A 72,089-nucleotide genomic window follows, 5' to 3' on the forward strand; every position below is an offset into this window, starting at 1 on the left:
TATTATTGTGTTATCCAAATACAAATACAAATACAAATAATATTCTATGGTTCATGAGATCCGTGCTGTATTTTTAATTTTATAAAGCAAATTGGAAACTATATTAACTAATTTGAGTCAAATTTGTTTTTTTCATGTAACCAACTTTGGTACCTAATAAATAACCAACTTAAAGTAATAACATAACTGATTTTCAGAAATCATGTCTGAAAAGATCAAAATAGTAAAAGTTAACAAAACAACAGCGACTCGTCATCGTTGAATCCAGGGGGGGGGGGGGGGTAGGGTAGGGTGTTAATATTGGCTAACCGGCTTAAAAAATATCGGTTACTAACCGTAACTAGTTATTGGTCAAATGGTCAAAACCGGTTTTTGTCAATAACCGGTTATGATTCTTAACCGTTTTTTTAGTGAAAAAAAAACACACTAACCGGTTTAATAGTAGCCTTATTAATCTATTAAAATTGATCGGTTTGGGTTAAACGTTTCCTATGTGAAAATCGTCAACTGGTCGTTAACCTACGGTTAATATCGGGTGCCAACCAGTTTTTAGTTTCGATTTTGGGCTGGTTTCGGTTTGATCAACCTGTTAGGCTGATTTTCATTTGCACCTCTATGTATGGATGATTAGATAATGGGCTTAAAATGAGGTGGGCTTAAAGATGGTTATGTGGGTTAGCTGGTAAATGACTAATATAGATTTATATTTTTCTTTTAAAGATTAGTCATAAGTCAACTAGTGCTTTATTTATAAGTTATGGGTTTGTGTTTGTTAATCTATCTTTTAATAAGTTGAAATTTCTATTATTGAACTATTTAATAGTAATTTGTTTTTATGTCATTGATATAATCATTTTATGGGTATCGCTGTAAAAAATCTTTGGACGTCGCTCAAGCTGCGAGTACACACGTAAACTAAATAAAAAATTCATAGGTCGTTGGGTGGAATCAAATTAGTATGTGAAGTGGGTCCCGTTTAAAACAAAGTTAAAATCCGGACTCATTTTCCTTGTTATTTGCTTCGGTTTGATTCGAGTTCTAGTAACAAAATCGTTTATGTTAAACCTATCAGGGTTAATTAGTAGACGTGGTTAAGTTTATTAGTTAATTAAGTTTGAGGGGGGTAGATTTGATAATAATTATTACTTGGAGAACAAGATATCTTACTTGTATAAAACCCTATAGTTAACTTTGATGGGTTAATATAAATGTGGGCAAATAAACTGGTTAACCGAACCGATTCCAAAATCTAATCAAAACCGAACCGTTTTGAAACCGATTATGTAGAAACCGGTTTGGAACCGAATAAAACCGTAGGTTCGAATCCAGTTTGTAATTTTCTCCACCAAAATCGGTTTTCAAACCGGTTTACCGAACCAAATCCGGCCAAAACTGGTCAAAACCCGAACCGAAACCGATCGTAACATTATAAGAACCCAGTTCCAGCCCGAACCGAAACCGATCATAAACCGGTTTTGACTTTCTTTGACAAAACCGAACCGGTTTTAACTCAAATCGGTTCTAAGTTTAAAACCGGTTTGTGCAGCTTTAGTTAAGTATTGATAATAATGATTTGACTGTGAGAACAAATAACAGAGGAAGGACACAAAATCACCAACAAATGACCAGCGAATGGCACGTGTAGTAGCGGGTGGCATATCAAAGACGCTTAACACACTTGTAACCCACGCTTTAAGACTCGTAGCAGTAGAACAATAAGATATATATATATATATATAGATATATATATTAAGTATGAAGTTTCGGTTAGCCACAATATCTTATTGTTCTACTGCTACGAGTCTTAAAGCGTGTATATAAAGGATAAAATACAATAATCCTTTATCGTACATTACATACGCGACACTTCCAACCGATAGATTTTCAAAACCCAAAATCACAATTACACTCATCTGTTCGTCCCTCTCCCTCAGTCCGTCTCCACCACCCCTCACCGTCACCAGCACACCCCATTCACCTTCGCTTGCTGGCGCCATCAACACTCTTCGTCACAATCACCGCCGTCGACAACCCAATAAATCGGGAAGTTCATTCACAATCCCGACCTTTCGTACTTGGCAGTCGTCAATGGTTATGATAAACAGGTTTATTCCCTAATTAATTTGATTTGCAAATCCGTTAATTGTTTTGATTGAAGTTGAAAACCTTGAACACTGATTAGCAAAAAGGAAGGAGCAGGTGGTGTGATGCATGTATGTTCACAATTGATTCCTCCAAATGAATATATTAAAACGTATTATATATATATATATATATATATATATATATATATATATATAAAAACGTATTCCTCCAATTAAATATATTAAACGTATTTTATAAAAAAATTTTATCAAAATTCGTTATATCACAATTGATTCCTCCAATTGAATATATCAAAACGTATTATCTAAACGTCAGAACGTATTATAACATCAAAACGTTTTTATCAAAATTGATTTATATCAAAACGTTTTAATACGTTTTTGGTTTAATACGTTCTGTTTTAATACACAGTTATATCAAAACGTTCTATTAATACATTCTAGTCTGAAATAAAAGTGATGTCTTCTTATACGTTTTGATAAAACGTTCTTTTAATACGTTCTGCTTTGAAATAAAATTGATTTTTTTAATACGTTTTGATAAAACGTTCTGTTTTATTTGCAGGTAACGAACATTTTTAGGGTTAGATAATTAACTCAATTAGTTTGATATCGATCTGCAAATTAGTAGGTTTTGATTGCCGTTCGGAACGGGGTTTACGTTTTGATTGCCGGATTTGGGGGAATTTTGAAGAACAACGATTTGGGGAATTGAAGGACTAGATTTGGGGGAGTATACTTGTACGTTCTGGACGGAATTACCCTTTTGATAACTGCCGTATAGTATCGTATTAATGTATCTAATAATTTAATCGTGTTGAATTATACCTTCTGGATTATCGCATACCTAATATATATATATATATATATATATATGGGAGGGATATTTTGAGAACCATGTTGAGTTGTAAGAACTTAAGAACTCCATTCTAAACAACACATTTAATTAAATTGATTGGAATATGTGGTTGAGATTAAATCTAGCAAAAAAGTCAAAGTAGGAGAGAGAATAAAGATATAAGTGGTTACACTAATTTTTACGTCCGTTACACATGTGTAAAAAGTCGACTCGGTGCGTAAAAAATTATGTAATTTTTTTACGTGTATGTAACCTACATATATTACGCATGTGTAAAAAAAATTCAAAAAAAAAAATCGTTACACTAAGTTCTTTCGAGTTCTTAAAACTCAAAGGGTTCCCATTTGAAATCTCCCCTGTATATACATATATATAATTAAATTTGAGGGGCAGATTACCGATATAATTATTACTTGGGAAACAAGTTAACTAACTTGTATAACTTATATATAAAAACCAACTCTATTTTATTCATTCCTCTAATCCTCTTTCATTGTTCTCTCTCACTTCTCTTGTTTCCATAGCCAACTTCATCTTTCGACTTTTTATTGAAGAATCAATGGATAACATTAACGATGAAGTGTTCGGAAGCAACGATGAAGCCAACATTAACTCACACCGGTGGCATGACAAATTCCGACTAAGAAAACCAAAGTACATCAACCACGTGCAAACCGGATACGTGTGGAACCAGTACAACCGGACACATTATGATCGTGACAACCTGCCTCCAAAGACTGTCCAAGGCTACAAGTTTAATATCTTCTATCCCGATCTTATTGACAACACGAAGGTTCCGGTTTACACATTCGAGCGTGACGGGAAGAGTACCGAGACATGCATCATTCGGTTTCATGGCCGCCCGCCTTATGAGGATATTGTAAGTTTTTTTAATCTCGGTTTGAGTATTTTTTTGTTGTCACTTAATTTAAGATGTATTTTGTTATCGTGTATTGTTACGATACAAACCGTAATCAAGCTAAAGAATTGTAGAAGAAGAATCACAGAAGAAGGAGGAGTTAAACTCTCAAATCATTAGCTACCGTTCTCATTCACGTTTCATTGTTTAAGTACCATTGACTACTTACATAAATGTCCCCGTATTATGCTATTATTACAATTGACCCCCTATACTATTTATTACGTAACATGTATTGATGGTTTTTTTGTAACAGGCGTTTCGTATTGTTAACGATGAATTGGAGTATTCGTGCAAGAAGGGATTTAAATGCATGTTTGATGGCGGAGTCTTGCGTGTTTATTTCAACTTCAAGCGAGTCGTTTACCGAAGATGAGTATGGTTATAAATGGTGCTACTTTTGCTTGACTTGAATCTTGATGAATTGTACCTTTATATGTCTATGTATGTTAACTTGAATCTTGAATCTTTGATGAATTGTACCTTTATATGTCTATGTATGTTAACTTGAATCTTTGATGAATTGTACTTTACTAACATGCAGTTTTCTTTCTATGTTAGTGATAAGAGACATTATGTTACATTTTGGTGAGAATCAGTTAATTTACAGTCTCGTCATTTGATTATTTTAAGCTTGAATTAAACGTCGCGGAAACCAGTTATATTATCGTAACTTCAATTATATTATGTGTTGTTTGAAGGTTTGGTGATGTTCATTATTATTTAATAGAAGATATACACCTATATAAGTATTATTGAAGGTTTGGTGATGTTCATTATTATTTAATAGAAGATACACCAATATAAGTATTACTGTTAACTATGTTATAAGATTTAACAAGTAGGTATAAACGTTTTTACATAGAATAAAACACAAATTAGGAATATTCACCCCTATATTATCGGCTTATAGCTAGTCTTTTTGTTGTGTCCTTTTGATTTCTCTTGGTAATAATTTATGTTGTATGATTTACTATACAGTTCAATAGAAAATGGTTTTTAAAATCGGTTCGACAAATGTGGCCTCTTTCTGTTTCAAGACGGAGGTAAAGTTTGCTCCCATCGCTCAGTTCCTATTTTCTACCTTGTTTTTTGTTTGAAGGTTCCTATTCTCTACATTATTATTAGTCTTATTTGACCGCAACGCTTGTTTTTTGTTTTCAATTAAGGCTACGCGTATATGCTTGTCCCAGTCTGAACTAATTGTTGGCTTAAATATATAAATGCAAATGTCGTCAATCATTTATAACTTTAGCACTACTATTTTACCTATACAGCGTAAGATTCATACGATCAACTAAATGTCTGTATTATCAACTTATAAAACAAGTCCTTCAAAATACATTTTGGACTTCCTACAACTGCTATCGTTTCTTGTGGGCGCAACACCAATTTCATGTAAGAAACACGGAAAGAGGTTTACTTATTTCGAGTCTGTGACACAAAATGACTACAAGAAATACAAAATCCGTATAGGTTGTTCATATAGACCCGATCCTGCAAGTTACCAATCTAACCTGCTGATGATTGATAGATAGCAAACTAGTACTTGCAAAGAATACTTGTTTAATAAAGCCAGAAAGACGAATGCGGAATGCCAAGTTTCAACAATTATGACGTGTATTATATGATAATATAATTGGCTGCAAATTATAAAAAACTAGCAGCTGGTTTCAGCCTGCATCCTTCCATTTACTGCTTTATAGCATAGCAGGCTACAAAGAGGTAGCTTTGATTTCGAATCTCGATACCTGTACGTGTTAGTACAAGAAGGCCCGACACATTTTTCCCTTGATGGAGGATAACTGTATAAACCCCATAAAAATTAATTTAATAAAACTTCATAAAAATTAAAATTAAAATTAAAATTTTTTACTTCACACTTACCAGCTAGGTTTTGGGTCAAAAATCTGAGGCAGACCAATATCTTCAGCAAATGACACAGTAGTTCCAGATGGTCCAATAACTGTTCTAATGGTGTTGGGTGCTAGCACTTTTGCATTGGCAGCCTTTTCCTAAAGATATTAAAAATACAATAAAATTGGTCAAACTTCACATGTTTGAGTATAAACAAACAGAATCCGCAACCCGTACCTGTGCCAACTCTTCCTGGCGCTTCTTTAATTTGTCTTCTCGTTTCTTCCTGCTTGAATCTTGACCAAGTATTTTCCTGATTGCTTCAGCCTAACAGTTTTTGCCACACGGTGTAAGAAAAGGCTAAAAAATAGTAAAGTAAAAACGTTGGTCAAAGATAAGTCAAACCTCTGATTCTCGGGCTGCTTTCTCATTCTGAATCTTGCGTCTTTCAGCAGCTTCGGCTTTCTTAAGTTGCTGCTCCAAATCAGTAAGTTTCTCCTTTTGCTCTGTATATATTTAAAGCATAAATCCACAAGCAAATTACAAATCGATACTGTTTGTTACGCCTGTAAGTGTAAACGAACCGAACGGACACGAACGCTGTATGTTCATGTTCATTCGTTTAACTTAACTGAACAAACGACCAAACATGGACAATTAAACGACTGGAGTTTTCCTGTTCATGTTCGTCAAGAAAACGAACGTGTTCCTTTATTTTCGTCCGTTAACAGTATAAAAGAACAGTTCACGAACAAACACAGACAAACGGACAAAAACAAATTTAATTGCGCAAACACCAATTATAAGTAAATGGGAACATCGATACGTTGGGCCTAAAAAACTAGACTAAGTTGTAATGGGTGATTTTTTTAATTTCATACAACCAGACTAAATTATAATGGACCTAAAAGATTATAATCAATATGCAAATGAACAAGCTTAAACACGTGTAAACGAACATAACAGTTCACTGCACGTCCGGTTCATTTAGAGGCCTACTGTTTGTGCAATTACGTTTTGGTTCACACGATTTGTAGAACTTACTTCGAGGGGCGGCAGGTGGCAATCCATTTGGAAACTCAATTTGAGTAGCAGCAGAAGCAGAATCCCTGCCAGAAAGTAAAGCCCGTTGGCGTGACGTGAGAGTTTCACGTTTAGCAACATTTGGAGAATCTGGAGAATCTTTTCTATGTTTCTTCCCCTTGTTTCCTTCATTTTCATTATCAGACACCAAATCTTCCTCCTCGTAATCTGTATCCACAGAACCACTATCCCTACTTGACCTTAACGGGCTCGGTTCTTCTTTGAAACCCCTAGAAAGACTCTTGTGTTTCAGTTTTTCAAGGTACCGTATCTCATCATCATCCTCACCGTATTCACCGTCTAAAACACGTTTTTTGGGTACCCGTTTGCTCTTTCGAGTGGGGTCAATTTTCTCCCCTTGTTTTGAATTGTTACCCACTGAAGTGTTTTCTCTCCCGAGACTAAAACCTACCCTAGAAAAATCCTTCCGTGGAATCCCATGTAACCCAGTCTTTTTATCCAAAGAAGAATCGTCTTCATCCGAATTGTCCTGATATTATTAAGCAAATTTAAGTAATTCAAAATAAACTTAGATCGATAAAGGGAGCGAATGTAACAATACTGTACCTGAAGAATCAATTTTGCACGAGTACGAGAAGCATCTAAAGACCCTGAATTCTTTGAGGTTGCAGAATTAAACTTGGGTTGAATAGTCCTTGTCACACCACCTAACTTAAGTTTGACTCTTCTCAATTTATTTTCATTTCCACCTTCATTTGCATCTATCGAGTCACCATTATTATCTCTCTTATTTGAGTTTTCACTTTCGGATCTTGTAACACACTGATTAAGATTGAATACTTTTCTCTTAGGGTTAGCATCAACAGCATTCTCGTCACTTGATATCCTTCCCGCATCATCTGAAGGTGGTGTTGACGATAAAGACGCTTGATCATGATTTTCAGGTAATGCTGGAGCCTCGGGTTTAGGCCTTCTAGATGTTTGGGTCCTCTTTCTTTTAAATATATTATTCCCAGTACCTTCAAATCGAGAACCTCCAAACTCATCCATTTTGCTTCCTTTTTAGCCAATAATTAAATATCGACAAAAATTCCCCACACAGAAGCCCAACAATGCAACAAGTTGTGAAATAGTGCTGCAGAAAATACTAAACGGTAAGTATCACAGTCTAAAACATCCTTGATAAGTCATTTTGAATGCTAATTTCTTTAACTAAAATGATAAACCAAACTGATTTTAACTAATTAGTATCACATGTCCAAATCAAATAGACATATCCCTAGAAAACCATACACTGATACACAAAAGCAATCAAAAAGCAGCAGATGAATAAAATTCGCAGATCTCAGAGGCCGAAACATCTAGGCCTGTAAAGGCATATCCCTAGAAAACCATAAACAAAAGTAATCTAAAAACAGTAGACGAATAAAAATTCGTAAATCTCAGAAACCTAAACATCTAGGCCAGTAAAGACAAATCCCTAGAAAACCATAAACAAAAGCAATCTAGAACCAGCAGATGAATAAAATTCTTACATTTATGTTCATTTAGGCCTGTAAACGAACAATGAACGTTCATTTATGTTCGTTTATTTATGCCCGTTGATGTTTGTTTAAACTTATATAGACACAATATAAACATAAAGGGCCTTGTTTAAATTATGTGTGTGTGTGTGTATACTTGGTTATGTTTGGTCAATATGTCTGTTTATGTTTGCTTGCATTTGTTTAGTTCGTGAACTGTGCGTTTACATTTAGCCGAACAAACATGAACGAACACAAACACGCCTGTTTTCTTAATGAACAAACATACAAACTTTTATTCAATTATATGTTCGTGTTCGCGTTAACCAACACCAACATGCCCTGTTCGTGTTCGCTCAGTTCATTTACAGGCCTGTAAGCATCATACACATCACAGACACAACAAAATTCCCAAATTAAAGCTAACTAAACCAGTACTACACGCAATAATCAAATACAATCAAATCAACAAACAGAAGAATTAGCGAATCACCTGACGAAATTGAGATACCGCCAATAGCCGACAGAGATGATGATAATAATAATAATAATAAGGTTGAAGCGTACGATAGATAGAAGATAATAAACAGATAGAAGGTGTATTGATTTGTTATTGTTACATAAACGGTGTGTGAGTGGGTGAAATTAGGGTTTGGGGAATTGGGGGTGAGTGTGTGATGGTGTGGTGGTATGGTGACTACTAGACTCGTAGTAATCTTCTCCATTTTTGTATTTTGTTATGTTTATTATGAGAGACCCTGTCTGATTGATATTGTCTCTTCGGTTTGACCCGGATCCGGATCCGGGGTTATCTACCCAAACCCGCCCGTGCTTCTCTCTCTCTCTCATGCTTTTAAGAGTGTTGACATTTTTAGGGGTGTTTATGGTTCGGTTTGAAGCCGTGAGACCGTCCAAACCGGCTATTGGTTCGGTTTCATTGACGGTTTTCTTTTTTAACTTTCGGTTTCAAACCGTAGTGAATAGTTTAGTTTACGGTTTATGCCAAACCGGCCGTATAAAACCGGACCGGATCGTAATAATTGAGGATATATTTTAATCTTTTTTTAGATATTTCATTTATATTTATATGTTATTTATTTTTATTTTTATATTTGGCTTAGTTAATCATTAATGTTTAGATTTAACTAGGTATGTGATTGGACTTGATATATTTGCAGCTCCTATTTGACAAGCATGAAACATAGACCCGTATAGTTAGATTTATTTCTATGGGCCGAGTTATTCTATAAAAGGAAGGGGAGACAAAAATGAGAAGGATAAGAAGGATTTATAGCCACATAAAAAAAATTCTTCAAAAAAAAATTAAAAATAAATAAATAAATAATCATAACTCCAAATTTAATAAAAAAACAAAAAAAGTAAAAACACAAAAATGTTTCCACCGTTTTCCTCGTTCTTAAAAAAAACTCAAAAAAGACACAATGTTAAGTAAAAAAGACCATTGTGTTTTTTTGTTTATCATTGTATTTTGTGTCTTTTTTTCGTCATTGATTGTGTCTTTTTTCTTTAACATTGTGTATTTTTTTTCTGTATATTGTGTTATATTACTCAATATTGTGTTATATTTTGTTCGGTATTGTGTTATATTTTGCGATTTATTGTGTCTTTTTTTAGTTATAATTGTGTCTTTTGTTCATTTTCGTCATTGTGTCTTTTGCCTCTGCATTGTGTCTTTCAGATTTTTTTTTTATTTTGGAACGAGAATGACGAGAGAAACATTTTTTGTTTTTAAACTTTTTCGTTTTTTATTTATATTTTGAGTTATGATTTTTTTTATTAATTTTATGGAATTTTTTTAGGGGTTTTTTGTATGGCCACAAATCCTTTTCACACTTCTCATTTTTGTCTCCCATTTGTATTTTAATTTTTCCCTTATTTCACTTATTGTACAAATGTTAAGTATATAAACAAGTAATCAGTTTTAGGGGAAATTGCATCAGACGAGTTGGGGCATATCCTTTATATCAGTCCCAAGCTTAAAGCTTAAGAAGTAGAACCAAATGCATGTGTCATATTTGCTTAATTGCTTCTATTAAAAACTTTTGGAGTTTCATCAAAATGTTTTTAATATATTTCATGTCTTATATTTGGATAACTTGAATTAAACCAAAGGAGCCTAAGCCGTGAAACCAAACCAGAGCCAAACCGTTACTAACGGTTTGGTTTGGTTTTAAATTTCAATGGTTCGGTTTCGGTTTTCAATAATAGAAACCGTTACTAATGATTTGGCTCACGGTTTCACCTAAAAACCGTCAAAACCGGACCGCGAACACCCCTAGATAACGTTGGGCGTTCACAAACCGTCACATTATATGTCAATTTTTCTCAACGAACTCTCAGTTTCTTCCATAACATCAAATATCCACAAAATCTATTAAAAAATATTATATATATATGCATATATGTATGTGAGAGGGGGTGGTGTGGCCCCACAACGCCCGTCCGTCTCATGGTCTGCAGCAACAAACTTCCTCCACAGCACTAAAGTCCAACTCCTGCCACATCAACGGACGGGCATCCACAAACCTTGCGTTGTGGGTGCTCTTATCTTTTCTTTCATCGCTCATGCGTAAGGTAAGGGCGGATTTAGGAGGCTTGTGGGTAAAACAAGTTACCCCTCAACTTTATCGGCGAAGCGCAGATATTTAAGGTTTTTAGCATTTTTAGGAACCAATATGTATACTATGTTTAGTAATTTTATAACATCATCTGGACATGTTAAAAGTAGCTATCAAACATCACTATAAATCCATTGAACTTTACATGTGCAGATTCGAAACCTGCTTTCCACATTTTTTTACTAGTTGTTCCAAAAAAAAATTTTTGGTTACCAATGATCTCCTCTTCTAGATCCGCCATTGACGTGAGGTGCCGTGCCTTTGTTTGCCTTTGCTAAGAATGGACGGAGTGGACTCGGGGTGGGTTCGGGACCACACGGTACCGACAGGAACACCAGCCGTCTCTAGCGGTACCGCTATAAGGATTAGAAATGAACAATGATTTCCTGGATGTAACTCAAGCCCATATGCAAATAGTCACTCATGTTTGAACCTTAGCTAATTGCCTGCTTTTCAACGATTCTTAAGATCAATGGGATTTTGATTATTCGATTCAAACGATTACTATAACGTGACAGGTAAACGGGCAACAAAAGTACATTATCCAAACAAGCAGGGCGGAATTTTGCAAAGTTATAATACCATTCCACGGATAGTGTTTAGTTACAGACTTACAGGTACACTCTTTAACTAAACAAAACCAACCGCACTTTAACGAAAAATAATCAAATCATAATTTCATAAATATGCAGATGTTGCAGGATTATTACACGACAGAATTACAAATTTTGTCCTTTAAAAAAAGCCAAAAACCGGTTCGTGTCCTTTTCTAAGTTTCCTTGCAGGCGGTGTCCTTTAAACTTTTTTTTTCTACACGTTATGTCCTTTACGCTAACTGGGTTAGAAAAACTCAGTTAAATGCCCTCACGTGAGACGCATGTGAGGGCATTTTTGTCTTTTCACCACCTGCAACTCCTTCTTCCTCTTTCTTCTTCATTTCAGTTAAAAACCATCTGTCTCTCTCACCCTTTCCAATCCATCCCGATCCAACCCCCGTCTCCAAAACCTTATCACCTGCAACTCGCTGTATGTATTCACTTAATTCCTTATTTTCCTTCCTTCTTCCCACAATCGCCTAATGTTTTGTTCCAACAAGATCTTTCTAATTCGTGTGTTTCGTTACTAAATGACGTTGTGTTTCAACCCAATTCAGATGGGTTTGTTTGGAATTGGGGAAACAAGTCTAGATCTTTCGATTGTGATTTTCAGAAACTGGGTCGGGTCGATGTGTCGGATCTGTTAAACGGGTCGTGGGTTGTGGTGGCGGGTGATTCGCAGGCGCGGTTGTTTGTCGTGGCTTTGTTGGAGTTGGTTTTGGGGGAGGATGAGATGGAAGCCATTCACGGCGATTTGTTTAAGCGCCATAGCGATTACGGTATAACTGTGGTGGCAGGTCATCACCCTTAAACACTGGAGGTTAACCCACCGGAAAACCGTTAACCGGAGCTCGTTTTTCCGGCGATGAGGTCGGATTTGATGAGACGGGATAAGGTTTTGGAGACGGGGGTTGGATCGGAACGGTGTGAGCGTTTGAGTGATTTGACGGCGGTTGGATCGGGATGGATTGGAAAGGGTGAGAGAGACAGATGGTTTTTAACTAAAATGAAGAAGAAAGAGGAAGAAGTTGCAGGTGGTGAAAAGACAAAAATGCCCTCACATGCGTCTCACGTGAGGGCATTTAACTGAGTTTTTCTAACCCAGTTAGCGTAAAGGACATAACGTGTAGAAAAAAAAAGTTTAAAGGACACCGCCTGCAAGGAAAGGACACGAACCGTAATTTGGCTTTTTTTAAAGGACAAAATTTGTAATTGGGTCTTATTACACAGATATTTGTATCTAATCCAGTTACAAATTTGTTTTCACTTCAAGACTATAGGGATGGTACAACAGCCATCCCTTCCTATTTACATTGTAAAGTATCGGCCGATCACGTATTCTCAGAAGCTGAGGTGGCACATCTGCCAAAAATTTCTTCAAATTACCAATGGACCAAATTTGTGCTCCAAAAAGAGATCTGAAATATGATAATATTTTGAATATATATATATATATGGGAGAGATATTTTAAGAACCATGTTGAGTTGTAAGAACTTAAGAACTCCATTCTAGGCCACACATTTAATTAAATGGATTGGAATATGTGGTTGAGATTAAATCTGACAAAAAGGTCAAAGTAGGAGAGAGAATAAAGTTGTAAGTGGTTACACTAACTTTTACGTCCGTTACACATATGTAAAAAGTCGACTAGATGCGTAAAAAATTCTGTAATTTTTTTACGTGTATGTAACCTACATATATTACGCATGTGTAAAAAAAAATTCGAAAAAAAACATCGTTACACTGATTTCTTTCTAGTTCTTAAAACTCATAGGGGTTCTCATTTGAAATCTCCCCTATATATATATATATATATGATATATATATATATGGCTGATTTCTTTTGAGAACCACTGAGTTTTAAGAACTCAAAGAACTCAACGCAAAATTTTTTTTTTTGAATTTTTTTACATGTATGTAATATACATATACGTAGGTTACATGTACGTAGAAAAATTACAACATTTTTTACACACCGAATCGACTTTTTACATAGGTGTAGCGGACGTTTAAATTAGTGTAATCACTGTACATATTTATTCTCTCTTCTACTTAATTTTTTAATCAGATTTAATCTCAACCACATAATCTAACCTATTTAATTAAATGTGTAGTTAAGAATGAGGTTCTTAAAGTTCTTAAAACTCAATAAGGTTCTCAAATTATCCCTCCCCCATATATATATATATATATATATATAAGCATAATTATGATCTTAAGCATAAATGGTAAAATCAGAAATTTACCACAATGATGATCTTGTATTAAAATGAAGACCATCAACTCCATTGTCTTCCAGCTCAGCAACAGCACCACCACCAGAGGCAACCGCTTTGTTCTCGGAGCCTTTGCTTTCTTCGTTTTTCAATGCGATGTCTTCTGAAGAATTTGAAACACAGAATTTGTGTAGCCACCTGTCAGTCTCCCAAAGGACATGCATTATGCTCTCACGCGACGAATAACCGTGACTCCCGAATGGTAGGATGACGAGGCGAGACAGGGCCCCATGGCCTTTTAAAGCAGTGAAGAAACGTTCCGACTGCATCGTTAACGTTCCTGAATTATTGTCTTCTTCTCCATGAATAAGCAAAATTGGCTTCTTAATCTTATCGGCAGCCATGAAAGGACTCATCTTTATGTATGTATCAGTAGCTTCCCACAATGTTCTATCCTCACTCTAATAAAAAATATATCCATAAATACATAATACATATTAAACAGTAATTTAAAAAAAATGTTACCTGAAATCCAAAAGGTGTAAGTGTTCTATTATAAGCACCCGAACGAGCAATTCCACATGAAAAAAGATGAGGAGCGTGTGCTAAGAGATTTGCAGTCATGAATGCCCCATATGAATGTCCCCCAATCGCAATTTTATCCGGATGAGCTACCTTTAACATTTGCCAAAAAAAAATAATAAAAAATAATAAACAAATAACCTATTAATAATTAAATTTAAATGGACCAAAAGTAAAGAATTTAACCCCACGCCGGATAACTTCCTCAACCGCAGCCTCTGCACTCCAAACAAGTTGCTCAACATAACTGCTCACAAATAAATTAGCATATCGTTAACCGTCATAAATAGCTAAAAAGGATTATATAGTTATATCTGCATCCATATAAAATTACCTATCATTTGCTTCTTCCTTGCCTTCACCAATGATAGGTATTGTAGGCCCAGACAATATGGCAAATCTACATAACTTACCAGAATCATTAAACTACTCAAATAAGAGAAATCATTTAATAACAATAATTAATATGCAATTTAGTCTTACTTTCTTGCCAACCAAAGTAGTGGTGAAGTTGGACCAATGCCAGCAAACTCATTCGGCGAACCACGAACTTGACCCGCTGCTTCCTTATTCTTAAACTCACCAGGATAAGACCAAACCAAACAAGGTAACGGGCCATCCCGCGACGTGTCATAGCCGGGTGGCAGATACAAGGTTGCAGTCAATTGAACCCCGTCCCGTCTCTCATACCGCACCATTTCTTTGTGTAATGATGCCAACTGAGGGTATGGATGTGGAAAGCTTGTGATTTGAAATACTTTCTTATCGGGCCATTGTTGTATATAATATTGCGTGTTTTCAGTCTTTGACTCTTTAGAAGTCAACACTTTTAACTCATTCACATTCAATTCACCTGCTTTTTGGTCAGACATCAAAGCCACAACACTCTCATAATACTTCTCCTTGTCACTGTTCCATATTCTTTCCTTGTCTCCGGTATCTCTGAAATAAGTTGGACCAGGCGATAAATAAAATAACAATAATAATAATACACAATTTAGGGTTTATGTTTATTACATCAAAATATAATAAAACACTTACATGTCAAAGAGGTCTAGGAAAGGTATGTTTCCTTCAGGGGTAGCACCACTTCCATTTAATAATAAGAATGTGCCTTCTCTATCTTCCTTCTTAAATTTAGCAATGACATATGTTCCAGATGGCATTCTTCTTAACATTGGAGAACCGGGGTCAGAGTATACATCTTCAGACGATCTATCAAATAATAAGCGCGCGGTCTCGTGGGACCCGGGAGCAACCAACCATGTTCTTACACGTCTTGTTTTGTACCAAGATTCGTATACTAGTGCAAGTGAATCATCACACCAGCTAATTCCTCTGAAAACATTCAAAACATTGCATAAGTGGCAACTTTACACAGACACGTCTATATACACATACACTTACCCATAGCGAAGATCAAGCTTAAAAAGGATTTTTGGCTCTTCGCCTCCGGGTGCATCAGCAGCTTGTGTGTAAACTATGTCACGAGGTGAAACTTCCACTTTAGCATCACCACCATCTTGTGTCTCCACCCTTTAATTATATAATAATTATAAAAATAGCATTTACTTAAACCAGTTGAACAAGAAAAAACATACCAGTAAAGCTCTGAAGGCTTATCTGCCCTCCAGTTCAAAGACCGCATGCCTTTTCTAACACTATTAAACGCAATTGGAATATCCTCAGCAAGAGGCAAATTACAAAGTGTTTTTAAAAACTTTCCATCAGCCGACCACAAATCATCTTTTGTCGGGAATCTGCCACATGGCACGTTAAAAGAAAACGGCCTATGAATTGAACTTAATAGAACATATTTTTCATCGGGAGATGGATCTAGTGATGTGTATATAGCTGGCTCCCCAAACAACTTCACAGTCCCGTCTAAAGACACCAAAACAAGCTGTGATGTCGCATAATATTCGAATAAATCCTCATCATATTCATCTTTCAGCAAATCTTGGTAGGTTCGGGCTTGAACTATGCTTTTTCTCTCGTTTGATTGGATTTTAGGACCTGACGGGACTAACGGTTTTTTTGGTGGGCTTCCACGAGATAATGGGATTGTGCAAACTAAGAGAGTTGAATCATTCACCCACACATAACTGCAAATCAACAGAAACAATATATTGTTACCAAACAAGTTATTTTGTTTCTAAATTGTTTAAATTCAAACAAATTAGTGATCAATACTTGTCAAAAACTGCATTGAGAACCACATCTGGTGACTTAAACAATGGCTTAGCTTTTCCTGTTTCCACATCAGCAACCCACACTCTAAGTTTACTGTCACCATCATCATCATCCTGCTTCAGTCAAATCTTCAGATAATTAGATTTATAAAGCAATAAGTTTGTTTCTGTACAAAAAATGTGGATAGTTGGATGATAAATCAAAATACTATTGACATTTAACATGTTTTCTCTATTGGATTTCTTATTTATCATGTTTTCGTAATTACCTGGTCTTGCGGTCGAATGCTGAAGGCTAAATGTTTGCCATCGGTTGACCTTGTTAAGAATAAAGAAATGTAACTAATTTGATAAAGAAGAAAAATGGCATAGCACTGCATCATATTGTAATAAAGGAAAAATAATATTATAGACAATAGAGTTTACCATGTAACAAAATTAATCTTAGATCCGTCTGGAAAGCCATGTATCAATTTTTCTGGACCTAATGCTCCATCATCCTTCAAATCATGAATCCCGATACCAGTATAGAATGACCTAATAAAAATGAACAACAAATTATATTCATTCAACTATATCAAATTATCAATCACATTTAAATGTATATTGAAAAAAATAAAAAAAACTAGCATCCCATGACTCACATTCTACTACGGGAGTTAGATTTCCCATCAATACGAATGCCTGCAAGTTTTTCCTCTGGTTTTGCCAACTCAGATAATGGACGTAAAGATCTTCGTTTTAAGAATAAAATTTTATCCCTTTTTGGAGAAAATGATAAAGATGGAAGTGGTGGTGCATCAACAATATCTCTAATTTCAGGTGGAGGAAGCCGGTATCCACTATTTAATTCTAATCACGCGTTTAAAAGAAGAAGAAAGACTGTTAGTCCATCACAAAAATCAAGATATGCATGTTAAAGTTAAGTCATTTCTGAACTTAGCAATCAGTGGTGTGTAGTAGGGCTGTCCAAACTGCTCTGACGCTCACTCAAAAAATGCTCAGAAAATGCCCTGTTTCGGTTCGGTTTGGTTTGTAAACAAGCCAAGCACGAGCAAAGGTTTGCTCGGTTTGATTCGAATGGCTCGAATTATTTTTTAATTTAGTTTTTTTATATATAAAATTTATAAACCCTTTCAAATATTCCCTCTCTCCGCCGCTTTCATAGTTTCATTTGCTCGTTTCAAGTTTTAAGACTATTAGAAGTTTGTTTTCAGGTACAATATATCCAACTTCAAACTTGTCTTATAGAAATCTTTAGAGTTAAAAAAAAGATTAGTAAATCCCGGGAACTTGCTCAATCCAAAAATGCTCGTTTGAACTTGGTTCAAATTGTAAACGAGCCAAGCATGAGCAAAGGTATGTTTGGTTCGGTTAGCTTGAATTAATTTTTTTTTTATTTTTCTAATATATATATACACACACACAGACATAAATTGATACACACACATATAATTTTTCAAACCCTTTAAAATTTCCTTCTCTCCTTCTCTTTCATAGTTTCATTTGCTCATTTCAAGTTTTAAGACTATTAGAAGTTTGTTCACGTACATTATATCCAACTTCAAACCATAGTTATCAAATGCGTTAGGCACACTCAAGGCGCATAGGCCTCGCCTAAGGCCTGGGTGCAAAAAAAGTGAGGGCTTGAGAAAAATAGGCGCACTTAAATAAAGCATTTAAAATATATTACGCATATGAAAATTGATACTATTCTTTAAATAAAAACAAAAAAAAAAAAGCTATTATACAACAGTTAATATCATCTAATTAGTACCAAAAGTTCTAAAATAGTAAAGATTCAAATGTGATTCCAAAACTTGAATAACAAAATGTATCAATATAATGCCTTTGACTTCTCCTAGATCTAAGTTTCAATAGCAACCAATGTGTTTCTTTTGCTCGGCTTTTATGTTGTCATGCTCTTGGTATAGACAATGCCGAAGCGCTCACCTAGGAACTAGAAGTGCATTTATTGAGCCTCGCATGAAAATTAGGCCTAGGCGCATGAAGCGAGGGCTTTTAATAACTATGCTTCAAACTAGTTTCTTATTTTTAAAGTGAAAAATATATAAGTAGTGTTCAAAAACTCGGTCAATGCTTGATCGAAAAATGGTCATTCGAACTTGGCTCGGTTTGTAAACAAGTGGAAAAATGTTCGAAAAATGCTCGTTCGATTTTGGCTCACTTTGTAAACAAACCAAGCACGAGCAAGCCCTGACTCGGTTCGTTCTTAGTAAACAGCACTAGTGTGTAATTAGGTCTAGAAACTACAATTAACAACCTACACAAGGTCTGAAACTTAGAATGCTAACTGACATAAAGTGCAGCAAACTAGCAAAGAATCTGGTTCTTACTTCAATTGCAATTATAATTTAAATTCTTAAACCTAAGTTCAATAGGACGATAATAATTCAACAAAGTTATCACACAACACACCAATTCAAGTCCTTAACTGAACTCCACTAACACTCAATTTGCATTAACACACATATAATTAGATAAACCTAGAATGCAAACTGAAATTCAATAATACTTATAATTTTAGCCTAATTCAATCATATGACAATTCAACAAATATAGCAATTCATAACAACACATATAATTAATCAGATTAAAGTTAAATCAAGTACCGTCATCTTCATAAGCAGATGCAGATCCATTAGAACCACCACCACCAGCAGCAGCAGAAGCAGAAGCGTCAGCATCTTCGGTTGCAATAGCAGCAACAGGAACAAGGCGGTGTAGCCTTGAGGTAGACATGGAATGAACAAACCGGTTATGTGAGTGAATAGATGATGAAACTGGACGGTGTTTGAAATGAATAGAAGCAGAAGAAGAAGATGGTGATGATAATAATAATAAAGTTGAAGAAGATGGAGGCGAAGTGAGTGAAAATCGGTGGCAGAGTTTGTGTAACCGCATGATAATAATATCTTCAGATTCTTCAATCCAATTCAAAGTCTACACGAGTAATGATGTGCTCACTTTTATTGGGCTAGAGCCTCTGACATTGCGGCTATTTTTTTCGTTTTCTACGGGTCGGATAACGAGTTATTCGTCTCATTCAGTTCGGATTGATAGGATTTGAAAATTTTAGAGCCTTATTCGAAATCTGATCTGATCCGAATTAGGGGCATACCGAAAATTTTAGAACCCTATCGGAATTGTTTGGATAATTCGGATCGGATTCAGATAATCCGAAATAATTTGTGTAACAAATTGCAGATTTAAGTTTAATTAAATAAACATACAAAACTGAGAAATGGAAATAAAATACCGCAAGAACAAGGAAGTTAAGTATTGTTAGAGAGAATGACGAAGGAGTGTTACAACATTTTTGTCTATGGATTGTTAGGTTGATTGAGCGAGTAATGAAGTTATGATTATAAGATTATTGTAAATGCTAATGGACTTGGCTATATACACTAATAACATGTTATGTATTCGGATTGCTTGGATATCCGAATAATCCGAACTATCCGGAATTTTTTGAGATCCATATATGAATAACTAATTCGGATCGGATTATTCGAGTTTCATTATCGGTTCCGATTCAGCTTTTTTGGATTTCGGATTTTTGAACACCCCTAGACCCAATGACAAAAGGTCACCACCAGCTAGCCCAAACCAACCTTACAGAGCCTTTAAGCGTTATCTCCAGCTCCGGCAAGGTTGCAAAAGTCGCTAGGCGGACCTTAGACGGTCGACTGGGGAGTTGAGAGTACTCGGCCGTAGTCGGAGAGTACTCGGGGATGGTTCACCGAGAACTCGGCCTAGGCGGGGATTACTCATTGAGTACTCGGCGCCTAGGCGCGATTTTTACAACCATGGCTCCGGGAAAAAACCGTTCGCCTTTATGATCGAACTGGATATCATAAAGATCTCAGTTTTGCTTTATTGAGTCACTCATGCCCTTCCCAAAGTGTTATCTGTGGAGATTAAACCTTGGTCTCAATAAAATAACCTCAGACTTCATATAATTACATCACATTGAAGACTTTATACCATTACATCACATTGAAAATGACCTTTTTTCATCTTTCTAGTAACATTTTTCAACCTTTTAACTTAAAATCTTGTTGACCTTCAATTACAAAATCACTTTCAATTACAATGATTTTGTTTTTTGAACTATCACTTCACATTTGAAGAAGCTAACACCATACTGCTAGACCATTAGATCAAAGGTGTCAATGGTATTTAACTTCCAACCTGGAATAATTGATGGTATTGCGATAGAAAAGTATTTGTAAAAGTTTATCGATTTCATCTCCAAAAGTGTCTCTAGCAAATCAAGGTATTTGGTTGACGAATGAATGAATGATTGAACATGTTTGGGTAGTTTGGGTTTAGTGGAATCCCACCCCTACCAATTTGGGTTCATTTGGTAGCTTTGAGTTGTCTTCATCCACGGGATTAGTTGAAAGACTTGATATCATTTGATTCTTCGGTTTGTGTGATTGTGTCCCTGGTGAGTTCACTCGATGAGTCTCTTTGCATCCATGGCAAAATGGTTAAAGCGGCCAACCAAGGAAATTCGTAGGTTCGATTCCTACTGGATGCACTTTCTACGTTCAGCTCAATCGCTACTCATCTTTATACAGTTATTGAAGTTTTGGTTTCGATACAAGAGCATATGCTATTATTGTGATACGTATCATGGGACACATTAATTATAGAAACAATTTTTAGTATGATAAGTGACTTTGTATGAACTATATAGTACATTTTTACGTGATGTTTGACACATAATATAAGTTAGAAAACGGGTATGATATAAAACTATATACATAACCACCTTATGCTTTATATTTTCAAAATAAAAATTAGAAATTAAGCACTCAATTATCAGTATTTTCTGCTTAAAATGTGATATATCGATTACCAAAAATAAAACGCATGATTTATTTACATAAAAATAGCATGTAAATGAACTATAACGAGGATAGTCATTTATGTTGTTAGCTTCATTGGAGTGGTAAAGCATTCACATTCTACCCATCAAATTACATGCGTGGAGTTTTTTATAATTTAGAGTGGTTTATAGTGTTGTGAGTAGAAAAGAGAGAAAATGCAGTGATTTTTCGATATATTTGAAAAGTTCTTGTAACGCCCTATAAATTTTTTAAAGTGATTGTGGATAGGGAAATAGAAAAGGTAATGATAAAGGTAAATAAAAGTACTATTCAATAAAAACAGGAGCAACAAAAAACATTAACTTTTAGTGTAATTTTGAATTTGAAAATAAAAGAATGAATGTGAATTATCGTGGCATAATGATATCAACGAGTACATTGTAGATTTGGGGTGGATATTGTGAGTGTGTGAGCAAACAAAAAATGACTTAACAGCAAAATAATTCAATTAACAAAAATATTAAATATATATTTTGCAATTCAAAATGGGGTAATGACGTAGCTTGTTGTTCGCTTGTCTTATGTTTCAATATAATCACTACCTTGTTTATTATAATATATATTTTTCTCTATATTCAATTAACATAACAAAATAATATCAATAATTGAATTAATCTAATTAATGCAAAAGGGCATCGCTAAACAATATATATATGTAATACTTAAACCATAACTCAACGACGTCGAAGAATGATAATTTTGTTTTCTGTATAATCGGTTTTATCGTTCAAAATGGATGGCGGCGCTACTTGTTGTCCGCCTACCTGCCACTCTGTTGTAATCACTGTTGTAAAACTCCCGAGTAGGCGGCCGAGTACTCCCCGATTACTTCCCGCCTAGATCGAGTACTCCCCGCCTCGGCCGAGTACTCCTTAGGTATTTTCCGAGTAATCCCCGACTACTCCCTAGTACTCGCAACTCCCCAGTCGACCGCGTAAGACCGCCTAACGACTTTTACAACATTGGTTGTAATTGAATCCTTTTGTTAATATAATAATTATAAATTAGAACATTGAAATCATATAAATATCTTGCCGTTTTGAAGTGATATGCTTTTTCCCATATCAACATTCTAGAACACCAAGAAAATCTTTGTTTTTGCAACCTTTAGTAATCACATATAAAGATATTTATGTTATGAATAGACGTGTAATCCCATAATTGGCCACAACATGATAAGAAACATATGTTCGAAACTCATTACGTATTACAATCAAATATCTATATTCACACATATCATCTTATATTCTTATTACTTGTTAGTTATAACTTTATAAGTTTTTTATAAGTTATAACTATTCACAATATTCAACATTCCTTCAAAACAACCTCATTAACTAACAATGGCATCATTAGTTGGTATTAGCCTCTCAATTCCCCAAGTTTTGGCTAATCCATCATCTGACTCACCCAAGATCACCGCAAGCCTAAAGCCGTCATGGGTCAAGATGCCTGTCACCATGACCTCGGGCAAGATGTACTTGCAACCCTTGAGGGCTGCCCCTGAGGGTTTGTCGGATAAGATTGCCGCTAGTATTGAGAGCGCGAAGGAGTCTTGTGCGGATGACCCTGTTAGTGGTGAATGTGTGGCCGCGTGGGATGAGTTGGAGGAGTTGAGTGCAGCGTCTAGCCATGCTCGTGACAAGGCTAAAGACACGGACCCCTTGGAGACTTACTGCAAGGACAACCCTGAGACTGATGAGTGTCGTACGTACGATAATTGATCGGTAGGTGTTGAAATTATGCCACGTAATATTGTTATGTGGCAAGTTACGTTTGGTAATATGGGTGGCTAACTGAATTACAACGGTTGATATAGATTTGTAATGCATGATGTCATACCGATATATGAAACATATATACAAACATTATTTGTTAGTTGATGTGTAGTTTGTTTGTGTTATTTTATCTTAGTCATCTGCTTAGTGACGAAACTAGAATTTCTTGTCTGTGTACAAAATAAACCAAACTGATCAGTTATAACGGATAAGTTAAAAAGAAATGAAATCGTAAAAAGATTCTAACTCCCAGAATTATTACATACAACCTATAATGATTATAAATTCAAACTCTGAATATTATAACATGACTAATTAAAGCACAATAACATATATACTATTTGCATATAGGTGTTCAAAACCGGTTCGGGTTCTAATCCAATCTGGTTTGGTCAAACGCTATTCAAAACCAGTTTGGACCAAACATGTTCGGGTTAGAAACCGGTTTAGGAGGAAAAGTGTTCAAACTTGCCAAACCTATTTAGTCCGGATTATAAACCGGTTTGGAGCAAAATAAATAGTTTGAGGAAAAAAACCGTTTTTTTTAAATCGGGCCGGATCTTAAAAACTTTGATTTTTCAAAGTCCAAATTGCTATACGAACCTACAGGTCGTTTTGGTTTGGAAACCAGCTTGGCCAAACCGGTTTCCGGTCTGGTTCATCGGTTTGGAAGCTGTTTTTTTTTTGTCCATCTTCACATGTATGTGTCAAATGGTTTAGCCTCATAAGTAAAGAGTATAGACCCACAGAAGGCAAAATTGTATTGTAAACTCTTGTTTGTTTTCTATCAAATTATTAAAGGTTTATTTAAGACATAGTAACTAAGTATTGGCCTTTTTAAGTTGGGGCAAAGGATCTCTTATGAATAAGTTAAACTTAGGAAGACCATTAACTTAAATTAGCCAAAATTTTATACAATCTTTTAAGAAATCAATCCACCAAAAGGTACATCAAAAAAACACAATTAAAAATTTATACATAGGCCATCAATCAAAATAGAAGAACAAATCTCTTGCTATTGTTACACCTCAAATCATCATCAAACATTGAAACTTAATAACAATGAGATATAATTCCAATCCAAAGCTAGTTTTTCAACATGACCAAACATAACCACATACTTAAAAACTAAACAAGAACTTAACCAAATTCAAAAACAAAAAAAGCTTCAATACTAGACGATCTAGATCAATACTAGAACATATTCATGTTGAAAGACGCCGCAATCGGCTGAACCGCACAAGGAAGCTGCCACGGTTCAAGCAAAGTATCCGGAATCACAGGAATCTCGAAAGCCATACCACTAACTTCTTGAGCAATAAGCAAAACCGAGTTCAACGACTCCAACCTATCCTTCAACTCGGTAAGCTGAGCCCTCAAAACATTATTCTGAGAATCCAATTCAACAAACGACCATGTCGTCCCATCAATCTTCTTCATTACTGTATTACTAGCATCCTTCAACTGGCTAACTTCAGCTAACAACTCATCCAATCGTTGCTGCTTCTTCGCACGAGACCGTCGTGCGGATTCCCGATTCGATATCATTCGTTTTCGCTTTCTTTCGTCGAGGTTTGCGTACCTCGAGTCTCCGTCGGACCCCAAACTGGAAGTCTGTTTTTGCTGGGGTGATGTCATTGGGAATCAAAGAGAAATATTACAAATTCCAAGTAGGTTTGAGGTTTAAATGTGTTAACAAAATTAATTACAAATTTTAATCAAAATAATCGAAACGAGTAAATTATGGCAAATTCATGAGAGCTCGTGGAACCAGTAGAGGAATACAACGGAGAACGAGTGGAGGATTCGAATACGATGCATCAGGATCGCATACGTCATGAACTCATCTAATCGATTGAAAGTATTGAAATCAAAATCAGATCTCAAAACCCTAAGTCAAAGCTGGTCAATCAATTGAATCAGTATCTCAACGATCTGCAAAGATTGGATACACATACGCAGGAAATTAGAATTGATAAAACCTAATTATGCAAACAAGAAAGAAGATTGGATACACAAAACTAGAATTGACAAATCCTATCGATGAACAAAACAAAAGAGAGAGATAAGAGGGGTACCTGGTGGGTGAACGCCAAAGAAGGTTTGAAACTTATTCGGGTGAAAAGTAATTTGGGTAATTTTATATTAGGAATGACTAATGGTGTATTTGTTTGTGACAAAAATGGTATTTAACATTTGTTTATGACCAAGATAGTCCCTAAAGTTGTCGATGCAATGTTTTGAATGACAATGAATTGTTGGATTACGTATGAATTTACGCGTTGAAGCGTAAGGTTTCAAGAAAGGGTAAGAATAAGACGATACTAGATCAGTCATGATTATTGTGTAGTGTTTTGGTTTAGCAGAAGTTTTGCGTCGAAGAACTCTGATACCTATAGATGATAAATTACATCGACCGGGTTAGGTAGTGAGGTTAGGAAAAACTGTTTACTTTGTTCGTTTGAATTTCTTTATTATTATTTTTTTGAATGTTTTTTTTAAATTTTAATGAAATTAAATATGATTTATGAATATTATACACATTCATAATTAAATATTCTAGACATTATAAAAATAAACAAACAATAAAAGTAAAATTCAAATTCATTTTACATGATTGGTTTCGAAGCCCATATTGAGAACAATCCATGAAATTCATTTTTTGTTAATCGTAAACGAAGTCGTACAGTACTGAATAATCAAATCAACCGACTTACTCTAGTTCGGACAACGTTATCAGTGCAAGTCACTTTCAATGCCTTATAAACACCCAAATGTCGTATGTCTTATGCTACAAAAGACTCCACCAAAAAATCAATCAATAATCATTTAAACTTTAATTTATTCACTTCTTATATCTTGTTACCTGTTTTACATCATACCAATTTTCTTTTACATAACTTTGTAACTTTCACCATACAAATTTTCTATGCTTCATATTTGAATCATTTTGACTTTGTGATATTATTGCTGTTCTAATATCACTAATCATCTTTCGGTAAACGATAGTGATGAAACTTTAAGGGTAAGGGGCTGTTTGAGCAATTTTGCAAACATGAAGACCTGGAATCTAAAATACTAACAATTTTGAAAGAGTGGCATGGGTGTAAATATGGTGTATAGATGGCTGCCAGCTAAACCACGTAAAGTTGACTGGTCAATTGTCGGCTTCTAGATGGATAATAATAATCTAATATTCACGCAATCAATATTAATTGTCACGTAATCTTCATATTTTTTGTTTCCTGTTCACGTTTATGGCGACTGAATCATTTCTTTTTATATAAATTTAGAATGTGCAATTTGATATGTATTGGTATATTTTTAGTTGTATTTTTCTATTTTAGTAAAAAAATTATTTTTTTCAAAAATTTTAGTGTCATCAATTTATCTTAGGTAATCGAGATTTACCTGTAAACGATTTTGATTTTGCTTTGAACATGCTTGATCGGAAATGCATTAGATTTGCATGTATGATGAAAAGTTGAATGAAAAGTTGAACATGATGAAAAGTTGCTCGATCGAGAGCGGTTTGTTTGTTTACTAAAGATCGGTAGCTAGTGAAGGCTGTTGACTTGTTGGTAGCAACTTTGTTATGCGGTCGCTAATTTGTCTGTCGGTAGTTAACGAGCTAAGTAGTGGCTAAGGTCTGGTAGCATCTTATACGTCGGTAGCAACAAATTGGATACCGAATAGAGTTTCTAATAGCGATGTAATTGCCATGAGCCCATGACTGTGTTTGAAATAAGTACTAACAAAATTGGCCTAACTTAACCTTTATTTTATAAAAATAGTTACATTAGACATAATGCAACCTTTTTGTTGTATTATCCAATTATTGTTTAATCTGAAAGTGAAATCTTTATGTTTCAGAAAGATATCTAGACAATACAACACCTACAACTTTCTTTCGGATAAAAAGAATAAGTTTTTATCTAAGGAAACATTATCATTAATTGATAACTGTTTCACTTATCCATTTGTAATCACATTTTGATTTAACAAAATTTTATCTATGTGTGTGAGTTTGTTATACATGCTCCTGATTAAAAGTTGTTGAATGACACGAACGAATCAAGATTCATTGCTGATATTTATTTTTTTCCCAAATTTATCCCCACCAGCTTTAACTCTTTAAATAGCTTATATATAAGCAAGCTGCTATTTAGGCACCATTTGACCTTTTAGAAAGGATGTATGTAAGAAATAAAATATGTAAAAAGGATATATGAATAGAAAAAAGGGTGTCTAGATGGACAAACCTATATATAATTCATTGTTTTCAAATAAAAGTTTATAATATTATATAAAAGGATACCATTACTGTATGATTTTCTTTAAAACAATAATGCACTGTTGTTATAACCAAAGTTACAAAACCCGAGCCGACTGATCACACTAATAAAAACACGTCGACGATCCGATTTAGCACTTTGCGAATCACTTGTATTTAGATCGGCCGTATGTAGCCGATAGTCAATAATTGGTTATGGTTCCTAACCGGTTTTTTAGTAAAAAATACAGATATGTGTAATCGGTTCAATTCCACCCGATTATTATCCGGTTAACCAACAATAACCTATTGAAACTAATATTGTTAGCACGAACTGTATTAGCCTATGTTTGGTTAACTGGTTCCTAATCAGTTTGTATGTGAACATCCCAAACAAGTTCATAACCACCAGTTAGTATTTGCTTTCTACTATACCGGCTATCAACCATTTTCAGTATGGTTCGTTTAAAATTTCGGTTCATCTAACCGGTTACGATTTGCAACTCCACTTATCAGTAGGTTTTTTCACGAGCCGAGCAAAGACTTGCTCATTGCTTGGCTCGTTTACAACCGGACCGAACCGAACAACTGAAATTCGGACCAAGTGAAAGTGGCCCCTTTACAATCGAGTGAAAAAAATGAGCAAGTATTTTCTGAGCAGTTTCCGAGTGAGCGACAATCGGTTTTGACGATCCTACTTATCGGTCAGAGTAAAATTAAATTCGGGCTTGTATACTGCTAAAAAAATAAAAAGGAAAAAATATCGGGCTTGTAACTGTAAAAGTCCAGCACTCCAGTGAGCCATTTAATGGGCTTTCAGATCACCACCCACTATACCCACTTGCAGCATTTGGGCCAATATAACTTCTCACTTTTCCCGCCAAAAAGCTATCCCAATTTTACCGATGCGAACGGCGAACAGAAATATAAACGCATCCTTGTAGGTTTTCATTTTAATATTCATTTAATCAGTATATGTATGTATGTATGTATGTATTGTATATATATCTATATGTATATGCTTACAAGTTACAATAATCTGTTTGTTACGCAGCAAGACGTGGCTAACCGTAAAACCAAAGCGATTCAAATCGACATTGAAGACCTATTCGATGTAATTAGTTTTCACATCTATTCTATTTACTTACTTTCAGTTAGTAATATCGAGGTCGGCTCGAATTGAGCTCGAGCCTAAAAGTAAGCTTGTTTAGTAAACTAGCTCGAGTTAGCTTTCGAGCCCAAACTAGTCTGCTGTTATTTTTTGTTTAGTATATGCTTGTTTGATAGTTAATTTTATGTATATAACTATCAACTATGATAAAAATAACTAAAAAATAGATTTTATGTTATATGTAAATTTATAATTTAATAAATAAATGTGTAAAAGTAATCATAAATACATAAAAATGATTATAAGTATATATAAATTAATTAATAAATAATGAACGAGTCGATTTTGAGCCTAGCTTGATCTTGAATAAGTCAAAAACTACTCATGAGCCAAGCTCTTGCTTTAAAAGTAGCGCTCGGAAGTCGAAACAAGCCGAGCTCGAGTTTCTTGTGAGTTAAACAACTTGAGATTGGGGTTGGCTTGCTTACATCTCTAGAAATATATAAAAATAATTATAAATATAACTAGGTATAAACTAATCATTAATAAATGATAAAAGAGTAGATTCTATGCCTAGTTCGAGCTTGACAAACTACTCAGGAGGCAAGCCTGCTCAAAACGAGCTGAGCTTGAGCTTTTTGTAAGTTAAACGAGTTGAGCTCTATTTTGGCTTGTTTACACTCCCAGTACTTTACTACCACGTTAGGTTTTCGTTTTGATGCTAAAAATTTTGTTTTGTTGTATGAAATAGTACAAGGTTTTGGATGAGGAGTTTGTAGGAAGAGTTACTGAGAATACGCGGAGGTATCTTGAAATTTTCGCTGATGCGATTGATGAGTTGATGCCTGAGCCGACAGAGGCTCTCCAGGATGACGATCTTGACGTATTAATGACACAAAGAGCTGAGGAAGGCAATGAGAATGCTGATGGCACTGACCCGAAACAGAGGATGCCTTCGGAAATTAAGTGTTTTTAGTAAGTATAAATCAGGGTTTTGATTTATATTAATTTGGTACTAGCTTTTATGAAATCACTTGCAGCTTTGATTTACTAATATGATGTCTGATATGATAGTTTAAGATTCTGCAATTGCACAAAGTTAATTTGAAACATGGCATTTTAATCAGAAATTGAATGAATAAAAAATTTGATGGACTCGTATATGTTGACATGCTAACTGCTATAGCTAGTTGCTTTAATATTCTATTTGCTTGGATTTGTTTTGTTAATGTTCTATGCAGTTTTTAATGCTCATTTTTATCTGTTAATCAGTGAAGTGTACATTAGAGCTTCTTCAAAGGGTCAGCCATTTACTATAAGAGAGGTTAGGGCTTCAAATATTGGTCAGCTTGTCAAGATATCTGGAATTGTGACTCGCTGTTCAGATGTAAAACCGTTGATGAAGGTTGCTGTTTACACATGTGAAGAGTGTGGTTTTGAAATATATCAGGTATGTAATCATGTTTACACTCACTTCTGAAAGCACAATTCTTTTATGTTGCTTGTGTAGTGCTATCTTTTATTTTTTGATTATGCTAGCAATTTTTTTGTGTATTGCATAAAATATAGTTGTAAATTTATATCATATTTAAGCCCTGCAGTTCAGTGTTGCTATGCTATCATATCTAATGCTAGCAATAATGTGTTTATATGGGATTCTTCATATATTTACATTTTTACCATTGGGCATGCTTGTTTATATAACATGCCATTTTAAGAAACAGGAAGTAACTGCTCGAGTGTTCATGCCACTGTTTAAATGTCCATCAAAGCGTTGTAGTATTAACCGGGCAGAAGGAAATCTTATTCTCCAACTCCAGGCTTCAAAGTTTTTAAAGTTTCAGGAGGTTAGCTCAAAATTAGCATGGGCATATATATTTTTTTACTTTTTGTTTAATACAAGTGTTTTCTTACATGAGTTGTTTACCTTAAACATAATTTCAGGCAAAACTCCAAGAGCTCTCAGAACATGTTCCGAAAGGTCATATTCCTCGTACAATGACTGTTCATTTTCGAGGCGAACTTACAAGAAAGGTTGGTTATTATAAATTTAGCTCATTTTCTTTCTTTCTTTTTGTGTGTGATTTGATATGGTTTTTAGAAACAGAAAGAACATAATTCATTTAATTGTATGTTTGAAGTCTACTTTTTAAATTTCCAGGTATCCCCAGGTGATGTTGTTGAGCTATCTGGAATATTTCTTCCAATACCTTATACCGGATTTAGAGCAATGCGAGCGGGTTTGGTAGCAGATACATATTTGGAAGCCATGTCAGTATCTCACTTCAAGAAAAAATATGAAGAGTAAGAAACTTTTAACCTTTACATCCATAAGTATCTTTCATTTAAGTATTTGTCTCCAATCCAAAGTTAATGCAATATTTGCCTCTAGTAGTCTAGTATAAGTATTTGATTAGTAATTATACCTAATATGCATTTCAACAAAACAAAACTGAGAACTTTTGCTTTTTCTGCAGGTATGAGCTGAAAGGAGATGAAGAGGAACAAATTGCACGCCTATCTGAAGATGGTGACATATACAACAAGTTGTCCCGCTCATTGGCCCCCGAGATTTTTGGACATGAAGATATCAAAAAAGCTCTTTTACTCCTCTTAGTGGGTGCTCCTCATAGAAAACTAAAGGATGGAATGAAGGTAATGTGCTAATTGTTTTCCTGCGTTTTAACCTAATTATATATCTGCTCTGTTATTTTAACATGGTGTTCTGCATGTGGTAACACAGATTAGAGGAGATCTACACATATGTTTGATGGGTGATCCTGGAGTTGCTAAAAGTCAACTTTTAAAGCACGTAGTTAATGTTGCACCAAGGGGTGTGTACACAACTGGCAAAGGAAGCAGTGGAGTTGGTCTTACAGCAGCTGTTCAGAAGGACCCAGTGACAAACGAGATGGTTCTAGAAGGCGGAGCACTGGTGAGGACAACTTGTGCTATTATTACACCTCAGTAGAGTTAGATTCAAAACATAAAATGATCGCCTTGATTCTGACAATTTTTGGTTTTATCATCTGTTAGGTTCTAGCAGACATGGGCATATGTGCAATTGATGAGTTTGATAAGATGGATGAGTCAGACAGGACAGCTATACACGAAGTCATGGAACAGCAAACGGTCAGCATTGCCAAAGCTGGAATCACAACTTCTTTGAATGCAAGAACTGCAGTTCTTGCTGCTGCAAATCCTTCCTGGTAACAATACATATAAAACATTATTTATCTATTATTAATCACTCATATATTTTTAATATTGAATTTTATTTTGTTTAAAAGGGGAAGATACGATCTACGAAGAACTCCAGCTGAAAACATCAACCTCCCTCCAGCACTTTTATCAAGATTTGATCTTTTGTGGTTGATCCTTGACAAAGCTGACATGGACAACGATCTTGAAATGGCTAGACATGTTGTTTATGTTCACCAAAAAAGAGAATCCCCTGCTCTCGGGTTTGCCCCTCTTGAAGCTTCTGTTCTTAGGTAATATTCATTTATCCCCTTTTGTAAATATACAATGAAATGAAAATGATTATTGGGATTTAATTTGGTTTCTATTTGTTTTCAGGGCATACATTTCAGCTGCCAGAAAGTTATCTCCATCTGTTCCGCAAGAGCTGGAGGAGTATATAGCTACTGCATACTCAAGCATTAGGCAAGAAGAAGCAAAGTCAAACAGCCCACACTCTACACGACTATCAGAACTCTTCTCAGTATTCTAAGGATATCAGCTGTGAGTTTTTTTAAACTATACTGTATTTTTTACTTTTAGTTAACAATTGGTGGTTATATTCATTGTTGAGAATAATATAAAATTACAGGCGCTTGCGAGGCTGAGATTTTCAGAAACTGTTGCTCAGAGTGACGTGGATGAGGCACTTCGGTTGATGCAAATGTCGAAGTTTTCATTGTACTCTGACGATAGGCAGCGGTCAGGTCTTGATCCGATTTCAGATATTTATTCGATTTTGCGTGATGAAGCTGCAAGGGCTAACAAGATGGATGTAAGCTATGCTCAAGCTTTGAACAGGATTTCAAGAATGGTTAGTTTCTCATCTTTTTTTTAAACTTTTTTAATTGTTTATTTGTCGGTTGTAATTTTTTATTGTGAATTTATGTAGGGTTATACTGAAGCTCAGCTAAAAGAATGTTTAGAGGAATATGCAGCGTTGAATGTGTGGCAGATTCATCAAAACACCTTTGATATTCGATTTATTGATGCTTGAATTGTACTGGTTAAATTGAAAGATTGCTAATGAATGGAGTTAATGATGACTTCATGTGACTTTTTGTTTATTTATTCAAGCAGGATATTGTTCAACTTACATTAGTGATTTGCGGGTATACATGTGTTAGAAACCAGAGCATTTCGTGATTGTTTCGAATGATGTGTGTGATTGGTGACTTGAAAATTGAAGCCTAACTTGCTCGGTTTGTCTAACATGTTACGGCCAATGATCGAACTGCGCTTGTGCGCTGGTCTTGCTCGTTTTTTACATGTGATTAGCAGTATGCATTTACTGTTCTCTTATCCGTTCAATTCTTTTTATTCTTATACCCACTTGGCGATTTATATGTTGTCATGCTGGATTATTTCAAAACGGTAACAAAGCTAAATGACAGTTTATTAACACTGTCGCATTCTGGTCCATATAGATTCAAGTGATGTACATAACACGGTTTTTACAGTGGGTTCAGGGCTTCTTGGTGGTGGGCTTCAACAGACTGCAACCAAGTGAGAAGAATTTTAGACTATATACGATAAGAAATGAGACCAATCCAATCCCGCCAATCAGAATTTGAGAGTTGTCTTGTTGGTTGTATTTGTATATATGTCAACTATATGTTGTCACGTTCAGAATCCTGCGCATAAACCATACAATATCTTAGTACTAGTTAGATGACCTTCAAACGCATGTCGTACGTTTTTTCAAATGTTAACCCACCGGCCCGAATTATCAATCTTGACATACTTGTTTTTAACTACATGATTAAGAATTTTGGACTAACTGGATGTTGATGTGTGATGATGTTATGGACCGCGTCTACGATCCGCATTATTATGTACATTGGAAGCAATATCCCACAAGCCTTGATAACTATTAACTGAAAGCAAATGAGTAAACCTTAGTTAATCAGATCATATGCACAAAGATAGAAGCAACAATGATACTTACTGTTAAAAGGGTAAACGGGTAATCTCCTGTTTAGCCAATTAGCACCCCGATTAAATGTCTGATTAACATAAGCATCGTAAACTGCATGTTTTGTTATGCATGTTTATAAATTATAATTAGAAGGAAGAAAACCATAAAATACTTGCAATCTTACTGAAGTTTAAGCATAAACTTAGACCAAGTAATATTAAGGGTCTTTTAGTCATGTTAGAAAGCGTAGTCTTAGAGTCATTTGTAAAGTTGTTTATTGTAAGGGTCAGTTGTGTAAATATGCATAGGGTTAACCGTCTAGATGGTCTCGTATTTTGACATGGCGTGATCCCTTGTTGGCACCGGTTCATGATGTTATACATTGGTCGAACAAGAACGATGTAAAAGTGTCGATCACTCTGCAAACAATTTGTATACGACTTTTTGGAATATAAGTTAAGTTTGTCTGTATACAATTAGCTAATATCAATTTTTTGAGTGTGTGATTGCTTCTTAATTATCAACAAATCTTATGTATACACTTAATTTAAGATCTCATAACAAATTTGTGCTATCATGGGAATACTAAACAAACCTCCTCTCTAGTCAAGGCCATTGAAATAGACCAAAACATTTAAATTGAAGCAAAGCAAAACCAATGTGTTACTTGCTTATATTTAGTTATTTATTATAGCATTTAACAAATGTTTCATTTTTCACCTTCAACTTTTAAAAATCTCATATTTCCACTTAGTGTTGTAAAAGTCGGATTCCAAGGTCGACTAGTCGGTCCTCGGACTCCTATCTTAGAGACTTTTTTCAAGTCGGCCTGAATTAATCGGAGGCGGTTAAAAGTCGGCTGAGGCGGGCTAGGCGGTCAAAATTCGGGCTAGGAATTTCTATAAGTCGGTCAAAAGTCGGGCTACGCGGTGAAAAGTCGGGCTAAGCGGGCTAGAGTTCTCTAAAAGTAAATTAAAAGCCATTCAAAAGTCGCCGAGTTAACTAGAGTACTCTTTTGGCCTTTTGATGCAAATTATGCTTATTTTGACAAATATATAATATTCAAAAGTTAATTTTCTTTATATTTACCATGTCTGAGTAATCTCCGAATATTTCCCGAATACTCCGAATACTCCCAACTCCCCAATCAACCAATTAGGGTCTGCCTAACGACTTTTACAACCTTACTTCCATCATCAAAATTTTTTGTGTTTGAAATTCAAACTTGGTCACATCAAGATGTGAGAGTCCTAATGGTAAACAGTTGTTAATTAATGGTGTTTTAAATTAGCATTAATTGGGCCCATTGTAGACTTTTAAAACATTGAGGACTAAAACTTTAAGAAGAAAACACATGCCTTGACTTTGGACTTCACTAGTGCTACTTTTCTTAACATCTTTTAAATGAAAACCATATTAGCTGGAAGCAAACATTGTATAATACTTTGTTCAACAAACTTAAAATAAGTAGTATTAATAAGACTTGTATTTAGTCAACATTCAGTACTGAAAACAATATTTGGATAACTACTAGTCTACTAAACCTAGTAACCTAATCCAATATTTAGTCATAACTAAAAATAATGTTTAACAAATAAAATGTATTTTAATAGAGTTCATTGGCAATCTATTGTTTGTTTAATTGTTGAAACATTTATATTGATATATTCATTTGTGAATAATGAATTTATAAGCAGTGCAGTGAATAAAATAGTTTCAAATATATTTAATCTACAAATATCTTCTTATACGTAATTTCAATTATATTTTAACTACAAATATCGTGTTGGTCGACACTAAATAAGACTAAATATAGTACCTTATACGACTGATCATTTCAATAAGAATGAATATAGTAACTTATATGTAATTATATTTTAACTACAAATATCGTTTTATAATTACTAAATTTTTATTACTAAGTGTTTAATGATATTTGGGATTGTTTACCTAAGGTGGTAGTCTGAGTAAATAATTTATAGATGTTTTTTCCAAACTACTTATTTCAATAAGATTAAGCATATATACTCCCGTTACCATCATTTCCCAAAAATTAAGACAAAAACTTACCATTATAGCCAAATTTCTACACATAGAAACAGTAGCATTCGCAGCCGATGAACATTCTCTTTCAACCAACCTTTCTTCCTCACCAACAATCATAACAGTTTCTAGATTTTCATCCGTTATAGGAACTTCCAAACCCACTCTACTATTCATCAAATCAATCAGAAAAATTAAATTGTAAAAAAAAAAAACATTAAAAGCTTTAAAACAAAATTGTCCCAATCCGTGACATTAGGCTATCTTAGAACTAGAAGGGGGCTGCATCTTGAACAATAATACTCTTGCTACTTTTTTGGGTCTAATCTATAGTTTGCCAAATATAGAAACAACTTTATGATAAATAATAATATGGTAATCTATTGTTTTTTAATTGTTGAAACATTTATATTGCCAAATGTATCTATTTTAATATCAAAATGATACATACTTTTTAGAACACGTTTCATTATGGTACATAGGATGACCAAACAGGTAACAAACATTATGTGACTTTTAGGGAAAAAAAAAAACAACTGTTCTAATACCCTTCTCAGACTATCAATAATAATAATAATAATAATAATAATAATAATAACAATAATAGTAATATTTTAGTTTTGATGTCATGATAACAATCAAAAAGTGATATATGCGTCACTTTTACACATCACATAATCAAATATGTGTCATGTGACACACACAAAACAAAAGGACAAAAAAAAAAGGAAAAAAGAAGTTTGTTACCAATAATAATACATAATAACAAACTTCATGTATTATATTGGTATTAAAGCATATAAATACATGGTTGAACAAAATCTTGTCTATGCGTCAATTAATCATTAGTTCATACCCCACCGATTAGTCTATGATTCATTGTTATTCGGTCAAAATCGATCAAAATTAAATATAAAACTTATAATATATACAAATATTTGAAAAAATACACATAAATTCCAATCAAATTAATCCTTATTAATAAATAATCATAATTAATGGCTAGTCTCTACCTCACCGTTCTACTATCGTATAAAGAGTTCTACAACACTGAATAAAGGTAAATACATGATAAGTGATTACCGTAATGTGACATGAATGTCGTAGTGGCGTTGAGAGGGCGACGATGAATATCCCGGTTCAAATTTCTGCTAACGTTTAAAATGCATGTCATTTTCAGTTGGTACATGATTAGCATAATTTCCAAAACAATATTGTTTTCAAAGCAACTTTAATTTATTACAAATTATTCATTGTACTTTTGATTTTAAGCAAGTAAGATATTTTAATATATACCTTTAGGCTGCTTATAATTGTTTTATTGTCCTACATATAGTGACTAATATCATTCATTGGTCATGAGGGCAGAATATTTTTCACATGAGAAAATTATAAATAATTAAACATGTTAAATATTTCATATATTTATTTGATCGTGTAAATGTGAATATGTGATATGAAATCATTATGAATAAGTTTCATGGTATACATAATACATTGTATTTTTATAATTTGTTTACGTGGTCTACTTATCACTTAAAAACAAGCGAGCAACCAACGCCTTCCTTATCAGAAGTTGAAAATTTTAAAACGTAACAAGTGACAAAAATATATTAAAATTTAAAATCTTACTCACTTGCTACGTTTTAAAAGTTTCAAATTCTTAAAAAACACTAGTCACTCGATTTTTTTATACACATGAATCAACAAAAATAAGTTAAAATTCAAATTTTAACATATTTTTGCCGAACATGAAAACAATCATTTGTGTCTGATCGAACATGAGTCGACAAATAAACCTAACCTGGAGACAAATTTCGCAATTAGTGTTTCCTTTCTGATCACACCATCTTTGTATGCAATCCCTATGCGCAAACTGGTGATCAATCAACCAATTAAAATACGTTAGATTAAATTCAAACACGGGCGCCTAAACTCAACGTGTAATCATAAAGAATAAAGGAAACCAGAAACTTAGAACGTACCTTAACTGTTCCAGAACAAGAACATGGAGTTTCTAAGGATTTACAGCTTTCGAACTCGGCTTCGTGACAGATTCTGCAGCATATGATCTCAGATGCAGAATATAAAAGTTGTTCATCAACGTTTAGTCTCACTTCTGTCATGTTGTTTAGTGTTTCATGGAGTGTTTTGGGGTTTTAAATAAGGAATCCAGGACCAATATTCCAATAATACCCTTCTTTATGCACTACTTACCATCTTTTTAAATGGATAACATAATTATATTTTGGGGTTGCTAATATAACTCGTTTTATTAAATATGTCAATACAAACACAGTTGGTTTAATAAACGAGTTAATCTATTAACTTGTTTAAGAGACATGAAAAATGTCATAGAATAGTAACCAAGTTTCAAAAGTGTTCCAATTAGGTTATCCATGCAAATTTTCCTCAGATCGGGTCACTAACTCTTCAAATCGAGCCTCAATGATTTTTTTGTGCGCCTAGAAAGCAATGAAGGATAAGATGTGGGGTCATGATTTGCAATATATGCAATTAAATTTAAAAAATATAAAAAAACATTAATTATATTAAAATTTAAAATCAAATTCACGTCAACACTCAACACCTACATAAAAAAAGATAAAAAGATTTCCTATGTGAAACAAAAAAGAAAGAAAAAACTTGTTAAAACCTTTAATTTTATAAAATTTGAAAACTGAGTGACTTAATTGAAACACTTTTTAAACTTAAGTAACCTAATTAGAATGCTTTTGAAGTTTGATTACTATTCTATAAAATTGCCCCTTTTAAATAAGTTTCTATTTTGATCTTAAAAAAGTTTCGTTTAAATAATTATAAAAAATTCTAATTTTTAGTTTTATCTCTAGTATTAATTTGAAATTACTCAAATAAAAAAAAACTTTATTCACTGTTTGTCTGTTTATCTATTCTCCAATCATTTTCCTTCACTTCCACACAAAACCCAAGTGGATTATAGGTGTTTGTATACCATAGCTTTGTGAAATATAAAGTATTTGTTCTAAAAATTTTTGGAGTTTTTAACAGAGGTTACATATACACTACTATTTTTATTTGGTACATTATAATATATAACATATATATCAGATCCATTATAATATAATAACATCCTTATTGATAGATCAACAAATATTATGATAGTTGATAACTGGATTACTTGATTCTCTTTGCATCATTTTTTTCTTTCAAAAAAAAAACCACCCCTTTTACGATGATAACAGATTTTAGCATTATAGTAAATCGCATGGTCGTTCATACGACCCCTTTAACGCTTTTTTTTAATGTTAAGCAAATCCGTTAAACCAGAAGATCTTTCCAGCTCTTCTAATACGCTGGCACCGACACCGGATCTTGATGTGTGATCAAATAACAATGTTTGAATTGTAGTTGAAGAATTTTAGTGCATCTCTATCGGTCTATCCTCTTAGGTACAACCAAAAGTTTCCATTTTTGTTTTGCCATATAAGTTTTGAAGATAAATGTAGACAATAGGGTTGTTTTGCTATCTATGTAATTGTCCTAAAGTAAACAATTTATAGTTCACAAGGAAAAGAAGATATAGGCAACTATTGGTTGGTGAAGTGACACCACAATGGATTGGTACACTTAGATAAGATCAATATAATATAGTGAATACACTCTTGTGTATAACTATTGATAAAGTGATACATGTCTTGGAAAGAGCCCCTACTAATTAAGAATTAAGAAATTAGAACATAAAATGTAAAGCTTGAATATATTTTAGAAAAGTTGGAAATAAATAATCTCATTTTTATGTATTGGCCGATAATAATTCCACATTTAAAAATCAGTATCAACGGTCCAACCTTTTAATTATTTTTGTCTTAATGGTCCACCGTTAAAAAACACTTGACGTCGTTATATTCTTTTTTTGAGTTTCAAGCCGATGTTTTAGGGTTTTTGATCAGAAGAATGATACGAGTCAACTGATGTAAAACTTATCTCGAAATTATGTATCAAATAGATTGATTTTTGTTAATTGGAAAATCAAACACCCGAATTGAAACATTGTTTCGTTGTTTGGATCACCGGTTCAAAATAAGTTTTATATCAGTTGACTTGTATCCTTCTTCAGATCAAAAGCCCTAAAACATCAGTGTGAAACTCGGAAAAAAACGTAACGGGGTTAAGTATTTTTTAACGGATGACCATTGAGATAAAAATAGTTGAAAGGTTGGACTGTTGGTAGTTTTTTAAAGGTGTAATTATTATCTGCCAATACAAAAATGATAGGATTATTTATTTATAATTTTCCTCTATTTTAAAGCATATGATTTATCACATGTTGGCATCAATAAGAATTTAGACCATATTAATATGTTGTATAACTTACTTCTTTATTTTTATTTTTTGGCTTTCCAAAAGAAGTTATTTAAACTTTAGTAGTATTATTATTTGGCTTTTCAATTTTTTTCTTTTATATGTGATTCCACTTCTCATTTCTTTTGCTCAAATTGTGTTTGTTTGATACACAAATAAGCTTCTTAATTTTTTAGATCGATTTTGAAATAAAGACTTTGATATTCCTTTCATCACGTGTTTGTTTTGTGCAAATGAGATGGAAACGGTGAAACACATGTTTGAATCTTGCCAAGTTGCTTCTCGAGTTTGGAGATTGATTGATTGGTTGGTTAAAGATGCACAAATTGAAAAAACAAGTGGTGGAAGGTATTGTTTACACAATTACACGTAGTAGTGGGTATTTTGGATACTCGGAATGAAGTGGTCTTCAAGGTTAAAGATTTAAAATTGGATATGATTTTAGATTGGATTACTCAATTTTCCTTTTTGTGGATAGCAAGTAGAAGCAGGAAAATTAAGGTAACTTGGATCGAGTGGCTTAAAAGCCTGTTTATTTTTATGTAAATTTTTTTTATTCTTGGTTAGTTTTTTTTAAACATCATTACTAGCATATTTTGTTTTAAAATACTATATTTTTATAACAATGGTGCTATTAAACTTTAAAGTAACCTTTAAACAATACTTTTGCATATTTAATATTTTGTTGATGTAGGCCACTAAAGTCATCTTCAACAGCTGAGTAAACTAAAAAAATGTGAAAAGAAACTTTATTAGCGTACTCATGTTCATGAATTAAAAGTAAGTGAAAGAAAAGGCAATAATAGTTTTACAATTATGTTATTAGTGTATATATAATTGGTAAGTATAGTATTTTAAAACGTAGGCTATGATTACGAATTGTTTAAAAGGAAAAGAAATCATATTTCTCTTTATTTTCCTCACTTTTCCCTTCAAAGCTCAAAAAATATACCTTTAGTGATTCAAGATAGATATAATTTTCTTTTTAACGTCGTTAGCTTGATGACAACGGTGTCTCTTCAAAAGATCACAATAGTTGATATCTGTAATTAAATTCATATAAATAGAAAAACAAAACTAGAAGTAAATAAGTTATTTAAAAGGCAAATTGGATTTTTATAATCCCAGCTAACTGTTATTGACCGATAATAATCCCAACTTAGTTTATTCCCACTGGTGGTCTCACATTTTAAAAAAATTGTATCTCAATGGTCGCCCGGTAAAAAAACTTAACAACGTTAAGTTTTTTGAATTTCAAACTGATTTTTTAGGGCTTTTGACCGGAAGAAGGATGCGTGTCGATTAATGTAAAACTTAGCTCGAAACGATGCTTCAAACAGCTTAATTTTTGTTAATTTGAAGTTCAAACACCCGATTTGAAGCACTAATCAAGCTGTTTGGAGCATTGTTTCGAGTTAAGTTTTACATCAATCGACTCATATCCTCCTTCTGATCAAAAGTCCTAAAAAACCAATTTGAAATTCAAAAAAAGCTTAACGTTGTTAAGTTTTTTTTAACGGGGGACTGTTGAGAACCAAAGCTTTTAAAATTGGAACCACTAGTGATAATAAACTAAGTTAGGATTTTTATCGGCAAATATCATTTAGTTGGGATTATTAAAATCCTTTTGCTATTTAAAATAACTATTAACTAATGAGTAAAATTAGATATTGAGGATATGCACCACCACCGTCCAAATTAAAGGTTAAGTGGACATAATGATCCCACATTTTTTGGTTATAAAATGTTATATGCACCATCACTATGTGGCTCACACTAATTTCCCACTAAAACGTTGGGGTAATTAAGTACAAAAATTTTGTGAATTGCATAACTTTTATATGTAATGACCCTTTCATATCATCTTACAAACGCTCCTACGAGTGTTTACGGTCTGATTATGCTGGTTTCGATAAAAACCTAGGATCAAATATATTTTGGTAAATGACAAACCAAACCGATGGTTCTAAAAAAATAATGACTAATAAAATTATTTAACTAAAGTACTAAAAAATTATTTGTTTAGTTAAATTATTGGAAACCGGTAGATATTGGGTGTGCACGAGACGAATAATAATGGATATAGATTTCATGAAGAATCTCGCCTAATTTGAATATCTATTAGAATAATAGGATCCGTCACGCTAATCAAGTTATGCCACTTATCAAAACCGAAACCGAACCATAAATTTCGATTTATCAGTTATGGCTTAACTAAATCGTCAGTTAATTGTTCCGTTCGTTAATTCGATTACGATTTGGGTTAATTCGGCATTCAGCTCTGGACTCTGGTAGACAGCTACTATTATTGGTTGTTATATCTCTTTTAGTATTTACTTATAAATAAATGATATTGTATTAAATTAATACGTCTAAACGACTAGAACATATGATCAATAGTTAAGCTTCAGCATCGAAATAAAGAAAATGGTGGGCCTACTTGGGCTTAAGTCTTGAATTCATGCCTCAGCCTCACACACGATTTTCAGAACATAGGGTTCTTTTTTGTTGGTTTTTACTTTTTTATTGGGCCTACTTGGGCTTCAGTCCGACCGTTGTTTCTACCAGTTATGAACCGGGCCGGACCTAACCCAATTAGCTCTCAACACACTAAACCGAGAATTGGACGCATAACCCATTAATTAGGCCGGAACCAAGCCCGTCAGTTTAGGCCGCTTGTTAGACCGGGTTCTGCTCACTCTACATTAGAGGTGCACAAACCGGTTTAAAACTTAAAACCGGTTTGGGTTAAAACCGGTTCGGTTTGGTCAACAAAAGTCAAAATCGGTTTATGATCGGTTTCGGTTCAGGTTGAAACCGGTTTCTTACAATGTTACGATCAGTTTCGGTTCAGGTTTTGATCGGTTTCGGTCAAGGTTTTGACCGGTTTTTGCCCGGTTTTGGCCAGTTTTGGTTCGGTTAACCGGTTTGAAACCGGTTTTGGTGGAGAAAATTACAAACCGGTTCTGAACCTATGGTTTCAATCGGTTCCAAACCGGTTTCTACATAATCGGTTTCGAACCTGTTCGGTTTCGGTTCAGTTTTCAGGTCGGTTCGGTTAACCGGTTTGTTTGCCCACCTCTACCCTACAGCGGCAGAGGCTGTGGTTATTGTTGTCAAGTTCTTCAAAGTTTTTTTTTTTATTTTTTATATACATTTGCCCTATTTCTTTCACTGCGCCTATCCCTGTTACAATGAGGTGCACAAATTGGTTAACTGGTTAATTTTAAAACCGATTAGAGGTTAACGGTCAAATAATCGGTTAGGCCGGTTAATTGGGTCGGGTACTTGCCGGTTTTGAGTCAAAAAAACTTAAAATCCCTGCCCGGTATAACCAATTTTGAATATAACCGAACCGATTAACCGGTAAATAGTCTAAAAAAGCTGGTTTAAAAAAAAAGAATTAAAAAACCTAAAAACCGGTTTCGGTTAACCAGTTTGTAACCAGTGTCGAGTTCAATACTAAAAACCTGTTTCTAACCGCTGGGTTGAATCGGATATAAACCGGTTTCCTTTGGATCGGGTAGCCGGGTAGGATGTCCACCTCTTTGAAGTTGATACATATATTCGAGAACTAGCTTTTAAACCCGTGTATTACACGGGATTTGTCAAATGATAAAATAAGATCCATTATTTCAATTGTGATTATCAAAATACTTATAAATTAATTAATGTAGATTTAATGGAAAAAACAAACGAGGTTAACAAAAAGTACTTAAATAACATGATTTTAATGGAAACGTCAGATGTTGATTAGCAAGAAATTTTAAAAAAATGTACTAAAATTGCGTAGTTGGTTAAACCTCATGTATGAAAATGACACTTAATTCAATAATGTATAAAATCTACATTAGTTTATAACCCACTTGACAAAATAGTTTTGACCCATGACCCATGGATAGCTAGAATGAATGAGATGGGAGATTAGGAATTAAAATAAATATAGGCTTGACACATAAGCTTTAACATTTTCTTTTATCAGTATTGTAAGATAAGATAAGATAAGATGGGTTTAAGTGTTTAACAAAAATGAGCCCACTCCTGAAAACCTAACTTGTAGAAGGAACACTTAACAGGCCCAACCGCCCAAAGCTTGTACTGCCAAAGTGTCAATGAATATATTGGGCTGGATAACAAAGGCCCATCAAGTCCTGCAAGTCTGCAACATTGGGTCATTTACGGTTGGTATATTGAAATCGAAATTAAACTTTGGTATTCAGAGTTTCAAACACCAAATTTATTTTAGTATGAGAGCTGGTTACTTGGTTTAATATAATATCGAGACACAAATTATTAATACACACTTTATTATTCCTAAAGAAAATCAACTTAAAAACTCATTACAATAATATTCTATTGATCATGCGTCTAAAGTATCTTTACGTAACTATAACTTGATAACCAGAACATTACATATTAAAATCCAATTGCAATTCAAAAAATAAACCAAGTTGACTGACATATCAACTTAGGTCCTTCTATATTCACCGACTTATGAATACGGTTCGGATTTTAGAAACATATATGCAATCTGATGAAAAGACCACATGGAGGCACGTGACACACTCATCCACATGCACACATTATCAATTTCACCACCTTTTCTTTTAATCTAGATCCTGTTTTTACAAATAATAATTTAAATATTGTTAACATTTTTTTTGGCAATGACTTTCTTGTGTGTTAGGTCATCACAGCTTTTAAATTTGGAGACTCTCGTTACTCCACTCTGATCAGACTATGTTTTCTTAATCGAGCCCACGTTGGCTTCAGAGTTTGGCTTGGACGTTCCGTTTGAAACCATACCGCCGGCTGCCAACGGTGGGACGAAAACCCGGGTGGGTTAGGGATTTGAACTGACAACCTCACAAAGCCTAGCTCAATCCTTTATTACCATAATCTACCAAAAGTCTCGGGATTTGAACTGACAACCTCACAAAACCTAGCTCAAATTCTTTATTACCATAATATGCCAAAAGTAACAAGAGTAGGGATCAAACTGTTAGAAATCCTGTATGAAAATTTGGTTGAAACAGTAAAGAAAGAAAACAAGAAACGAACAGGTTTTTGGAGTTGCATTCGTGCCTGCGGGACGTGCTGGCAAGCACGAGTTCGAAGAAATTCTAGTCTAAAACCCCATTTTTGTAACCCCCCCCCCCCCCCCCGGGTGGTAAAACACATCATAAAGTTTCAATTGAGTAGTAATGCTTCACCTTATAAACATCTCCACATTTTATTCCCACACTGATGTGAAACAAGAATTTACCATATTTCCATTTAAACTTTTCATTCATACTTATATCCAAAACTTCCAATATAATCTTGGGTTTTTATTGAAAAACTGTCTCTCCACCGTTAGACCACAAATGGGGATTCTGATTATACAAATTTGCTGATTTATTAAACTATTGATATATTTGTTAGTTTTTAGTAGGAGTCATAGAGTTTAATTCTTGAGAAGAGAATCCACAGAGAACCCAATGACTAGCATCATATTATTATTATCCCTACTTATTGGGAACACTATTTTAAATATATTGGGAACACTATTTTAAAATTCCTACTTATCAAGTCTCCTTTTTGTGGGTTAGATCGTGTAAATATATTTTATTATGGTTATCAATACCTAATATAGATTAGGTTTTTTCTCTAAGTTATCTTCTCTTATATATACATCTTATTTACCTCATTATAAGATATACCTTATGAATGAAATTTCTCTCTTTCTCTCTATATGTCTTTCCCATATGATTTAGCTATTAGGCTTGTTTCATAACAGATTGGATAAATTTAGGCTAACTTCTTTTTGTGGGTTAGGTATATGGATAAAAGAGAAACGTTGGATCGGGAGAGTTGGTGTGTGTATAATTTTGTAAAATTTCCATTGTAATAGTTCTTGTCTAGGTTGGTTAGGCTTTTGTTTTCTTGGGCTCTAGCTATTGTTTAGGAGGTTCTCATTTTTGTTTTTAATATATTCAGTTGTTGAAAAAAAAATCAATTCTTTCAACCATAAAACCTTTTTCTTGTAATAGATTGGCTAAAGCATCAAGAAAATTGCTAGAAGTTCACTTGCCTCTTTCTTTGCATGTTTATGTGTGTATATAAATCATTCACTAATACATACATGCATACAATATAGATAGATATGGAACTGCCTTAAACTCTTATTCTATGAAAGGGAGAAACGCGGCCGAAATCGGCCTCCAAAATCGATTCACCGTTAGAGACATCCAGATAGATAAAAAACTGGATCAATTGAACGATGGAGATTGTTTGGTATCCCTCAACGTATTGGTTCAGGGAGGGGTTTTTAGTTAGCTAGTTTCAGGAGATTAGCAATTGATAGAAATAAACATGGAGACTAAGTCAGCAATCTAACATAAAACGATGTTGAATGATGAACAAATCAATTATCAATCAATATCAATCATACCCAGTAAAATCCCACCGACAGCAGAGCTATAGGTAGGGTCTGGGGAGGGTGGGATGTAGGCACACCGTACCTCTATCCAAAGGAATAAAGAGGTGGCTTCCAGAGAGACCCTCGGCTCTAAGAACATGTGTATAAAGCAAAAAAAAGGAAATCAAAGTTTAACAGTTATATAAAAAACTACTACTAATTATAATAATATTAATAATAAGGTCACAGTTTAACCGCAATATAAAAGCTAATAATAATAATAATAATAATAAAATATGTAAGGGAAATACCATTATGGTATGTGACCTAAATAAGTTAAGTCTAAGCCCTAAGGTATTCAATTATCTCTAAAAATCCTTAACTTTAATTCTACTTCTCCACGAATTCCTATCCTTAACCATGTCCTCAGAGAGGTTTAGGTCTATCAAATCATGCCTAATCCTCTCATCCCAAGTCAATTTCGGTCGTCATCTACCCCTCCTCCCCTCTATAGTAATGTTTTCTACGGATCTAACAGGATTCGTCGTCTGTCTTCTCTTTACATGTCAAAACCATCTCAATCTCCACTCTCTTATCTTGTCTGCTATGTTCGCCACCCCTAATCTCTCGCGAAGCACAACGTTTCTTATTCTGTCTAGCCTTGTGTGCCCACACATCCAACGTAGCATTCTCATTTCTGCTACCTCCATCTTCCGCACTTGTGCCTTCTTGATGGCCCAACAATCTATTCCATATAGCATTGCAGGTCTAACTGCCACCCTATAGAATTTTCCCTTCAGATTAGTCGGGAAACTCTTGTCGCACAATATACCTGTGGCTGCTTTCCATCTACACCATCCTACCTGAACTCGGTGGGTCACATCACTGTCTAATTCCCCATCGCTCTGTACAAATGATCCTAAATACTTGAACTTCGTTACCTGCGGGACCACCTGCCCTTCAATTGTGATGTGTACGTCTTCACTGTCGTTTATCTCACCAAAATCACAGTGTAGGTACTCCGTCTTAGATCGGCTAATATTTAAACCTTTTGTCTCTAAGGTTGTTCGCCACTCCTCAAGCCTCATGTTTAGATCTTGTTTTTTCTCAGCAAGTAACACAATATCGTCTGCGAACATCATGCACCACGGGAGAGTCCCCTGAATCGACTTTGACAACTCATCCAAGACTACTGCAAAAAGAAACGGGCTCAACGCTGACCCCTGGTGAAGACCTACCTCTACAGGAAAGAAATCAGTATCCCCCACTGGCGCACGGACACTTGTTTCACTCCTGGTATACATATCCATAATTATCTCTATGTATTTCCTAGGCACTCTTCTACCCTCCAAGCACTCCCAGAGCACCTGTCGTGGCACACTGTCGTAGGCCTTTTCTAGGTCAATAAACACCATATGTAGATCACGCTTCTTCTCCCTATACTTTTCCATTAATCTTCTTATAAGGTGTATTGCCTCTGTGGTGGAACGCCCCGGCATGAAGCCAAATTGGTTGACCGTAACCTGAGTTTCTCGTCTAAGTCTAACCTCAATCACTCTTTCCCATAGCTTCATAGTATCCTAACACCCCCTAATTAGGGCCTAGTAAGGTGGCGAAGATGCCCAATTTTTAATAGAAAATTATTATTATTGTAATAAACTTGTAAAATATATAAGCATAGGTTGAATTACAACTCATAATAATAATAATCATAACATAATTATTTCTTATAATTGTCAATGTAATTACTAACAAGGATCCTGTTATAAAGCTTAGTACCTCACATGCCTACTTTTATAATTATATTTATTTTATCATTCTTTTTTTCTGTTTGGAGATGAGAATATATACTGAAACCCAAATACCCAATCCAAACCCTTCAATTCGAATTAAAACTATAATAATTATAATTTGTAATACTTTAGAACCTCAACTAACTTTAGTCTTTACATATTATATATACATTTTCAGTTTGCATCTGATTCCTATGCATTATTACATATATGGCAGCATGTGTTAATTGGTTAGCTTCAAACTCAAGCTCTCTTATATATTCATTAAAAGCCACTAAATCAACACTTTACATGTAATCCAACCTTAATACAATACATTTAAGTGTCTAAAAAGAACAAACTTTAAGGAACAAACTTTAATATGTTCTTTGTAACCCGTGACGAATTCATAATTCTTATCATATATCCTACAACTAAATAACACAAGCGGGCTAGTCACGTATTAAATAGTGTTTATGTGAGGAGGACACATATATGAACGTATTCGGGCTGATCACATAATGACATGTTAACCTTTGAACCTAGCAACCGAAATGGTTGATTAAAGCGAAACTTAGATGGAGTTTATGTTGGAAATCTGGTCAAATAATAGGAACACGAAATTTAATCTCAACAAAGATAGACTCTTTTTATTTATTACAATATAATTCTTGGCACTAATTACATACCCTAAACATCTACTTATATTAATATTATATCTAGTAATTCAAACAACCAAATAAACTTACAAAACTTAAAAAGAAAAAAAAACTAAAAAACTATATAATTATGCTAAACGTAAACTATTAAAAGCATTTTCAAAATACTCCTTTAATTTTCATTTTCTTTCAAAATCGACTAGATAATTTTTTTGATAAGACGTTCCACAATTAACACTGTTTTCCCGAGTATTATTTAAGGACGAAAAAGAAGAAAAGGAAGAGATGAAAAAAATGGTTTTGTTCCCGAGTTTTATTTAAAAAATAAAATAAAAGAAAATACAAACTTCTAATAATTTAACATATAAAATTAATACTTATTAGTTCTTTATGGTTTATCCAATATTTTTTTAATATAAAAACTCTTCTTGTAACACTTGTTCTATGGTTGTATGGTCATAAACACTGAAGTCATGTCTTACGTTATATTAGATGGTGAGTGCGTAAACTGGCATGTGTTCACAAAACAATATTATTTAGCCCATTAGTTTTTCTTATTTGTTGTAATATTTGTTTTGCGTGTCACGCTTGTCTATTAATAATACATAAAAAATAATGATCCACAAAACAAACATAATTTAGTTGGATGAATAGGGATCTAATAATTATTAAATCATTAATTTTACAATGAACGGCAACCAACATATTTAGGTCAAACTCCACGGAATCCTATGATGCTATGGAGCTAAGACATATGATTAATTTTATATCAACCACCTAGGCTTTGTGTTGTAAGATAAATAGCAATTACTAGTATCACGCTATGTCATTGCCATGTTAATAGTGGAGTTTAACATAACTAACGTGCTGTGAGTTAACTTTGTTCAACTAATATATAAAATAAAAGAAAAAAATATAAAGTAAATAAGTGTGTGTTTAAATATGCTTGGTGAGTTTGGAGTGGACCCCTCCACCAAGAGGGGATCGCACAATTGTTGTGGTTTAACGCCGTCATAATTTGTTGAATGTCATGGTTTAATGGCGCCATGGAAGGGTGACTAGGATGATGGCGCCAAATCATTTCTCCACAACGGAGAGCCTTACAATTATATTCATAAACCTCAATAACTAGAGAACTAAGACTACGTTGTGTGGGGTTTCTTTTTGGGTTTAAACGGGAGGCTTCAGTCACGCCACTCGTGAACATAATGACACCTTTTAGTCATCAGGGGCTTCAAAAGGGGGCTTTATCCCACTCACGGTCGCTAAGGGCTGGTGGAGGGGAAAGTTTGGTTATTTACGGCTCGCAGGCAGGGGCATTATTCACAGCATGGTCAGGTAAGCGAGCATGGGCTTTATCCAAAGCCTAGTTAGCGTCCAATCAGCACGATACGCATAATATTAGAGGATGAAACCAGGCCAATAAAGCCTCGCAACACAAAGTCTAAATGAATCAATCTCATCTCTTCAACTATTTTAATTCATCCATTTTTTAAAAAAATAAATAAGTAAAAAAAAATACCAATTTCGTTTCGCTTGTTTTGTTTACCTGGTGTTACCCTCATCAAATCTCATTTTTGATTTTACATAGTTCTATTGAGATATTACATAGTTTTATTGCACATATTTGTCAGTTTTAACGTACAATAATCGGTTATCGTACATTAGGTACGCGAGTTTTTTGAACGTCGATTTCAATTTCACGTGGTGGTTTAATTGTAAATAACTTAAATTTAATTCTATGATCTATTTCATCAATTGATTCATCGAGCGTCCATCCATATCAATATAATTCAACCGTCGATCAGTATTAAACTAATTTGCAGATCGATATCAAACTAATTGAGTTAATTATCTAACCCTAAAAATGTTCGTTACCTGCAAATAAAACAGACACATGTGTACCGCCATTTACTAATTCAAAGGCAACATTAGACAATTCACTGGAAAGGTCAGTCATAGTTCGCTTCATATAATCTCTTAAAGAAATTGATTATAAAAGAACCTATTTCACCAAGTAGTGCAAATTTCTCCCTTTTTAGAATGCTTGCTTTATGAAACTTCAACCTTCTTTCTTTGATTCTTTGATCGGAATACGGATGGGGGGGGAGGAGCCCGACAGGGTCCCCCCACTGACTTGGCCCGGGCCTAAGTGAAAGTGAAGTGGTGGGCCTACCCATCCCAACCAGGGGTATGCTGGGATTCGCGAAGAGCAGCACCAGCTTGTGTTTCAATTACGGGTAAGGCGGTCAAGCTACCTGCGCCTGTCTGGTCCGATCGTTTAGCGGCTCTTTCTAAGAGACGGGAATGTAAATAGAAAACATCCCCTGGGAAAGCCTCACGTTCACTTGAAATCTTATTATTTTGTTTCCATTTTAAATTAAGGTGGTTAAAGTTGTTAGTGAAAGACCGCATCATTGTTTCTCACAAATCTTTACCATTTGGCGGTTCAGCGGCTGAGGGGCGAGTCCATCTTTCAAGTATCAGGTTTAATGGAGTATTCCAGAAAGGTCCTGGTTGCAGATGTTTATTAAAAGAACGTTTTATCAAAACGTATAAGAAATCAATTTTATTTCAAATCAAAACGTATTAAAAGAACGTTTTATCAAAACGTATAAGAAGAAATCAATTTTATTTCAAACCAGAACGTATTAAAAGAACGTTTTATCAAAACGTATAAGAAGAAATCAATTTTAGAGTGTCGAATAATTTTTTCAGGCATTTTTTAAGGGAAAACTTAAACGTTCATCTAATACGTTCAGCTAATACGTTCTGCTAATACATTCTGCTAACACGTTTAAAATCTTAAACGTTCAATGTTAAAAACCCATCATCCAGAATTCAAAATTGATCGATTGAAGCTTCACATTGATGATTAATTGAATCGATTTCAAAGATTAACCGATCATTTGGCTTCAATTTCAATTCAACTAAACAAACCTGTGATTTGTGTTTTTCTGATGAGTTTGTTGTCGACGGCGATGATGGTAACGAAGAGTGTTGATGGCGCCGGCAAGCGAAGGTGAAGGAGGTGTGTTGGTGTCGGTGAGGGGTGGTGGAGACGGATTGAGGGAGAGGGACGAACAGATCAATGTAACTGTGATTTTGGGTTTTGAAAATCTAACGGTTGGAAGTGTCGCGTACGTAATGTACGATAAAGGATTATTGTATTTTATCATTTATCTATCTACCTATATAATAAAAGAGTGGATTTTTAAAAAACCTTCCTTTTTTATAGTTAACAAGATGCCTCCAAAATGCCACATGTCAACTCATATTAATTTTTAATTAATTTAAATTCAAAATTCAATGTTATACAAAAACAATCACGTCTGCCGCCTTTCAAATTCAGGATCGAGATTTCGTCTTCATTATTCCAGAACTTCTAACCCTAGCAATCAACTAAACATGTAAATATCAAACCTTTGTAATTTGATTCATATCTTCAATCATCTCACCTAAACATATTCAATCTTATTTCCAGCTTCAATCTGTTTCAATCAATTCACTTTCACATCACTGGTTAAATCAGGTTCAATTGATCAATCTTTGTAATTCTATTAATAGGTTCGAACGATCAATTACAATTACATGTCTTCGATTAATATCTGGAATTGGTTTTTCTTGATATTTTTGGTTCTGCTGTCAGCCGGACGCAAATCCATCGTTTGGGTTCTGTTATCTCCTTTACTCGCTGCTATCAATCTAACCCTGAAATCTGTCTAGCAACAGTGTATGATTTCTGTCCAATCTGACCTTATATTGCATAATTATGTGGTTATTTTGTTTCTATTGTGTTTTATGCGTATTATGCTAAGGTTTCTTTTACATTGCTTGATTTGCAGGTTGTGATAATGTAGAGTCAGCTATTGGAATACTCCATTAAACCTGATACTTGAAAAAATATATTATTTATAATTAAGAAACAATTTTATAATAAAGAAAATAAACGGGTAATAGGTATCACCAAACCCAGATACCTTTTAAACCGGATTATAACCTATCATTTATTTGTGAAACCATTTCATCATCAAACCTCAAGTATATTAATTATTAACTTTCTTACAATAAATAGATTAAAATCCAAATATACATATATAAATATTAAAAACGAAAGATTTAAAACAACCCCCGTAATACGGGGGATAAAATCTAGTATAATACTCTTTGACAACATGAAAAACCAAAAGCTCTGCCCTCCCCCTCTGTCTATCCAAGGGATGGAAGGGCAGAGTCCTTTGTTGTCCCCCCAGTCAAGAATTGAGGCCTCGCAATCACTATTTTATCTCATACCTTTCTTCATTCATGGTTCGATATTCTGGTGTCCTAGGCGTAGAGGAACCACACCAACCCATCCCGAACTTGGTGGTTAAACTCTACTGTGGTGAAAATACTGTAGGGGAGGTCCTGCGAAAAATAGCTCAACCTACAAAATCCTTCAAATTGTATCTGATTAAATCCAGGTATTGTGGACATTGCGTCTATCCCGGATTATTTTGAAATTGTAAGTTATTTATATTCATCCATATCGAATTCTAAGAAAAATACCATTTAGGTTGGCTCATTATCCATCAAATATCAAATAAAATCCTATAGATCTAGCAATGATGGAATTTCGATTCTATGAATCTTTGACTGGAATCTATGGGATAGGTGAAATAAAATAATATACTAGATTTTATCCCCCGTATTATGGGGGTTGTTTTAAATCATTCGTTTTTAATATTTATATATGTATACTTGGATTTTAATTTTATTTATTGTAAGAAAGTTAATAATTAATATACTTGAGGTTTGGTGATGAAATGGTTTCACAAATAAATGATAGGTTATAATCCGGTTTAAAAGGTATCTGGGTTTGGTGATACCCATTACCCGGTTATTTTCTTTATTATAAAATTGTTTCTTAATTATAAATAATATCTTTTTTAAAAATAATATAGGATATTAATTTTTAGTATATTCCTATTTTATAGGATTTTCATATCAAATATTTGATGAGATGATTTTTTAATATAATGAGATGTTATAACCTGTTTAAGAGCTATCTGGGTTTGGTGAGACCTTTACCCGTGAATTCGGGTTAAATTCTTGAGAATCCTTCATTTACAAATAAAGCAATCTGATGGCTTGAAAGAATGATTATTTTACATTATTCTTTTTTTAATATTTAGTTTTTGGATTTTAATTTTATTTATTGTAAGAAAGTTAATAATATACTTAGGGTTTGATGATGAAAGGGTTTCATAAATAAATGATATGTTATAACCTGTTTAAAAGTTATCTGGATTTGGTGACCCATGACCCGCTTATGTTTTTTACTATAAAAATGTTTATTAATTATAATTAATATCTTTTTTTTTAAATTGGATATTAAATTTTAGTATATCCCTATTTTGTAGGATTTTCAAATCAAATAATTGGTAAGATTAATTTTTAATTTAATGAGATGTTATAACCCGTTTAAGAGCTATCTGGTTTTGATAAAACCCATACCCATTAATTTGGGTTAAATTAATGAGAGGTCTCCATTTAAAAATCAAACAATCTGGTGGCTTCCATAAAAGGTGGGAGCGACCACATCGCGACAAATAGAATTTTTGAGTTTTCATTTATATATATTATAGATATTGATAATAGTTTTGTGCATCGTCATAGTGGGTTTAACTTAATCATAATAGTTTAAACGGGCCTTTGTAACTAATAATGTACAATATTATACCTCTTTTGAAGCATGCATTTTTCATGTACTTTAGCAAGGCTAAATCTAATAAAAGAGAATAAGTTTTTTTGTTATTATTTTTTTTTTGTATAAATAGATATATTTTTAGGTGAAATTATATTTAAAATTATTAGATTAAAAAAACAATGAAAATTATTTTTTTAATTTAATGAGAGGCCAAACAATACCTGTATTTCCTCTTCGGGAATTTTGTGTTAATTATAGTTTTAGCACTCTATCCATATTTAACCTTATTTTAACTATATGTAGTTCATGTTAACTTTAAAATTAATAAAATCAATGGTAGAAATTTCTTTATACACTAAAAAATTATTTTGTTCTTTTATCCTCTCCTGCGCGCCTACACATACACACACATATATATAATTTGGATTTCTCATTTAATTATTAATTATTAAAGAGCATTTAGTCTAATGGTATCTTTCTCACTCACTTGAAGGTCGAAGATTCACGCCTTGATATGAAGTAGATTAGATAAATGTGTGAGTTGTTCTCAGAAAATAAAAACTTAATTATGCTTGAAGTTGGTAACTCCAAATCAAGCAATAGTGTCTTAAAACACTCAAACATTGCAGCACATTATTGTTGTTAATATGGAATGAAAAGAAGCGAAAACACAACATGTGTTTGCACATAAGAAAGATGGGGTTAAGAGGTTTGAAAATGACTTAAAAATGTTTTTCATATGGCAATAATGTGGAATGACACCCAATTCAAATAGGCAGTTGCTACTCTCCAAATCATAGATAGAATTCAACATCCAAAATAATTGATTGTCTAAGCCAACTCTTTTTGCATGTGGGTACCAACTAGCTTTCCATGGCCTCTCTTTAACCCTATGTTGTCAACATTGTTTTCCACACAAATTGACCTCCAAATTCAATGGGATCGTTATTTCACAATCTTCCAAACTAAAAACATTATTACTTATCCTACAAATAATGGGAGGTCATTTTTATACACCCAATTTCAAAATTTTAATTCTATTTATTTATTTCCAGTATTTTGATTAGGATTGACTCTTTACCAGTTACAGGCAATACGAGAAACATTATCATGGCATCATCATTTGCGGGTGCTGGTTCATCTAGCATGCACATAATGAAGTGGTTTTCTCAAATGAAGTTACTATTAGATATCTCATCTTCGATTCTACTCTTATATATTTGTTTGCGTGGATAACAATTTTTTTTTAAACAGCTAAACGATTTACAATGAAGTGGCAGGTAAGCGGGCAACAAGCTGCGCCGCAACCCTCCTTTTGGATAGCAAACCAAATCATACTAAAAACAAAGTTTTGGTTTTTATGAGCCGATAAATTGCTATGCACAAGTTTCTGAACTCTATTCAGAAGGTCCACGGCATCCGGAGTTAAGAATCCAAATGTGTCAAAGACAAAGGGGATAAACACGTATTGATTCTCCAAACAGACTTTCTCGTATTTAACAAACTTGCCCGATGCCACCTTCAATGTTGTGTGACATGCTATACAAACCAAGTGTCCGTGAGCTCAAATCTAGTGTTAGATGGACTGAGAAGATAAAAATGCACTTCTTTTCAGGTAAACATTAGGTTTTCTTTGCCTAGCTTTTGCTAGGTTTGTTTAGTTTTGAAATTGCCTCTTGATACTAGTTACTTGTATGAATTGGGATAAAACCATATAGGTTAAGATTCATTTAAAAGTTTTAATTTCACTATTTCACATTTTCACTTGTCAAAGCGGTTGGTTTTTAGTTTTAGCTTAAATCATTACACATGATTTGAAGTAGTAACGTTTTAAAAGATAATGAAATAACATTACTCAAAAAGTTTGAAAGCAATTTATATGCAAAAAAGTATTAATATACACTGCTGGATTTGACGTCCCACTGTTCATTGGGCATGCGAAAAATATATTAACTTAAAAGTACAACTTTTACTTTTTTTTTTTTTTTGTTTGAATGTTTAAGTTTGACTAATACTATTTACAATAAACCGTCATTGCCAGGGATCGAACCCTGGACCTCTCACCCAAAGGCCTAAGCCTTTACCATCCCACCAAAGTGGAGATGGCACAACTTTTAATGCATGGAGGTACCTTTCACCTAAAATGAAGACATGAAGTTACTTCTACTTCTCTTTGGGTGTAAAGTTTCGTACTAGTAAATGAAGATGTTTATACGTAGCATAAAACTATGCCAATGTGTCATGCAAACAGATTAACAAAGGTACAACCTAATTCAAATTTATTTTATGATGCTTTATAAAATTTGAAGTAGAATCTTACCACATAACAATATTTTACAAAAAATATTGTTTGATTGTAGTATGAAATAATTTATTATTGTGACTAAGTGATCCCTCAAAATTCGCTTTTCTAGCCGTGTTCTTGCAGGACTTCGGGTTTGATTTTTTGTGTAGGTTTGCAATTTTGTCTCACTCTGCCTAGTTTCTTACCGGTTAGGTTATTTTTAATAAAATATCAGTCGTTAAAAAAAAGTGATCCCTCGAATTATTAATAAAAGCTATATGACAAAAGAAGTAAATTACTTTACTCACAGCATTCGTATCGGAGATTCACATTGGAGTTTCAAGTCTCTACCTAGATCGATATAATTATATATATTAAAGCCCAACTTGTAAACTTTAGTTTCTTTGACATTTGCCACACAACTTTAGTATATTTACGTTTTGGTTTCAAACTTTAGTTCTCGACATCCCCATAAAACCATGTGTAATGGGGCGTTTTGACTTCTCAAAAGACCCCCGAGGGAATTTGGATACAAATTTATTTTGGTTCAATCCATTGTGTAGGAAAGGCCCATGTCTAAGAGAGAAAGAGAGAACAAATAATGATTGTCATGGGGTTATGAGGCTTTTGACCTTCTTTTAACCTCGATGTCACCTTTTCAAAAGGCATTGGTTATTCACGCATCCTTGACCTATCCATACACCCTTTAATATGGGGTTTCATACGATAATATAACCCATATACGATCATATGTAGGGTGTGTAAATAATCAAAAAATATATGAATAACATATCACCTCATTGTTGAATGAGAAATCATGTCGTCATATGTCACAAAATGCCCTTGAGTGAAGTGTTACAGTTACAATGGTCCAACACTCCCCATGTCCCTCCAACTCCACTTTTGGTCAATACATTATTTAATTGTTTGGACCGATAAAAAAAGTCCATCTCATCCAAATTTATCACTTTCTTTTCGTGATTTAATTTTTATATAGTTTAATAATTATTTTAATGGGTTTGTTGGTTGTTAAAGAAAGTTAAATCACAATGCTTAACATAAATGGGGGGGCTATTTATAAACTCAGTATCCCAGTATCTATGTGACCTGACGTTATAGATACCATTTGCTACTTAAGTCACAACACATGCGGTTAGTAAGGGCATTCTCATTCTTTTTTCTATCACTATATCCATATATATCATAAAATTATACTAAAAAACACTACGTTTCTTTCTTCTGTTCAATTAAATAATATTTTTTATACCTTTTTCATTACAGTTTTCTCTCTCCACCCTATAATTTACAAAAAAATGACTACATTTTCCTCAAATTTACAAAAAATCACTACATTTTCTCTCTCCACCCTATAATTTACACTCACAACCCTACCCTATAATTTACAAACCCTCCTCACATAATTTTAGAGGATGGGTTGGGAATGCTCTAACTTAGTATGAATCACTAATCAGTATTATTACTATATAACAAATAAGAAGTTTGGTGCCGCAAGTGCCCTATTGGGCCATTTGGCGGCACCAAACTGTTCCGTAATTTATTTTTTTGATTTTTTACTTTAGTCACCGTAACGATCGTAACGGTGACCGACCGAACGCCAATTTTATTTAATTCCGGTATCATAACAAACATGATGGAAACCGACTGAATTCTCGTAGGCTCAACGCAAAGGATCGACAATGGTCGGGTTTTACCAGCGCTCTAATTTACCGACCGACGCCACCACATTGGTCCGCCTCAATATTTATATTTTTTCTGGTTTATTTTTTGTTTTAATTCCGGTACAATAACGCACGTCACCGAAACCGACTAAATTCGCATCAACTTACCGGCTCAACGCTTGAATTTTACCATCGCCTGAGTTTTACCGTTCCGCCTGACGTATCGCACCTGATAAAAAAACTAGTTAAAGATAAATTAAGGTTTTTATGATTTTATATATCCTTTTCTTGAATTTGCTATCCATGTAGGTTCCACATCAGGCATAGCTGTCATGACAGATGGCACCTACTTCGACTAGGTACAAGGTTTTAGACCTCCCTGTGTGGTCCAAAAGCTCTAATAAATAATAATGACCATCCTATTCTACCTAGTGCCTACACACTGCTGTGGATGCTTGTACAATGGTACAACACCCTTTTGTTATACTAGTTTGTTTTAAACCTTTTATTATACAACTAGCGAGGACTATTTCCCGAGATGCGACCCAAATTTGGGTGTTCGTTACGATAGTGATACTCGCTATAGCAAATAAAATTGAAAATATATATTTCATAGGTATAATAGTTTTTATTAATCTTAACTATCTCATTTTAGCCGCTATCGTTCCCAACTAACGAATTGGTTACTAACGGTCCCAACATTTAACGTAGTTGCAGGTCGCCTAAAAATCGTTTTTGTCGGAAAAGTCACATTTTTTCCAAAAAACATCACCTGAACACCATCACCAATTGACTCACCACCAACCAACCACCACCACTTGAGCACCACCAACCGATTCTGACGAGGTTCGAGGGTTCCGAGGACCTCAATTATTGGGGCTTGCACAAGAAAAATGTTCCTAAAGGTCCGATACAAAATTATAAAGATGTTTGGGACAAATGTTGAGTTTTTGGGAAAAAAATGCGAGTTTTCCGGCAAAAAACGTTTTTCGGCGACCTGCAACTAACGACGTTAGGATTCTGTTAGTGTCGGACCGTTAGGAACAAATACATTGAAAGTTGAGACCGTCAGCAACCAATTCGTTGATTGGACTGATAACGACTAAAATGCGATAGTTGTTAATAAAAACAATATACCTATTTCATAATTTTTGAAAAGATACTGACAGTCGTAAAAATAAAATAAAATTATATTTGAATACAAATTTGTTTTCAGCAAATTTTTTTAAGTGAACGAATTTAATTTATCAAAGACTAGTCAAATTGAATGAAATTAAATTGGTTTAAAAAGATATATTATTTATATAGTATGAGTGGTGGTGACTGCTGAAATTGAAAAAAAAAAAAAGCAAATTGCATGTCACGGAAACCCGACTAGAAAGATTAATATGCTTTTTAATTTGGTGTTAATTGCATAAATAATCATTTGTCAAAGGTATCATACATGGGGGCTAATATAAAAGATTAAATGTTGGACATATATAGTTGGTATTCTATAGCATATTTGGTGTCTAATAATCTAGAAAAATTTTATAACCACCATAATGGATGTTCACGGTGTTTTTGTTGGTCGGTGTAGAGTGGTATGAGATGCAAGCGTTCAACACGGTTCTTGTTTTAAGTTTGGTGCAACAACTAGGGCAGTGATAGGTGTCGTTGCACTCGTCGAGAAAGAAGAGAATGACAACCAATGAAACGAAAAGTTGCGGTTGGGAGATTAAAACGTCATTATAGTTAAACTAAAGTGTAAATGTGTCTTTAAAAGTCCAACATAATTTTTAACGTATTTTGGTGTTGGGTCTCAAAAACATTAAAAAAAAAACTTTTAAATTTGAAAATACAAGCATTTAAAGTTAGACATAAACGATACTAGTTTTAACATTTGATTGTGTGAAATTTAACCATCAAAAAAAGATGAGCTCATAGGAAAAAAGAGTAAACTGCGGTTTTTGTTCAAGTGGTTTGTCCAAATCTACGATTTTAATACAATAGCTTCAAATATGTGATTTTCGTTCATGTGGTTTAATTTCACTGGTAATTAAACCCGACCCCCACTAACCCCGTTAAGTCTGATCGTTAAACCCATCAGTGTGCACCTCACGTGAGGAGCAGTTTTGTCAATTTTATCCCCAAATAAACTCCAACCCTAATTTGCAAGCTCCCTCACGTGAGGGGCTAAGGTGTATTCAGGAACCAAAAAGGACAAAATTGTCCTTCACATGAGAGATACGCTGATGGATTTAACGATCAGACTTAACGAGGTTGGTGGGGTCGGGTTTAATTGCAAATGAAGTGAGACCATATGAACGAAAATTACAGATTTGAAACTACTAGTCTAAAACTGCAAATTTAAACAAACTGCTAGGACGAAAACCACATTCCACCAAAAAAAAATTATCAATTATTAACGTAAGTTTTGTGATTTAATGGATGTAGTTGAAGTCACATAGCAATTGTAAGGTGCACACAAAGTGGGACACAAATGCTTCACAACTATGCATTCATAATTTATTAAAAAGAAAGAAAATAAAAATAAAATTAATTGGGTGAAAGGCTCGATGGGTGATGGTTCCACATGGCACGATGGTTACGTGGCAACAAGCATTAATTGACGTGGCATGGCTAGGTGGGTCCCTTTTCACGAGATTATAGGGAGCAAGTATAAAGTATAAACCATCTTTATTTCCTTTTCATTCATTTCATTTTCTATGTTCCCCTCCCTTCAAATTATATTGATGGCTCCTTTGCTACCGCGACAGATTTCTTTTAGAAAAATAATTATATCGAAAATCGTTAATACAACTTTTTAAGTATTATAAGTATTAGTTTCCTTCTTTGAGTCTAAGATTTGGTTTTTAAATTATAAGTATTAGTTTCCTTCTTAGAGTCTAAGAGTTGGTTTTTAGCTCACGTGCTTGCTCTGAAATATGGGCGACATTATTGTATAAGACATTCAAACTCGAGTAATGCCGTAATGGAGATAACAAGTGTTATGGCTATTTCAAAGCGACTCCTATGTCACTGTGACTGATTTTTATTGGAAAAATAATTATATTGAAAATCATTTTCTTTTTCTAGATTTTTAATTTGTTCAAACTAATACTTATCATAACTCACATAATTGTTGGAGGTTTACAAAGATTCGGAGTCTCCACTTACACAAATGATTATGTACGAAATGAGGAAACATTTATTCCCCGTAAGTAAAATCGAGTGCGAGTAAAATCGATTGAAAATTAATAATGATTATTTTGTTAACTTACTCTTGACATAAACGTCAAAGTGAATTATTAATTTGGTTTTAAAAAAGGGGCAATTTCGTATGTGCATCTACGAACTAAGAATATATTAAATATACGAATGCAAAACTAAACTTATCATATGTGCCATCACAAATTGGTTAAATTATCAAGTATACCCAATTCATTAAAAACAATTTGATAAATGAACATTTTACTCTTATTTTTCGAAATCTTTTAAAAAATTCACGTATGCCCATCTTGAACTTCCAATTTTATTTACCCATTTGTCGTCCAGATAACCAAAAAGGAGAGGCGACGGTTCAGTTTGGTTCGGTTCACTTGCTTATTGTTGATGCCGATCAAAAATCAAAATCCAAAAGTATTTTTTTTCAAGTTTGTATATGTGTATATGTGAAATTAATCCTTAAAAAAATAATGACCTAAAGTATATTTATATCTAGACACATTATATTTTTTACACAATAGCATATACAATGCAAGATTTCTAACCCAATATGAATCATAACAAATGCATTTTAAAGCAATATTAACATCTCTACTGTCATTTCAGACGGTAAGAATAAAACAAACATACGATATAATAACCAACTAACCGTCACAGATTGCTACAGAATCTAACTCGAACAAATGTAAACCATCATCGATATACAATCTAACCCGGGCATTCCAAAACATAGTGGCTAATTATTCAATGAATGGGTTGGTGAATATCAATGATGATTTGATGATAGAAACTAAGAAAAAGAAAAGGCCAAAACGTAAAGAATTCAATACTACTACTCCTACTACCCATGACCATTTGCTAAAGATGGGTACAAAAGAATGATTCCTGTGCCTTGCAAGATAAGCCTATCTTTTTCATACTTACTTGCCTTAAAGATATGCTCACATGAATTCACCCTTTTGCCCTTGTTGCCTCTAGTTAATTAAAAAATAAACAAATATATATTTTTTTTAACGACTAACAAAATATATTAAACACTAGCCAGCAGCTAGAAAGAGAGTACAACGCCAATATCAAAAGAAACACCAAAGTACAACAAACAAATTACACCTTGAATCAACGCCAATCATCCAAAGTTAGTTTGTGCATTTTCACTCTGTTTTTTATCCAAAGGTAATTTACCACCTTGACTTCCTTAACCAAACCTGAGAGATTTAGTAAACCCCCATTGTGGACCAAATCGTTTCTCCTTTTCCAAATACACCACGTAGCCGCAAGACACAGTGCTTGGAACACTATAGCCTTTACTATAACTTTATTAGTTCATGTAAATTTATAAATAATGTTTTATGTTTCTAAAATATGTCAATATGTTGATACCAATAGTGATTCGATATTTTGAGTAACACCTTAATCAGAAGCTCCACTCCAGAAAGGTAACAAAGACGAGGAAAGGTTTTACGGAACAAATGCGTTGCTATTATATATCAATGTTGCAAAAGTCGTTAGGCGGTCCTAGACGGTCGACTAGGGAGTTGCGAGTACTTGGGAGTAGTTGGGGATTACTCGGAAAATACTTAAGGAGTACTCGGCCGAGGTGGGAAGTACTCGATCTAGGCGGGGAGTAATCGAGGAGTACTCGGCCGCCTACTCGAAGTTTTACAACATTGTTATATATGATGATGCATCATGAAGAGGTATGTACCCGCCTCAACACCGAGCGAGGCGGGTCAACCCACAAGATATAGACAAGAGACTTGAAATCAAGATATTATGAAGGCACAAAGCCAAAACCTATGCGCATGGCGCATATCACATATGCTCATGCATCACATGCTCAGGCATCACATATGCTCACGCGTATCACATGCTCACGCACCATATATGCTCACGCATATCACATCTGCGCGTGGCGCATCCGCGCGTGGCGCATATCACATGCTTGTGCATATCACATCTGCGCATGAAACATCTGCGCGTGAGAATAAAGAGAAGACCTCGCGCATCCTCAGGATAGGCACATATCACACATGCACATAATCAACCTCATCCTTATCCAAATCGGGATTAGGGCAACCTTGATTGTGCACGTCAGACAACCTTCCAGAAGGTATCTTTTTAAGGAATAAGAATATGCTGATGTTGACAGCTGCCAATGAAAGGTGGACAACTCAGCAAAACCCATGTGCTACCACGTGATTGCACATGGGTCAGAGAATAATCAATGAAAAAAGCACCAGGTGTCCCAAGGACACGTGGCGCAAAGCAATTGGAGGAGGCCAAAAAGGCCCTAATTGGGTCTGAGCCCAATCATTGGAAACCCTAGCACTATAAATACCACATCAACTCCACAAGGAGAGGTACACCCTATTACACAGTATTCAGCTATATTAAGCAATACACTCCAATTTCCTTACTCTCAGATTATTATCTTCTCCTACAAATTCTTATTCTCACACCGGAGGGTTACCCCAAAGAGGACCCCTCTGTCCCTTTCTGAGGGGTAAGTTTACGGTGCTGTTCATTTTGTAGGTGGAAGAATCCAGATTCCAGAGAAACATCGGTGAAATAGCATAATCACACCCGAGGAAAGTTGATCGTCTACCAGTGAGTCGATCTACGTTTCTTCATTGGCGCCATCCACATTACAACGGCAACAAAGTCTCATCAGTTCTCTAAAAAAAATTTCACCATGGTTTCTGGTGTTCGTAACAGCGATCAAGTTCTGGAGGATATTGAGCGTGAGGATGTTAATGAGGGACAGCAGTTTCTGAGGGTGCCGCGTGATTCTACGCGCACCACCAGTAACCATCCCTTCATCACAACTCCTCATGGCCAGACTGAAACTCCTCCAGACGATCTCACGTTCCAAAATCTTACCGGCGCGAAACAAAAAGGACCAATGGGTCCAGAAGATGAAACCAATGACCCTAAAGAATGGCTCATAAACGAGCAACGACGTCTAATGGACAAGTACAATGAGATGGTCAAACACAAAAAGTTAGCCGACTTAACACAAAGGCTAGCGTTTGACAAGCAAACTGTTCATGGAACAAAAAGGGCGCGCGCGCCGGAAGAGGGTCACTCTGTTCACACTGAACACGCTGAGTTTAGTGATGAAGAAGTGCACAGCATGAGGAAGACGCGAGATACTCATGCAGGAGGCTCACAGCTCCGCGCGCACATGAACGTGACGCCTGGAGCCAAAGCCGACATGGATCTGTACACACCGTACAGCCCACCAGTGAGAGGGCAAGTGGACGTAACCACACCGTACAGGCCAGCCATCTTGGTGAAACATTCAAAATTCACTGAGCGCATCGCGAAGGCCCCCATTCAGCACAAAACCAAGATGCCAAGTGGTTTGGGCAAATATGACGGCACAACAGATCCAGACGATTTCTTACAAGGTTTTTACAACACTGGAAACCTAGAAAGCTGGACGATGCCAACATGATGTCACATGTTTGCTCGCTGCCTCACGGGCGCGGCGCGTGTCTGGTTTGAAAGCTTGCCTACTGGGCAAATCGATAGGTTCGAGGAACTATTGGAAAAGTTCCAAGCTCACTTCGTACAACAGCGTAGACACACGCGCGACCCTGATGACATCATGCACTGCGTGCGCAGGAATGATGAAACGATTGAAGACTACATAACTCGTTTCAATCAGGAGTCTCTGGCAATCGGAGGTATCACCGAGCAACTATTGCGCGTGGCCTTTATACAAGGCGCGCGCAGTGATCAACTCCGCCGAGCTCTCGTAAGCAGAGATGGCATGCCAACCACTTGGGCCAAGCTAATGGAAGCATCGCGAGTCTTCGCGAGAAATGAAAAACAAATTGCCCAAGATAGAGCGAGAGAAAGAGGGCATCAAGCAGAGGCACCGCGCAGCAACGAAAGAAGGGGCAAACAGAACACTGTATGGTCCAGGTTGCAACCAACCAGTTTTTCTCCCGCAGAAAAGCAGGCGCAACCAAGCTCACCTCAGCCCCAAAAAGACATTCGTAATCGCGGAGAAGGTGATAAGAGGGAAGGCGGCAGAGATCCTAACAGACCTCTGCCAAGAATATGGACTCCCCTCACTAAAACGCCTTCACAAGTGTTGAGCACTGAGAATGTCCAGTTCAAAAGGCCCAAGCCACTACACTACAAGGGACCATCAAACAGTGGCAAGTACTGTGAGTTTCACAAGTCCACAGGACACAACACTGATGCATGCCATCACTTGAAGGATGCAATTGAAAAAGATGTGAAATCAGGCAAGCTGGCTCACCTGGTGAAAAACCCAAGACCAGAAAATGAACAACCAGAAGGAGCCTCTGCCAACAAAAAGTTCAAAATAATCTGTGTAGCCGAGGGAGGAAGGCAAGGGCAAAGATCAAGAAAGAGAAGCGCGTAAATCCAAGGAGATTGGCGCGAGCAACAAGTAATCTTCCCAAGAATCAGGGGAGGCCCTTCTATCAGCAGTCCTCTTGTCATCACTACACACATTGCTCATTATGAAGTGTCAAAAGTCCTGGTGGACACTGGTAGCGAATCAGACATCATGTATGAGCAATGTTTCAGAAAACTGGATCCGGCAGACCAAGCAAGGCTTGAAATTGTGAATGCACCAATCTCTGGTGTTTCAAATGAAATCATTCATCCCCTAGGTCAAATACAATTTGAACTAACCAGGGGGATGGGAAACACAAGCGAGCCGAAGTTGTCAACTTCTTGGTCTTGCCCACCACTTCATGCCATAATATGATCTTGGGTAGGGGAACGATTGCCCAATTCAACGCCAAACCGTCGCCAGCGCACAGCGCGTTGGGGTTCCCAACACCAACAGGTGTAACTTTTGTATACCGAGATCATTTGTGTGCAGTGACAAGTACTCCGCGGGAAGGGAGAATGAAACTTCCAATGGCAGACAACGCGCCAGAGGAATGGATTCTCAACCCAAAATTCCCGGAGCAGACAATCACAATTGGCGCTACGATATCAGACGACACGAGGTTGAGAATGAAAAGATTGCTCACAGCATATATGTCGGTCTTCGCGTGGCAACACTCTGATATGACTGGGGTTCCGCGAGACTTGGCGCAACATTCTCTCAACACGTTCAAGTCTGTAGAGCCAATTGCTCAAAAAAAGAGAGTCATGGGGGATGAGAAGGCGAAGGCCATGAATGAGCAGGTTGAGGATCTACTGCGCGCAAACATCATCCGCCCGATACGATACCAGACATGGGTAGCCAATCCTGTGATAGTAAAGAAAAGTAACGGGTCGTGGAGGATGTGCATTGACTTCAAGGACCTCAACAAAGCATGCCCAAAAGATTGTTACCCCCTCCCAAACATCGACGCAAAGGTGGACTCCGTGGCGCCATTCAAGCTCAAATGTTTCCTGGATGCCTACAAGGGCTATCACCAGATTCAAATGGCACCACAAGACGAGGACAAGACTGCCTTCAGAACCGACAAGGGTGTTTTTTGTTACACAAATATGCCCTTTGGTTTGAAGAATGAGGGAGCCACCTACCAAAGACTTATAGATGCTGTTTTCAACGAGCAAATTGGAAGAAACCTAGAAGTCTACGTGGATGATTTGGTGATCAAAAGCAGGGAGGAAAAACAAATGCTCAAAGACATCGAAGAAACCCTCGGGCGCCTAAAGGAAGTTAACATGAAGCTCAATCCGAGCAAATGCACTTTCGGCGTGCTAGAGGGAAAATTTCTAGGTGTAATGGTCACCAAGGATGGTTTCAAGGTGAACCCAGAAAAGGTGGAGGCCATCCTTGACATGCCTTCGCCATCCACCATGAAAGAAGTCCAGAAGCTGAATGGTAGATTGGTATCAATCAACAGGTTCCTAGCGAACCATGCAAGCAAATCTACCCCATTTGTCAACACATTGAGAAATTGCTTGAAGAAAAGCCAATTCAAATGGACTCCTGAGGCCGAGCAAGCTTTCAGTGAGATAAAAGAATGTTTGATAAATCTGCCCGCGCTCACAGCTCCACTTCCTGGTGAAATCTTGACATTGTACCTATCAGCAGGAGAGCGCGCCATCGGCGCAGTATTGTTGGTGGATCGCAAGGGAATCCAAACGCCAATATACTATGTGAGTCGGGTGCTGACAGATCCTGAGACGCGCTACTCCATCATGGAAAAGTTAGTTTTGTCACTAACACACGCGTCGCGCAAGCTTCATAGATATTTCAATGGTCATCCTATTGAAGTTCTAACTGGGTACAACATCCAGCAAGTCTTGCGGCGCCCCGCGCTCTCGGGAAGGCTGACAAAATGGGCGCTGGAATTAGGTGAACACACGATCGCCTATAAACCCCGTCCAGCAATAAAGGGACAAGTCTTAGCTGATTTCATCGCAGAAATCCCCGAAGGAAAAATTGAAGAGGCTCAGCGCGAGGTAGACCCTCCGCGAGCCAATGATGAAGAAAATGTTTGGAGATTGTTCACTGACGGAGCTTCAAACAACGAAGGGTCCGGCGCAGGCCTCAAACTGGTGGATCCAGAGAATCATGAATATACTTACGCCATCAGGTTGGACTTCAAGAGCACCAACAATGAAGCTGAGTATGAAGCCCTGCTGGCAGGCCTGCGCATCGCGCACAAATTCGGAGTTAAAAAGCTAGAGGCCCATGTTGATTCATACTTGGTAGCAGCACAGGTCAATGGCCTTTATGATGCCAAGGAGAACACCATGCCTCTATATCTAGAGCAGGCGAAAAAGCTCATCGAGCAATTTGACTGCTTCAGAATCATACATATTCCGCGCAGTGAAAACAAGTCTGCTGACGCGCTGAGTAAGATGGCATCAACCAGCTTCGATCACTTTGGCAAAGATGTCAGGGTAGAAGTAATGAGCAACCCGTCGGTGGTAGCGAAATCTGTCCTTGTAACTCATACAACCCCTTCATCATGGATAACTCCAATAATGGAATTCTTGAAGGAGGAAAAGGTACCGGACAATCGCGCACAGGCGAGGAGATAAGACACAAGTCGCAGAACTATGAACTGCTTGATGGTACATTATATCGACGCTCATATCTTGGACCGCTCATGAAATGCCTAGATGCTGAGGAAGCAAGCTATGTGATCAGAGAGATACACGAAGGAATCTGTGGAATACATGCTGGCCCGCGCATGGTGGTTGCCAAGGCAATGAGCGCAGGTTACTATTGGCCAGGCATGTACTTGGACGCTTTAAAAGAGATCCAAAAATGCAAAGCATGTCAGAGCTATGCGCCAAACACCATGCGGCCAAAGAACAACTTGATTCCGGTGACCTCCGCATGGCCTTTCCACAAATGGGCAATCGATATTGTGGGTCCCCTACCGCAAGCGCAAGGGCGAGTAAAATTTTTGGAAGTGGCAGTAGACTATTTCACAAAATGGGTCGAAGCCAAGCCACTAGCAAAAATCACAGCCGAGGCAATGAAGCAGTTTATCTGGAGCCACATCATATGCCGTTTTGGCTTGCCCATGGAAATTGTGAGCGACAATGGCAAACAATTCACTGACAAGAAGATATCCAGCTGGCTCAAGGAATTGCGCATCAACCAAATTTTCACTTCAGTATACCACCCTCAAGGGAATGGCCAAGTGGAGCGCGTGAACCAAAGCTTGCTAAATGGGCTGAAGAAAAGGTTGGAGGGAGAATCCCATTCTTGGGTTGACGAGCTACCTAATGTCCTGTGGGCGCACAGGACATTAAGCAAAACCAGCAATGGCGAATCCCCGTTCAGCCTAACCTATGGAACGGAGGCAATGATTCCAGCAGAAATTGGATGCCCATCCCATAGAGTGCTCATGATGAGCAAGATTGATAACGAGCGCGAAAGAAGGTTGGATCTCAACTTACTTGAAGGGCGCAGAGAGGCGGCTATCATCAGTGAAGCCAAATACAAGAAAAAACTAGAAAAATATTACAATCAGCGCGTGAAAGAATGCCACTTCAAGAAAAATGATTTTGTCCTTCGAAACAATGAAGCTAGCCGCGCGATACCACCGGGAAAAATGTCCCCCAATTGGGAGGGACCTTATCAAGTCTCGGAAGAATTGGGAAAAGGCGCATACGCTTTAAAAGATTTGAATGGAAAGAAGATCCCGCGCGCATGGAACGCGGCACAGCTTAGAAGATGTTTCATGTAAAAAATGTCAAGTTTGTAATCAAGGCTTTTTAAGCCATTATGAATAATGATACGCGCTATCTTCTCTTAATGTGGATTCTATTACCTTTTGCATACATGTTTCACACTTCCCTTTATTAATTTTGAGCAATATGACAACATTGTATTGACATCAAAACAAAAATAAAACGAAGTAAAACATACATGCGCGAGCTTCAAGCTCAAACGCGTTAACGAGTCTTAACTCTAAAACGTCAGGGCCTTAGCCCAATAATATGAGCCTTAGCTCAGGGCTTAGCCCAATAATGTGAGCCTTAGCTCAAATCACTCACAACATCCATCCTACATGCTGCGCAGCCTGACCATAAAAATACCTAAGCACAACTAAGGCAAAGCAAATGCCAAAACATAGTTGTTAAGGTCTCAGGTCGAGGTCGCGCATGAAATTCTAATGGATATCTGAGTAACACATACTGACACGTAAAGGCTAAAAAACTCATAATTCCCTATAATAAATGCGCGATAACGTCGCGCAAAAGAGGAATAATGAAACGCCAAGGCACGTGTCAACATAATCAAGATATGGCAAAATCACTTACAATATGACAAGGATTAAGTATAATAATTTCCTTACAACCTTGTTCTTATTTCAACGTGCAAGCATATCTTATATTCAACAAGCAAAAATGCAGCATAAAGAGATGAATGGGGAATGCGCAAGATCGGAATAAGGGAAAAACAAAATTTCATTCCAAAGCATTGAAATTTACAAGTTTACAAGATGATGAGATACAAACTACAAATAAAAAAAAAACATGAAGGGCTTCTCAATTCTCCACGTCGACATCAGCCTCTTCATCATCCTCATCACCGCCCTCAGCATCTGGCGCAGCCCGCTCCTCGTCATCTCCAAACTGACCATAGTCAAGTTGTTCGTCCTGAATGGAGTCTTCTATCACAATAGTGTCAGGAGCGGGTCCTTTGGCCACGCCAGAGCCGCTAGCTGAGGTAGCATTCCCCGCGCCATCATCGCCGCCACCAGCCCCTTCGCACTCATCAAGTAATTTCTTTAGCGCGCCGAGATCGGGCTGGTCAGCAAGCGCGGATATCTGCAAATCATAAGGAAAAATACGAGTACAAAAAGACTTGGAAAATAAATCAAGGTAATCTCATTAAGGTTAAAATACATGCCCAAGGATGGGAATGGGAGTATTCAAATACTTCTCCCCCATCTCGGCCATATCCGCGAAGACAACGTCGAGCTGGTAAGGGTAGTCGGATGGGTTCTTCTTCAGTGCGCTATATTCACAACCATCCTTGAACCCTTCAGCTCGACCCACCAAGCGCGAGGCAGCGTTGCAATCCATCACAAGGGCCTGAAACTCATCTGAGTATTTCATCGCATAAGCGCAACGAGTCATACCCTGTGAGACTAGCCATTGGCGATCCTGCGCGAGAGAAGAAACAGTCGTCTCGAGGGCAGGAATGTGAGAGTTTAACAACTCAACAGTTTCCTTGGTCTGTTTCAGCTCCTCTTTGTCGGACGCTGCTGCCGCCAAGGCTTCTTCCTTTTCCGCTCGCGCAACATCGAGTGCTTCCTGGCTAGACGCTGCCGTCGCCAAGGCTTCATCTTTCTCGGCCCGCGCGGCCGCCAACTCCTTCTTCAGGCGCGCAACCTCACTCTCCAATGATGATTTGTCAGTTATAGACTGGACAAGAGCTTGGTCACGTGCCTCCGCGTCCAGCTCCAAGTCGCGCACTCTACGCGCGTACTTGGCCGCGTCCGCCTCGGCCGCCTGTAGCTTCTCCCGCGCAGCCTGTAGCTCATGCCCGCGCTTCACGAAGGCGGTGTTGGCACTTGCTCTGTTCTCGCTGAGCTCTGCTTGGAGTTTCTTAGCTCTCTCTCGAGCATCAGAAAGATGCCAAGCAGACACTTTAGCCTCTTGCTTGGCTTCCGCAAGAGCATCACGTACCTTTACGTAATCATAGCGAAGCTCTTGGGAGGCAGCAAAGAAAGCCGACCCAGCAAACAGATGATCGTTGAGCAAGTCATCGCGAGCGCGGTCCTCCTGAAACCTCCTTTCAGCTGGAGGCACAGAATGAGCC

The 72,089-nt window shown here is 35.6% G+C and overlaps 3 protein-coding genes, 2 long non-coding RNA genes and 3 pseudogenes across 7 annotated transcripts; 3 read left to right on the forward strand and 5 right to left on the reverse strand.

The window, feature by feature from the left end:
- Positions 1-3,523: 3,523 nt before the first annotated feature.
- Positions 3,524-4,259, forward strand: LOC143634786 (splicing factor Cactin pseudogene; annotated as a pseudogene).
- A 955-nt stretch (positions 4,260-5,214) lies between these two features.
- Positions 5,215-8,825, reverse strand: LOC143634832 (uncharacterized). The gene is made up of 7 exons (XM_077102813.1): positions 8,801-8,825; positions 7,391-7,919; positions 6,785-7,313; positions 6,146-6,246; positions 5,978-6,067; positions 5,771-5,898; positions 5,215-5,688 (listed from the first exon to the last, which is right to left on the reverse strand). The coding sequence occupies exons 2-7, from the start codon at positions 7,832-7,834 to the stop codon at positions 5,544-5,546; spliced, it is 1,437 nt and encodes a 478-aa protein (XP_076958928.1). The 5' UTR covers positions 7,835-7,919; positions 8,801-8,825; the 3' UTR covers positions 5,215-5,543.
- Positions 8,826-12,767: 3,942 nt separating this feature from the next.
- On the reverse strand, positions 12,768-19,458 carry LOC143634833 (putative glutamyl endopeptidase, chloroplastic). Its single transcript, XM_077102814.1, has 14 exons — positions 19,167-19,458; positions 17,178-17,385; positions 16,960-17,070; positions 16,803-16,851; positions 16,535-16,647; positions 15,943-16,446; positions 15,749-15,877; positions 15,383-15,679; positions 14,825-15,283; positions 14,676-14,741; positions 14,528-14,588; positions 14,285-14,434; positions 13,790-14,220; positions 12,768-12,904 (listed from the first exon to the last, which is right to left on the reverse strand). Coding segments are annotated over exons 1-14 (2,871 nt in total). The 3' UTR covers positions 12,768-12,903.
- A 3,297-nt stretch (positions 19,459-22,755) lies between these two features.
- On the forward strand, positions 22,756-23,231 carry LOC143634811 (calvin cycle protein CP12-2, chloroplastic-like). Its single transcript, XM_077102799.1, has one exon. It carries the CDS (start codon positions 22,796-22,798, stop codon positions 23,174-23,176), a length of 381 nt encoding a protein of 126 aa, XP_076958914.1. The 5' UTR covers positions 22,756-22,795; the 3' UTR covers positions 23,177-23,231.
- Positions 23,232-24,408: 1,177 nt separating this feature from the next.
- On the reverse strand, positions 24,409-24,894 carry LOC143634816 (bZIP transcription factor 53 pseudogene; annotated as a pseudogene).
- Positions 24,895-28,311: 3,417 nt separating this feature from the next.
- Positions 28,312-32,978, forward strand: LOC143634788 (DNA replication licensing factor MCM7-like; annotated as a pseudogene). The gene is made up of 14 exons (XR_013153927.1): positions 28,312-28,443; positions 28,558-28,617; positions 29,366-29,589; positions 29,887-30,064; positions 30,339-30,461; positions 30,559-30,648; positions 30,776-30,918; positions 31,092-31,269; positions 31,358-31,549; positions 31,651-31,823; positions 31,905-32,108; positions 32,194-32,358; positions 32,447-32,668; positions 32,747-32,978. The product of XR_013153927.1 is annotated as a DNA replication licensing factor MCM7-like (transcript).
- Positions 32,979-33,411: 433 nt separating this feature from the next.
- Positions 33,412-35,953, reverse strand: LOC143634812 (uncharacterized). Of its 2 annotated transcripts, XR_013153931.1 has the most exons (4): positions 35,843-35,953; positions 33,803-33,883; positions 33,636-33,731; positions 33,412-33,488 (listed from the first exon to the last, which is right to left on the reverse strand). It is a non-coding gene; the product is annotated as an uncharacterized LOC143634812 (long non-coding RNA). The 2 variants fall into 2 exon arrangements; XR_013153930.1 differs by lacking the exon at positions 33,412-33,488 and having other exon boundaries at positions 33,557-33,731.
- A 945-nt stretch (positions 35,954-36,898) lies between these two features.
- On the reverse strand, positions 36,899-37,943 carry LOC143634813 (uncharacterized). The gene is made up of 3 exons (XR_013153932.1): positions 37,801-37,943; positions 37,620-37,691; positions 36,899-36,963 (listed from the first exon to the last, which is right to left on the reverse strand). It is a non-coding gene; the product is annotated as an uncharacterized LOC143634813 (long non-coding RNA).
- Between the last annotated feature and the right edge of the window lie 34,146 nt (positions 37,944-72,089).

The sequence above is a fragment of the Bidens hawaiensis genome, unplaced genomic scaffold, assembly GCF_021521415.1.
Source record: "Bidens hawaiensis isolate Kalapana, Puna unplaced genomic scaffold, B.hawaiensis_p1.1 tig00007248_1, whole genome shotgun sequence".
NCBI lineage: Eukaryota > Viridiplantae > Streptophyta > Magnoliopsida > Asterales > Asteraceae > Bidens > Bidens hawaiensis.

Bases quoted from the DNA above. Each gene is read 5' to 3' on its own strand.
- LOC143634832 (XM_077102813.1), bottom strand. From the start codon at position 7,834: ATGGATGAGTTTGGAGGTTCTCGATTTGAAGGTACTGGGAATAATATA. The intron at 7,314-7,390 runs GTACAGTATTGT...TAATAATATCAG, and splicing joins GTGCAAAATTGATTCTTCAG to GACAATTCGGATGAAGACGA. The intron at 6,068-6,145 runs GTTTGACTTATC...AAAAACTGTTAG, and splicing joins AAGCAGCCCGAGAATCAGAG to GCTGAAGCAATCAGGAAAAT.
- LOC143634833 (XM_077102814.1), bottom strand. From the start codon at position 19,458: ATGCGGTTACACAAACTCTGCCACCGATTTTCACTCACTTCGCCTCCA. The intron at 15,680-15,748 runs GTAAGTGTATGT...GAATGTTTTCAG, and splicing joins AAGCTTGATCTTCGCTATGG to AGGAATTAGCTGGTGTGATG. The intron at 14,589-14,675 runs GTAATTTTATAT...ATTTGTGAGCAG, and splicing joins AAGGAAGAAGCAAATGATAG to TTATGTTGAGCAACTTGTTT.
- LOC143634811 (XM_077102799.1), top strand. From the start codon at position 22,796: ATGGCATCATTAGTTGGTATTAGCCTCTCAATTCCCCAAGTTTTGGCT.